This window comes from Thalassophryne amazonica, chromosome 12 (genome assembly GCF_902500255.1).
Source record: "Thalassophryne amazonica chromosome 12, fThaAma1.1, whole genome shotgun sequence".
Lineage (NCBI taxonomy): Eukaryota > Metazoa > Chordata > Actinopteri > Batrachoidiformes > Batrachoididae > Thalassophryne > Thalassophryne amazonica.
In genome coordinates this window covers 34,899,523-34,958,139 of record NC_047114.1, presented here as the reverse complement: position 1 = coordinate 34,958,139, position 58,617 = coordinate 34,899,523, and the positions used below count along the sequence as shown (strand labels likewise).

At 41.2% G+C, this 58,617-nt stretch overlaps 2 protein-coding genes across 2 annotated transcripts; one reads left to right on the top strand and one right to left on the bottom strand.

Annotated features, from left to right (window-relative positions):
• Positions 1–962: 962 nt before the first annotated feature.
• On the top strand, positions 963–34,658 carry LOC117521597 (protein crumbs homolog 1-like). The gene is made up of 8 exons (XM_034182926.1): positions 963–1,186; positions 1,414–2,367; positions 7,541–8,091; positions 15,197–15,362; positions 25,989–26,886; positions 26,965–27,006; positions 27,091–27,210; positions 34,281–34,658. The coding sequence occupies exons 1-8, from the start codon at positions 1,135–1,137 to the stop codon at positions 34,531–34,533; spliced, it is 3,036 nt and encodes a 1,011-aa protein (XP_034038817.1). The 5' UTR covers positions 963–1,134; the 3' UTR covers positions 34,534–34,658.
• A 1,723-nt stretch (positions 34,659–36,381) lies between these two features.
• LOC117521598 (sentrin-specific protease 5-like) lies at positions 36,382–55,232 on the bottom strand. Its single transcript, XM_034182927.1, has 10 exons — positions 55,146–55,232; positions 49,693–50,697; positions 49,492–49,597; positions 47,344–47,491; positions 43,523–43,570; positions 41,494–41,571; positions 40,069–40,206; positions 39,387–39,470; positions 37,075–37,125; positions 36,382–36,965 (listed from the first exon to the last, which is right to left on the bottom strand). The coding sequence occupies exons 2-10, from the start codon at positions 50,489–50,491 to the stop codon at positions 36,855–36,857; spliced, it is 1,563 nt and encodes a 520-aa protein (XP_034038818.1). The 5' UTR covers positions 50,492–50,697; positions 55,146–55,232; the 3' UTR covers positions 36,382–36,854.
• Between the last annotated feature and the right edge of the window lie 3,385 nt (positions 55,233–58,617).

Genomic DNA, 58,617 nt, shown 5'->3' with positions numbered 1-58,617 from the left:
TGAAAATAAATACTTGTTTTATAAAAAGTAAAATAATTTAACTGTTGACAGCACTGTAACAGTAAAACTTGCAATTTCTAACCTACATTGTTTATATTTATATTTATATTGTTTATATTGTTTTTTCCTAAGAGGAATGCTGATGATCTGACACAGTGACCATCATGTTCTTGGTCACCTTCCTTGACTAAGGTTTTTCCCCTTCGATCACTCAGTTTAGGTGGGCGGCCAGCTCTAGAAAGAGTCCTGATGGACCCAAACATTTTCCATTTACAGATGATGGAGACCAGTGTGCTCATTGGGACCTTCAAAGCAGCTGAAATGTTTCTGTACCCTCCCCCAGATTTGTGCCTCGAGACAATCCTGTCTCGGAGGTCTACAGACAATTTCTTTGACTTCATGCTTGGTTTGTGCTCTGACAAACTGTCAACTGTGGGACCTTATATGTAGACAGGTGTGTGCTTTTCGACATCATGTCCAATCAACTGAATTTACTCCAGATGAACTCCAGTTAAGCTGTAGAAACATCGCAAGGATGATAAGTGGAAACAGGATGCACCTGAGCTCAATTTTGAGCTTCAAGGCAAAGGCTGTGAATACTTGTACATGTGATTTATAGTTAGTATAGATAGTTTTTTATTATTATTATTACTTTTGATAAACTTGCAAAATCCTTTTGCAAAAAAAAAAGCTTTTTTCACTTTGTCATTATGGGGTATTGTGTGTAGGAAAAAATTAATCCATTTTGGAATAAAGCTGTAACATAACAAAATGGGGGAAAAGTGAAGCACCATGAATGCTTTCTGGATGCACTGTAAGACACCATGGTAAGCAGTCATGCCACCCTCCAAAACATATTATTAAATTTACAATAGATACGTAAATACATGCACTTACAGTCAATGTAAATAGCTTCCTGAAGCCTTCCATTTTCCAACACATTTACTGTGTAAGACGCAGTAAGTGCATTAACCTAATCCCTCCTATCTGGCTTGCAGCTCTCCAAATAATTCAGTGTACACATACACAGAGGAGCAGAATTGAAGATGGACGTGCACATAGAATTTACCAGCAGCCTTTGATCTGAAATGGAAAAATTATCAAGTCAACTTTAATTAAGAGGACCTATTGACGATGATGTTAAAGTTCATCTTGCATGTTTGGCTATTATGGATACTTTATCCAGGTAAACATCTTACGTGTGTGTGTCTATGTTAATATTAAGTGCAAATATTTAACTATAATAGCCCCAAATAGAGGTAATTCAGATAGAATTCTATATGTTTGTTCATGTTGTGATCTTACCTGATGTTCATATTTGGAAATGCAATGCTAACTCCTGTGACACTTGTCATAAAACATGATGTTAATTGATTTTGAACTTCAAGTAATGTCTTGTAATAATTCTTGCAGCCACTTTCTCCGATAATTCCACCAGTGGGTGCGAACAGCAGCCATGCCAGAATGGCGGCGTATGCGAGGGCCAAAATGGAGATTTCAGATGCCTTTGCTCCAGACAGAGCCAAAATGGCCGCCTGTATGATGGGGAGACCTGCACAGTTGCACTTTCGGGCTGTGATGGTGAGCAGTGCGAGAACGGAGGTACATGCATGCCACTGCTTGTGAACAAACAGCACACGTACACATGCGGCTGCCTTCCAGGCTTCACAGGCCCTAAGTGTGAGATCAGCACCGTGTTTTCATTCGAGTCCCGCGGCTACTTGGTCCTGCGCTCGCCATTTCTCCCCCCAGAGGTCCCCCTTAATGTCACATTCAGCTTCAAGACAGGAAGGTTGGTCGGCACCATGGTAGAGCACAGAGTGGATGACCTGATCCTAAGCGTAGAGCTGACTGACGGACGTCTCTGCCTCATCAGCCTGAAAGGTCAAAGGTCAAGCACGATTGTTCAGCAGCTGCCAGTGTTTGTGTCTAACAACAAGTGGCACAGTGTGGAAGCACTGCTGGGCAGCGAGGTCAGCCTGATCAGTCTGCTCTGCACAGAGGGAGGCTGCAGCAGCAACGCCAGCACCGGCATCCACCGGGCGGAGCCGACACCTACACTCCAGCCAGTAAGTGTTAATCACAGCCTCGTCATAGGATCAGCCGGGACGAGCAGGAGACTGGGCATAGCAGTGGAACATGGACACAACCTGGAAGCATTTCTGGGCTGCTTCAGAGATATGTTTGTGGACTCACATCTGGTGGTACCGACAGAATCAGTCCAGGCAAACTTGACTTTTGGATGCAATGACAAAGACAAGTGCGATGACAGTCCATGTCAGAACCGGGGGCGTTGTGTGAGCAGGGGCTGGAGAGGTTACATGTGTGAGTGCCAGAGACCATATGAGGGAACCAACTGTGCAGAAGGTACGATGTGAACACACTAACTGGCATTTCATCTAAAAAAAAAAAAAAAAGGATTTCCTTTTCTCACAAAATCACAAACTACAGACAACATGCACAAGAAAATTCTGAAGTTGCAAACTCTCAGCACAGCTACTGATGACATCTATGGAAATGTACCGTTTTGTTCACTTCAGTATACAAATAATGAATGTTTATGAGTTCAATGGTACGAATATTTCACCTCATGAAATATTTGTTCCATTGAAAGAATGTAAATACATTCATTATTTGTTTTATATAACAGCTAAAACACATCCTTGTCCTTTGATATTGTATTAATTTATAAACAACAGAAAAGGGACTTACATTTTGGTGCGTCACTGCTGCTTTGACATTAACAATCTAACATGAACTTTAAATAGGAGTCCAAAAATAATTCTGATGTAGTCCATGATGCCGTGCACTGATTTGGTGCACTTCCAAAAAACAAAAAAAGGGAAAAAAAAAAGACTGTACTTCCTCAGTGCAGCGAAAAAAAATCACATGAGAAATTAGCTTTTCATTCTAACTTCCTCCTAACAGCTCGTCATGCCTCCAGACTGCTTACAGCACAGTGGATTTGTTTGTGTGTGTGTGTGTGTTAGAAGAATTAGCATGTCATTTAGCTCCTTCAGATCGTCGTCCGTTAGCAAAACAAACTCCGCATGTTTAGCTAAACGCTGCCAATACTAGGTGGCGGGGTTTGCAGTGTGCAATGGTACAAAATGTATGGAATCAAATTTGCACCGTAAATGGAACCAAATTGCACACTAAATCCCATGCAACACAAATGGGACGAATAATCCATGTCATGTGACATACAAAGCACCAATCAAATCACAAGGATATACATCCAAATGAATCACTGAGTCTGGATTGTTTCACAAAGATTGGAAGGCATTACTGAGGGTGTAAAATCTCCTCCTGTCCTTGCAGAATATGCACATAACCAAAGAGAATAATATGCTACCTCCATGCCAATTCCAGCCTCATTTGTATAAAGATAAAATCTGCTTTTGTTGCATCATAAGCAGGGTCCGTGTTATCTGTACAATACATTATTTGTCACACTGCATTTTTATTTGGGCTTCAGCCTGAGATGTACATACTGTTGGGAAAGTGTAGGTACACGGACCCACAACAGGGGGCGCAAATGAACGGACAATGGAGGAAGTCAAATAACAACACTTTACTGTTGTGAATGGGCACAACAAACACAACAGATTACAACAATGGACAAAAAGCCAAATCACAAAAGGTGTCGTGTGGGCAGGCTCGAAGATAGGAGCCACACGATTTCCTCCGCCACCAGACCCCGGGAATACTGGAGCCGCCAAGTCCCGAACTCCCAGGTGGCCACTGCCTCCGCGTGTCGGACCTGGTACTGCTGGCGAGGAACAAAGAAACAATTAAATGTGGGCGCGTTTGCACCCAGCAATCCGCACGGCAGGAAAACTACCTCCACCTCTCGTTGGAAAAGGAGTCTGTTATACAACGCACAAAAGTCACAAAAGGTTACTGTCACACAGTTAGCTGAGAATGTTACCTTCCAGGTAGAACGATATCTCGGCAAAGAGGTGGAGACGTTGTCCTGCTGATGTACCCCTGCTGATCAGATGATTGGTAACAGCTGTTGCAGGTGATGCGTGACAGCTGTCACCCTGGCTGCTCCTGTGAGGCGGCTGCGCCCTCTGGTGCCTGGAGCCCGCACTCCAGACAGGGCGCCCTCTGGTGGTGGGCCAGCAGTACCTCCTCTTCTGGCGGCCCACACAACACATACTGTACTAAAAATGCTTGAATCAAAGATTTCCACAGTTTGGGTCTGGACTCTGATCGTGTTGATCTATAGGACAGCTGTACACTACACGATAATGCAATATGAATGTGCATTACACTAGGATCATAGAGAAATGCACACCAGAATGCAATGTGTTCAGAACAACCATGGTGGGACTGTGCATATTGGTTCAGATCACATCACAAAGGTTCAAGCATGTTCAAAATTCCTGGATTGCATCATAAAGTGTGTTCCCGGTGTTATATAACTATTATTAGAAGCAGAGACACATACAGATGCATCCAAAGGCACGCCTTTGTACCCAAGCAAAATGGGAACAGTCAAAACAAAATTCTAATTCAGTTACATTTGTTCCACAAATCTGATTGGTTAATCATGTGAGATTTCAGGCCAGAAAATATCGCGTTGACGGTGGCAAAATATTTGACCGTTTCACATTTGATGTATTACTGACCACGTTGCTACACAGATATCAATAATGGCGCTGTCAGATGAGAGCAAGAGAAACTAGTGCAGCGACGACGATGCCGAAATGGGTGAATTTAATCTATCATACAAAAGTATTGATGTGGATTCTGATACAGAATTACTCAATGCAGTTGATGAGTTGGAGAAATCTGTGGGTCTGCTCACAGAAATTCCAGTTTGGCATGAAGATGCTGTTGCTACGGTAAGCTTCGCCGACTGAATTACTTACAGATAAATAAACGGTGCAAATGATGGAATTTGATTAGAATGGGAATAACCCCCTTGTGTCTGATGATTTGCTGACGTTAATGCTGGATTATGGTCGCAAATATCCGTGTTATTGTTTGAGTTTTATTTTATCCGTCTTATCCATGTTGAGTAAAACTCAACTTGCGCCCCTAAAGTCCAGCATTAATGTCCACAAATCATCAGACACAACAGGGTTATTCCCTAAGTATTCCATGTAGTAAGTCTCTTCAGCTGCTCCCTTGTTTTCACTTGGGGTGGAGCTACATGTGGATTTGACACAGGTTTTATGCCAGATGCCCTGCCTGATGCAACTCCACATTACATGGAGCAGGATTGGTGTTTGAAACGGGAACCTTCAGTACTGAAACCAAGCGCACTATCCACTTGGCCACCACACCTGCCAAAAAAAGGTATTCCATAATGGTGATCAATGGTGTGAGATGGACATGAACAGTTCCATTGTTGAAATTATGAATGAGAGCAGGTGAAGTAAATATAAAATAGCTGCATGCCTTTAAAGGACACAACTTCCAAGGTGCACACATGAAGGTGTTCAGCTTTTCAAAATGCTGTTACATGCATGTAATATATAATTCATTAATTCCCACGGTTTGATTAATTTGTGTACATGACATAAATAAATAAATACTTTAGCAGCACATTCATCCAAGTCACTGGAAAAGCTGCTGGCTGACATGGATATTTCTCTGACCACATAAAATCTGTGCATGATGTCATTAAATAGGAGAAACAACTATCTTGTGCACGTGCCGTAGCATTTTGAGTGCTCAATCTAACATGTCCTCATTACCTATTTATTTCTCTGGATCACCCACAGATAGGACAACCTGTGCAGCTGCTGTGCACCCTTTGGTGCACAAATACAGGTGTACTCTGTGCACCATGTACTGCAGTTCTTCTGCGATATGTACTGATAATGTTTCAGTGAGATCAAATAAAGAGTTTGATGAACACTGCTAATAATTACCAAACAAATTATACGTAGTGTGGACAGCACACACCTCTGCCCAGGCTGCTGCTATTTCCCCCCCCCCGGTTCTTTCTGTAACACTGTCCTTCAGAAAATATAAGCCCGAACTACTTCGCACTTTTAAATTTATTCACAGTGAAAAAAAAAATAATATCAGGCCTGGATTCTGTAGAACTTCTCTCGCAGACGAGATCCGTCCTTACAGATTCCCAAAAAAATGGACACAAACAGTTTTTATAAAACATTTCATAGGCATGACACAGACGGACCTTATTTTACAAAATTCTTTCCTTATACGAGGGAGGTCATTCGAGGGAGATCCAACCCCCTGACCTGGACTCGCGCAGTAACGGAACATATATGATTTATAATGTAACCTAACTCTCTTTGTCCTAAATGGTAAAAAAAAACTGGTTAATTCCGGTTCGACATGCACATACCAACAGAGAACAAAGGAAAGTAAGAATAAGAGTGAAAACTAAGAATACAATCCTAAGTAACTACTTTAATACCAAAACAAGTACAGAAAACAAATAAAGAAAACCATAATTGAACACACAAATATATCTAACACTGCTAATCTGATGAACCACCAAATCAACATCACCATACATATCAGAATTGAAAGAAATTTCCGAAAACACTTGTTTCAGATATCTTGCCAAACAGTGAGAAAATATGTTTTCTCATGTACACATTAAATTTTACAGTGTTAAATAAATACAGCAGCAAGTCTATATAGTCGCACTCAACACTATTATGGTGATAAATCAACTCTGTCTTAAATCAAGTTGATCAATACTATAAAGGTAATTTACATGACGGAGCTCCTGTAACGCTGTTGAATGGGATTATATTCATTTGCTGCAGTGCTGCACTACAAACTGTATTGTGTGGGTGAAAAGAATGTAAGAATATGATTTCCGTGTTACATATGGGCTGATATATTTGCAAAAGGGTAACTGATTTGTCACTATTTCAGCTATGCGTTCAATCCATGTTTCTAATTTGGACTCACTAGATCTGGACATTATCTAGATCTGCACGTACGTAACTAGTCATTGAACACAGCAATCTACATAATCCTCATTAAAAACAAATAAAAATCCAATATTTCCACATTATTCTTTGGAAAATGAATGACATTTTTTGTTGTTGTTGCTGTCTTTTAAAAAGAGCCTTATCTTGAAATGTAAAAAAGAAAAAAACAAAAAAATGATTCCTGGGTTTTACACCTTTGGCCAGATCAGCTTCAAAATTTAATCACCTGCTCCGCTCCCCAAGGCCGACCTTTCCACAAAATATGATTAAAATCTCTTTCAAAACCTTTGAAAGAGACAAATGCCAGTGCAAGTACAACCTCGTCCACAGATGGAAGTAACAAGCCAGCAATAGAACAATGGCCATTATCACAGTATCTATTTACAATAATAAATCAATGAAAACAATTGAAATAAAAAATAAAATAAAATAGTTTCCTTTACAAAGGGAGGGGGATGTAAATTCAGTTGCTAATAATATCTAGTTTTAATTTAATCAGGTAAGTAATTGACAAAAGGGTTTTGGTGAATTAATGTGCTGACACATCAGGTAAGAATATGCATTTTGAACATGTCTGGTCTCTTTCTTGTTTCTTTGCATCCATGCAGAGTATATCACTGCTAGGTTTGGAAGCAAGGACTCTGAGAGTTATGCCATCTTCTCACTGGATGATTACCCAGGCGATATTCTTACTGTATCCACATTCATCCGCACACGACAGTCCAGTGGCCTCCTCCTCATCATGGCAAACAGCACCAGCCAGTACCTCCGCCTGTGGCTTGAGCAGGGTCGGGTCAGAGTTCAGGTCAACAATTTTGAGACCCTGGTTGGACGGGGTGTGGTTAACGATGGCCATTTCCACTTGGTGACAGTCAAGCTGGAAGACAAGGTAGCCACCTTGTTCCAATCATCCCAAAACCAAGGTTCTATGCCTGTTAGGCATGTCCAAGCCCACCCCGGGGACTTCGTCTTTGTTGGGGGGCTACCCAATCAAAGAGCATCATCCTCGTTTGGTGGCTACTTTAAAGGATGTATCCAGGATTTAAGGATTAACAACAATCGTCTACAGCTCTATCCATTGCTAACTTTGGTGAAGTCTTACAAGTTGGAGCAGCGTGTCAATGTTGCACAAGGATGCAGCAGTGACAACGCCTGTGTGGTGAGCGTTTGGTAGAATGCGTTTATATTGAGCACAATCTACAACAATCAATCAATCAATCAACTTTTTTCTTATATAGCGCCAAATCACAACAAACAGTTGCCCCAAGGCGCTCCATATTGTAAGGCAAGGCCATACAATAATTATGAAAAACCCCAACGGTCAAAACGACCCCCTATGAGCAAGCACTTGGCAACAGTGGGAAGGAAAAACTCCCTTTTAACAGGAAGAAACCTCCAGCAGAACCAGGCTCAGGGAGGGGCAGTCTTCTGCTGAGACTGGTTGGGGCTGAGGGAAAAAAACAGGAAAAAGACATGCCGTGAAGGGGGGCAGAGATCGATCACTAATGATTAAATGCAGAGTGATGCATACGGAGCAAAAAGAGAAAGAAACAGTGCATCATGGGAACTCCCCCACAATCTACGTCTAAAGCAGCATAACCAAGGGATGGTCCAGGGTCACCCGATCCAGCCCTAACTATAAGCCTTAGCGAAAAGGAAAGTTTTAAGCCTAATCTTAAAAGTAGAGAGGGTATCTGTCTCCCTGATCTGAATTGGGAGCTGGTTCCACAGGAGAGGAGCCTGAAAGCTGAAAGCTCTGCCTCCCATTCTACTCTTACAAACCCTAGGAACTACAAGTAAGCCCGCAGTCTGAGAGCGAAGCGCTCTAATGGGGTAGTATGGTACTACGAGGTCCCTAAGATAAGATGGGACCTGATTATTCAAAACCTTATAAGTAAGAAGAAGAATTTTAAATTCTATTCTAGAATTAACAGGAAGCCAATGAAGAGAGGCCAACACGGGTGAGATATGCTCTCTCCTGCTAGTCCCCGTCAGTACTCTAGCTGCAGCATTCTGAACCAACTGAAGGCTTTTTAGGGAACTTTTAGGACAACCTGATAATAATGAATTACAATAGTCCAGCCTAGAGGAAATAAATGCATGAATTAGTTTTTTCAGCATCACTCTGAGACAAGACCTTTCTGATTTTAGAGATATTGCGTAAATGCAAAAAGGCAGTCCTACGTATTTGTTTAATATGCGCTTTGAATGACATATCCTGATCAAAAATGACTCCAAGATTTCTCACAGTATTACTAGAGATCAGGGAAATGCCATCCAGAGTAACGATCTGGTTAGACACCATGCTTCTAAGATTTGTGGGGCCAAGTACAATAACTTCAGTTTTATCTGAGTTTAAAAGCAGGAAATTAGAGGTCATCCATGTCTTTATGTCTGTAAGACAATCCTGCAGTTTAGCTAATTGGTGTGTATCCTCTGGCTTCATGGATAGATAAAGCTGGGTATCATCTGCGTAACAATGAAAATTTAAGCAATACCGTCTAATAATACTGCCTAAGGGAAGCATGTATAAAGTGAATAAAATTGGTCCTAGCACAGAACCTTGTGGAACTCCATAATTAACTTTAGTCTGTGAAGAAGATTCCCCATTTACATGAACAAACTGTAATCTATTAGACAAATATGATTCAAACCACCGCAGCGCAGTGCCTTTAATACCTATGACATGCTCTAATCTCTGTAATAAAATTTTATGGTCAACAGTATCAAAAGCAGCACTGAGGTCCAACAGAACAAGCACAGAGATAAGTCCACTGTCCAAAGCCATAAGAAGATCATTTGTAACCTTCACTAATGCTGTTTCTGTACTATGATGAATTCTAAAACCTGACTGAAACTCTTCAAATAGACCATTCCTCTGCAGGTGATCAGTTAGCTGTTTTACAACTACCCTCTCAAGAATCTTTGAGAGAAAAGGAAGGTTGGAGATTGGCCTATAATTAGCTAAGATAGCTGGGTCAAGTGATGGCTTTTTAAGTAATGGTTTAATTACTGCCACCTTAAAGGCCTGTGGTACATAACCAACTAACAAAGATAGATTGATCATATTTAAGATTGAAGCATTAAATAATGGTAGGACTTCCTTGAGCAGCCTGGCAGGAATGGGGTCTAATAAACATGTTGATGGTTTGGATGAAGTAACTAATGAAAATAACTCAGACAGAACAATCGGAGAGAAAGAGTCTAACCAAATACCGGCATCACTGAAAGCAGCCAAAGATAACGATACATCTTTGGGATGGTTATGAGTAATTTTTTCTCTAATAGTCAAAATTTTGTTAGCAAAGAAAGTCATGAAGTCATTACTAGTTAAAGTTAATGGAATACTCAGCTCAATAGAGCTCTGACTCTTTGTCAGCCTGGCTACAGTGCTGAAAAGAAACCTGGGGTTATTCTTATTTTCTTCAATTAGTGATGAGTAGAAAGATGTCCTAGCTTTACGGAGGGCTTTTTTTATAGAGCAACAAACTCTTTTTCCAGGCTAAGTGAAGATCTTCTAAATTAGTGAGATGCCATTTCCTCTCCAACTTACGGGTTATCTGCTTTAAGCTACGAGTTTGTGAGTTATACCACGGAGTCAGACACTTCTGATTTAAAGCTCTCTTTTTCAGAGGAGCTACAGCATCCAAAGTTGTCTTCAAAGAGGATGTAAAACTATTGACGAGATACTCTAACTCCCTTACAGAGTTTAGGTAGCTACTCTGCTCTGTGTTGGTATATGACATTAGAGAACATAAAGAAGGAATCATATCCTTAAACCTAGTTACAGCGCTTTCTGAAAGACTTCTAGTGTAATGAAACTTATTCCCCACTGCAGGGTAGTCCATCAGGGTAAATGTAAATGTTATTAAAAAATGATCAGACAGAAGGGAGTTTTCAGGGAATACTGTTAAGTCTTCTATTTCCATACCATAAGTCAGAACAAGATCTAAGATATGATTAAAGTGGTGGGTGGACTCATTTACTTTTTGAGCAAAGCCGATAGAGTCTAATAATAGATTAAATGCAGTGTTGAGGCTGTGATTCTCAGCATCTGTGTGGATGTTAAAATCGCCCACTATAATTATCTTATCTGAGCTAAGCACTAAGTCAGACAAAAGGTCTGAAAATTCACAGAGAAACTCACAGTAACGACCAGGTGGACGATAGATAATAACAAATAAAACTGGTTTTTGGGACTTCCAATTTGGATGGACAAGACTAAGAGACAAGCTTTCAAATGAATTAAAGCTCTGTCTAGGTTTTTGATTAATTAATAAGCTGGAATGGAAGATTGCTACTAATCCTCCGCCACGGCCCGTGCTACGAGCATTCTGACAGTTAGTGTGACTCGGGGGTGTTGACTCATTTAAACTAACATATTCATCCTGCTGTAACCAGGTTTCTGTTAGGCAGAATAAATCAATACGTTGATCAATTATTATATCATTTACCAACAGGGACTTAGAAGAGAGAGACCTAATGTTTAATAGACCACATTTAACTGTTTTAGTCTGTGGTGCAATTGAAGGTGCTATATTATTTTTTCTTTTTGAATTTTTATGCTTAAATAGATTTTTGCTGGTTATTGGTGGTCTGGGAGCAGGCACCGTCTCTACGGGGATGGGGTAATGAGGGGATGGCAGGGGGAGAGAAGCTGCAGAGAGGTGTATAAGACCACAGCTCTGCCTCCTGGTCCCAACGCTGGACAGTCACAGTTTGGAGGATCCAAGAAAATTGGCCAGATTTCTAGAAATGAGAGCTGCTCCATCTAAAGTGGGATGGATGCTGTCTCTCCTAACAAGACCAGGTTTTCCCCAGAAGCTTTGCCAATTATCAATGAAGCCCACCTCATTTTTTGGACACCACTCAGACAGCCAGCAATTCAAGGAGAACATGCGGCTAAACATGTCACTCCCGGTCTGATTGGGGAGGGGCCCAGAGAAAACAACAGAGTCCGACATTGTTTTTGCAAAGTTACACACCGATTTAATGTTAATTTTAGTGACCTCCGATTGGCGTAACCGAGTGTCATTACTGCCGACGTGAATTACAATCTTACCAAATTTACGCTTAGCCTTAGCCAGCAATTTCAAATGTCCTTCGATGTCGCCTGCTCTGGCCCCCGGAAGACAATTGACAATGGTTGCTGGTGTCGCTAACTTCACATTTCTCAAAACAGAGTCGCCAATAACCAGAGTTTGATCCTCGGCGAGTGTATCGTCGAGTGGGGAAAAACGGTTAGAGATGTGAACGGGTTGACGGTGTACACGGGGCTTCTGTTTAGGGCTACGCTTCCTCCTCACAGTCACCCAGTCAGCCTGCTTTCCCGACTGCCCGGGATCTGCCAGGGGGGAACTAACGGCGGCTAAGCTACCTTGGTCCGCACCGACTACAGGGGCCTGGCTAGCTGTAGAATTTTCCACGGTGCGGAGCCGAGTCTCCAATTCGCCCAGCCTGGCCTCCAAAGCTACGAATAAGCTGCACTTATTACAAGTACCGTTACTGCTAAAGGAGGCCGAGGAATAACTAAACATTTCACACCCAGAGCAGAAAAGTACGGGAGAGACAGGAGAAGCCGCCATGCTAAATCGGCTAAGAGCTAGTAGCTACGCAACCTAGCGGATTCCTAAAAACACGCAAAGTGAATAATTTAGAGGTGATTCAGCAGAAGGAGTGCCCCAATCAAGGCACCAAACAGGCCATGAAGCAGCACAGGCAACGCATGACAACAGCGAACGCACGACAACGGTGCTAAAATAAAATAAAAATCGACTAAACACGCTGTGGAGCAGCACAGATAACGCACGACAACAGTGCTAAAAAAAAATAAATAAAAACGAAAGCGTTAGCAAGCTAGTTAGCTTGCCAACGCTGATGAAAGTTAGCTGATAAAAGTGCTCCGTCGCGATGTTTCGACCGTTAGAGGTCTTCCTTAGGCGTTGGAGCACAGTAAAAAAGTAAAAAAAAAAAAAAAAAAGTAAAAAGGTAAAAAAGTAAAAAAGTCTTGAAAAAGACTGTTAGTTCAAGTCCAAAGCAGCAGGTAGCAGTCTCTGTGTAAACAGTCCCAACAGAGAGCCAAAATTCTGATGCAATCTCACTCCGAAGACCAAGTCAGCAAAGTCCCCAACACAACACTCTGATCTGATTCTGTTGACAAAATATACTTCGGTACAGTTCACCTTCAGTTTTCATATTCACAAACAGGTTTACAACCTACCTGATTGTAAAATAATTCAGTCATAGTTCCTTCTTCTTAAAGTCATGGTAGGAAGATTGAATTGATGTCATACATGTTATAAGTGGACAGGGTGGTGTTACCAAGTTGTAGTTGTACATGGTTTGGGGTTACGGGGTCTTTCATTGATGCTGTGTTGCAAATTAATGCATAGGCTTGCATGGGATGAAGACCAAAGAGAGAAAGAGAGAGAGACTGGGTTGGAATACCACTCAGGCTACCTGTCTGTGTGCTTGGATAAGACACTTCATCTACATCAGTTTTGTCCAAAGACATTCCACAAAGGGCCAAGAGGGGGCAGGTTTTCTTTGCAGCCACTGTTGGTTAGGGTTTGGGTTGGATTTGGCTGAGTTAGGGTTGATTTAACTAAACTCATATTTAAGATTATGGTTGGGTTAGGGTTGAGTTAGATTGGGAAAAAGGGGCACATTAAGTGTATGAAATGAATGGGCAGCATGGTCCTCGATTATGTTTATCCATAAATTTTTTGTTGACCTAGAAGAAAATACAATTTTTTTTTAAACAATGTATTTTATATTTATGTATAGTGAAAATATATGTGACTATCTGGTAAGGAGTCAGAGTTAGTTTAGGGTCAGAGTAGGGTTAGGGTTAAGGCTGGGTTAGGGACAGGGATAGGTCTTGTGTCAGGGTTGGCTTCGGGCTCCCATATTTATTGCTTTATTTTCCACAATCATTTCCCACAGGTTCTTTAAGTATTCACATTTCCAAAACATGACACCAGGAAAAGTAATAAAACTGATTCAGTAAAAGCAGAATAAAATCATCTTGGTTTTATCACTATGGAACTGCCTCCATTTTCTCAAATCAAACAAACCCTGGGACAGATGTCTGACCTTACTGGGCTTTCAAACATTTTTATTACAATTGATTGACAGCCACTGGTCCAAGATCATTGTGACTGAAAGCTGTTGAAGCAGCATCCTTCCAGACATTGGCTCCATACTGCACCAAAGACATAATAAAATATTATATTATAAAAAACAGGTGTAGCAGGATGAAGATCCTGGGTCCTGATTGAAAAGATGTTCCCGCTAGCTTGGCTAATGGGGAATTCCCCTTTGGCTGACCTGGTAGAGGAATGGTCTTTAGTGCGAGCCGTCCGGGGTTCGATCCCACCACTGTCCCAGTCACAAAGGTCCTACGGTCACAATTGGTGTTGTCGGCAGGATGTGGGTAGTCACAGAAACTGCTTAAATGCACCTGTGACTTCGGGACGAAGTCAGAAATGGTGGGGAGATATGTAGCAGGATGAAGATCCTGGGTCCTGATTGAAAAGATGTTCCCACTAGCTTGGCTAATGGGGAATTCCCCTTTGGCTGACCTGGTAGAGGAATGGTCTTTAGTGCGAGCCGTCCGGGGTTCGATCCCACCGCTGTCCCGGCCACAAAGGTCCTACGGTCACACAAGAATCAATTCTTTTTGAACAGGATTTTAATACACAATCACAGATGCCATGTTCACAGCTCTTATTTACTCTTATGGAGAGGAAGACCGTATACACATAATTTTGGTGTACAGTAAAGTAATTATCTAAAAGACAGCCCAGTTTCATGCATTTTTGTGACACTTTTCTTTTTTTACTATTTATAATCCTGCCTCTTCTCCAAACTCTAACCATAACGTGCCTCCCTTCCCTTAACCACAGCCCCCCAGACCCCCGCATTTCGTGCCCCGTCACGAAAATGGGGCGCTTTTCGTGACGGTGCCACAAACCATAGATTAATTTACTTTTCGTAATGCCATCCCGAATTACCGCAAGATTTTTTTGTGTCTCAATTCCTAAATTTTATTGCTAAAGTCTGAAGTGTCAACATGATTATAGGAACAGTTAAGAGTTGAGTACCTTGTACACAAGGAGAACTTTTTGGCACAAGAGTAAAACCTCTGTGAAGGAATCACTATCAGAATTCCTTTATATTATATTGCTCGGTATATATCATGTAATGGTGCTTCTACATCTGGGAGAAAGCATTATTTGATGGGTGTGTTTTTCCCCAAACAGGTCAACCCCTGTCTCAACGGGGGCGTGTGTTACTCCATGTGGGATGACTTCATGTGTAATTGCCCCCCCAACACTGCAGGGCAGCGCTGTGAGGAGGTGAAATGGTGTGAGCTGTCTCCGTGTCCTGCTGCCACCGTATGCCAACCTCGCGCACACGGCTTTGAGTGTGTGTGTCTTCCTACTCCTGCTTCATATGTGCTTATTTTAGAAAGAACACTGTCTTACAAAATAGAATACCGTGAGATAACCCAGAGTGCTAAGCAGGACAAAGTGAGGATTTATGACTTAAATACCTTACTGTGTACAGGCACAGATGCCATTTTCACACTGAACAAAAATATAAATGCAACATTAAGCTCACATTTTTCATGAGCTGAACTCAAAGATCTAAAACATTTTCACAAACAGATTGTTCACAAATCTGTATAAATCTGTGTTAGTGGGCACTTCTCCTTTACCGAGATAATCCATCCCACCTCACAGGTGTGGCATATCAAGATGCCGATTAGACAGCATAATTATTGCACAGGTGTGCCTTAGGCTGGCCACAATAAAAGGCCACTCTGAAATGTGCAGTTTATCTTTGTTGAGGGTGTTTGGGGGGTACAAAGCCAGTCAATATCTGGTGTGACCACAGTTTGGCTCACGCAGTGCAACACATCTCCTTCACATAGAGTTGATAAGGTTGTTGATTGTGCCCTATGGAATGTTGCTCCACTGCTCTTCAATGGCTGTGCAAAGTTGTTGGATATTGGCAGGAACTCGAACACGCTGTCATATACGCCGATCCAGAGCATCCCAAACATACTGAATGGGTGATGTGTCTGTTGAGTATGCTGGCTATGCAAGACCTGGGATGAAATCTGGGATGTATTCAGCTTCCAGAGATTGTGTACAGATCCTTGCAACATGGCGCTATGCATTATCATGCTGCAACATGAGGTGAAGGTTGTTCATGAATGGCGCAAAAATGGGCCTCAGGATCTAGTCACGTATCTCTGTGCATTCAAAATGCCATCAATAAAAAACACTTGTGTTCGTTGTCCATAACATACGCCTGCCCATACCATAACCCCACCGCCACCATAGGTCACTCGATCCACAACGCTGATGTGTGGATTGAGTGGAACGTGATCAGCAAACCGCTCACCCACACAATGCCACACACGCTGTCTGCCATCTGCCCTGAACAGTGAAAATGGGAATTCATCCATGAAGAGAACACCTCCCCAACATGCCAGATGCCATCGAATGTGAGCATTTGCCGAGGATGACGAGCATGCAGATGAGCTTCCCTGAGACAGTTTGTGACATTTGTGCAGAAATTCTTTGGTTCTACAAACTGATTGTTGCAGCAGCTGTCCGGGTGGCTGGTCTCAGACGATCTTGGAGGTGACCATGCTGGTTGTGGAGGTCCTGAGGTGGTGTGGTCACACGTGATCTGCAGTTGTGAGGCCGGTTGAACGTAGTGCCAAATTCTCTGAAACACCTTTGGCGACGGCTTATAGTAGAGAAATGAACATTCAATTCATGGGCAACAGTTCTGGTGGACATTCCTGCAGTCAGCATGCCAATTGCACACTCCCTCAAAACTTATGACATCGGTGGCATTGTGCTGTGTGATAAAACTGAACATTTTTTAAAAGTGGCCTTTTATTGTGGCCCGCCTAAGGCACACCTGTGCAATAATCATGCTGTCTAATCAGCAGTGGTGGGCACAGTTCCGATAATCCGATAACAGATAATTATCGAAGATAATGTTTTCATTATCGGATTATCTTTTTAGATAACTTTAAAAACCATTACCGGACTAATTATCTTCCGATAAATTTTTGTCCGATAACTTTTAGACCGATAATGTAGTAAACCAAGCTGAACAGCAGCAAACATTTTTAAAATTTAAAATCAGTTGAGACCTACCTGTTAAAAGTTTCATAATGGATGTATAGTTCTACCCTCTGCAAACAGAAGAGAGCTGCTTTCAGGAGAAACCACTCTATCCTCTGCAGGCAAAGGAGAACTGGTCACAAAAAATCATTTCTTTTAACACTGTACTGACGCTGACAATATCACCCAAATCATCCAGAGGCATACATTTTTAACTTATGGTTCAAATTTTAACCAAACTAATTTTGGACAAATTATTTAAAATTACTGTCATGTCTGAAGTTTTATAAAGTGAAAATATCAGATATATGTTTTAGTTTTAAAGTAATGTGCTAATTTTTATGGTTTTGTGAGCACATGCTGTGCCTAGCAGTGCATTATGGGTAGCATAGGGTAATCTCAGTACGTCACGACAGGACAAATGCATTTCAGACACTCTGTTCAGGCTCCACGGACAGCAGCATTAAACACTAGTGCCTAAAATTCTCGTGAATATATTCTCTGGGTTTATAGATGTTATTGTATTTGCGTTTGTTAAATTCCACGCATCTTAAATGTAGCAGACACGGATTATCTGGAATTTTGTTTTGGCAAGTTTTCAAGGCCTCTATTGCCATCTACTGACCAGTAGTGTTCATGGCAGTATTCGTACCCTAAGTACTAAGCGTCTGAGCACCAGTAGGTGGCAGTGTTCTATTTATTTTGACCCCGGTTATATCAGATGGTTGTCATATCAACTTTTTGGCTTTGCAAATGGATTTTTTTTTTTTTTTTTTACAAATTAAGTTTCAAAACAAAACAAAACAACAACAACAAAAAAAAAACCATTACAAGACAGCTCTGCTGTGTTTGCACATGCAGAGTGTGAGCGGTTGGATGCTTGTAGCTCTTCGGCAACAGGAAACACTCACAACGGCCGACCAGAATAATATCAAACAGGTTTGATTTTCATTCGACCATACGATCGGCGATCAGGAGGTGGTCGTGAGATGTTAAACGCAGCTTGTTACTCCATGTACACTACACGATGCAGGACGCGTGATTAACCTGAAACTCGGTCCAAAAAATTCTCGCACGAATGAAAAATCATCTGAAAAAGGCCCAAAACTCGCACAGTGTAAACCCAGCATTTATGTGTAAAGACAATATTGAGTGCACGTTTTACAACATCATAAAACGTGCGCACATCATAAAACTAATAATAAAATAATAAAACTAATAAAATGAGCGCACATTCTCTCCACATGCAAAACATTTTGCGATGACACTTCCAGGGCTCCGTAAAAATGCCTGTTTTTACAAATAAAAAATGAAATATTTTACAAAAGCACATTTATCTGTAAACACCCACACACGACACACGTCACATTAACGTATTGGTAATAATGATTATAACATAATGAATGACTGAACCAATCAGTGTTTAGCAGAGGCACTTTTACCCAGAATCCTTTGTGATCTGTCTGTGTTTGTTTCAAAACCTCATAATTAGTGCACTGTTCAACATTAAAAGATATATTGTTATGTGGGCCGCCCGAAGAGGAGGTACTGCTGGCCAACGCCAGAGGGCGCCCTGCCTGTAGTCGGGTTTCATGCACCAGAGAGCGCAGTCACTACCCAGGAGCCAGGACTACCAGCTGTCACAAATCATCTTTTTTGACTGTGCCGTACGCACATGATCTTTTTCTGAGTGTTTGCAGGAGATCCTGGTGACTGCTTTCAGCTGGTGCTGTGTGGTGCCTGTTGAGTACTATGATCTTGCTGACGTTTTCAGCAAAGATCTGGCACTCACTCTACCCCCGCATCGACCGTACGATTGTGCCATTGATTTAATCCCGGGTGCTGAGTATCCGTCCAGTAAACTGTACAACCTCTCATGCCCCGAGCGAGAATCAATGGAGACCTACATCCGGGACTCATTGGCTGCCGGGTTGATCCGGAACTCCACCTCCCCGATGGGTGCAGGTTTCTTTTTTGTGGGCAAGAAGGACGGCGGACTCCGTCCATGCATTGATTACAGAGGGCTGAACGAGATCACAGTTCGCAACCGATACCCGTTGCCCCTGTTGGATTCAGTGTTCACGCCCTGCATGGAGCCAAAATATTCACTAAATTGGATCTTAGGAATGCGTATCACCTGGTTCGGATCCGGAAGGGAGACGAATGGAAGACGGCATTTAACACCCCCTTAGGTCACTTTGAGTACCTGATCATGCCGTTCGGCCTCACTAATGCCCCCGCGACGTTCCAAGCATTAGTAAATGACGTCTTGCGGGACTTCCTGCATCGGTTCGTCTTCGTATACCTAGACGATATCCTCATCTTCTCCCCGGATCCTGAGACCCATGTTAGGCATGTACGTCAGGTCCTGCAGCGGTTGTTGGAGAACCGGCTGTTTGTGAAGGGCGAGAAGTGCGAGTTCCACCATACTTCTTTGTCCTTTCTGGGGTTCATAATCTCCTCCAACTCCGTCGCCCCTGATCCGGCCAAGGTAGCGGCGGTGAGAGATTGGCCCCAACCGGCAAGCCGTAGGAAGCTGCAACAGTTCCTCAGCTTCACTAATTTCTATCGGAGGTTTATCAAGGGCTATAGTCAGGTTGTTGGTCCCCTTACAGCCCTGACCTCCCCAAAAGTTCCCTTCACCTGGTCGGATCGGTGCGAAGCCGCGTTTAGGGAGTTGAAACGCCGGTTCTCTACTGCGCCAGTTCTGGTGCAGCCTGATCCTAGCCGCCAGTTTGTTGTGGAAGTAGATGCCTCTGTGCTGTCCCAGAGCGGGGAGTCCGAAAAAGTACTCCACCCCGTGCCTATTTCTCCCGCAGGTTGACCCCAGCAGAGCGGAATTATGACGTCGGCAATCGGGAGCTCCTGGCGGTGAAGGAGGCCCTGGAGGAGTGGAGACACTTGTTGGAGGGAGCTGTGGTTCCATTCACGGTCTTCACCGACCATCGGAACCTGGAGTATATCTGGACCACTAGGCGTCTGAACCCCAGGCAAGCCCGTTGGTCTCTTTTTTTTTTTGGCCGTTTTAACTTTAGGATCACCTATCGCCCCGGGACTAAGAACCAGTGGTTGGACGCACTGTCCCGGGTGCATGAAGAGGAAGTAAGAGCGGAGCTGTCGGATCCACCAGAAAACATCATCCCGGAGTCCACTATCATCGCCACACTGACGTGGGACGTGGAGAACATCGTCAGGGAGGCCCTGACGCGTCACCCGGACCCCGGCGGTGGACCACCTAACCATTTGTACGTCCCACCAGACGCTAGGACTGCAGTTTTGGACTTCTGCCATGGTTCCAGGCTCACCTGCCAACCAAGATCAAACCATACCACACCTCGGACCTTTGCACCCCTGGACCTGTGCCGCCTCCTGCCCGCATCATCGACGGCGAGCCTGCGTGGACTGTCCGCAGGCTCCTGGATGTTCGCCAGAGGGGTCGGGGTCTCCAATATCTGGTGGACTGGGAGGGTTATGGACCTGAAGAAGACTCCTGGGTGAAGAGGAGCTTCATCCTGGACCCGGCCCTCCTGGCCGAGTTCTACCAGCGACACCCCGACAAGCCAGGTCGGGCGCCAGGAGGCGCCCGTTGAGGGGGGGGGGGTCCTGTTATGTGGGCCGCCCGAAGAGGAGGTACTGCTGGCCAACGCCAGAGGGCGCCCTGCCTGTAGTCGGGTTTCAGGCACCAGAGGGCGCAGTCACCACCCAGGAGCCAGGACTACCAGCTGTCAGAAATCATCTCATTATCATCCCATCACATATAAGACTGGAGGAGACACCACATCTCTGCCGAGATATCAGTTTACCACTCAGGTAATCTCTCAGCCGTTTTTGACTGTGCCGTATGCACGTGATCTTTTTCTGAGTGTTTGCAGGAGATCCTGGTGACTGCTTTCAGCTGGTGCTGAGTTTTGTGGTCCGTGTAGGAGTGACGTTCTTCACCCCTCACGCCAAAACGGATAAGTAGCTCTCAGGCTCTGCATTACTGTGTTTTTGTGTCGGAGGTGGAGATTCTCCCACAAAAGGAACTGAACTGAATTGCTGATTGTTCTGCTGGGTGTGCACACACCCACCATTAACCTGTCTTCTGTTCCTGCCAGCAGTACCGGATCTGACAGCTGAAGTAGAGGCCACCTGGGGACTCGGGACTTGGCGGCTTCGGTTTGCTGCAGGTCTTCATTGGCGGCGGAACCTTGTGGGCCCCGGCTCTTCTCTGGATAGGCGTCTCCTACCCTCGGACCTGCCCAAACGTCACCTGTTGACATTTGTAATTGACTGTCTAAAAATAGTATTCGACCTGTTGTGCACATTTGCCACAATAAGTTGTATTTATTTGCTTTTTTTTCCAACTCGCTTCTAATAGCCAGCTGACAGCTCTCACTACCTGGAACAGTGAGATTTATACATCAAGCTGAACTGAAATGAACTTTGCACATTAAATTGACAAGTCTGACCCCTTTGAAAAGTGACCAAATTATCTGTATTTGTATTGAGTTTGTTGATGTTTTCACCGACAAAACCCACATTTAACATAGTAATATTTTGTAAGCTTAAATAAGGTCCCCATGAACTCTTCTATTGTCTACTGTGGTAAGTCTTCCTTCAACCTATTTTCAAAAGGTGTTTCGAAACCACATACAGTTTTTCTAACATATCTTTGTTCCTCTGTAAAACGAGTGACCACATTTGCACACAATATTCCAAACTAGTTTTAACATAATTCTTGTACAACAGTAGGAAATATTCCTTGATAATGTAATTGAATGACCTTTTGATAAAACCAAAAACTCGATTAGCTTTTACAGCTGCATTACTTATGTGCTTGGAGAATGATAACTTATTGGAAAACAAAATAGCCTAAATCTTTTTCTTCTGTAACTGTGACTACATTTGCAGTTTACATGCTTAAGCAGACAGTTACTCCTGTATACATGATACAGATACCCTCTCTACTTTTAAGATTAGGCTTAAAACTTTCCTTTTCGCTAAGGCTTATAGTTAGGGCTGGATCGGGTGACCCTGGACCATCCCTTGGTTATGTTGCTTTAGACGTAGACTGTGTTTCATAATTATTGTATGGCCTTGCCTTGCAATGTGGAGCGCCTTGGGGCAACTGTTTGTTGTGATTTGGCGCTATACAAGAAAAAAGTTGATTGATTGATTGATTGATTGACTACCCATTGACCGTTCATTTGCGCCCCCTGTTGTGGGTCCGTGTCATTACACTTCCCCAACATCTATGTTATATTGTAACTTTGTACAAATGACACAATTGACATTAATGAAGTTATTCTATCAGTATTCACACAAAACCACAAGTCAGCATGCCTTTATTTTTCAAAACCTCCACCTGACCGGAGCATTGTGATTGGGTAGAGAACTGGCTTTGTGGCTGCTCTCAGGGTGCTTCTGTGCTGTAGCCGTGTAGCTTCCAGGAGGGGGCAGCATGTTCAAACATAGAAGTACTGGCTCATTGTTTGGGTCTTTTGTCGCTTTTAATGCTTCCAAAAGTGATCGTGGTGTTAAAACTCAAATTTAGCTTGTTAGTAGTTGCAAATGTACCAGAGACAATACTGGAATTTATCGGTTATATGTAACTTCCGATACATTTTTGGGTGGTTTATCTTTATCAAAGATAACTTTTCAGTTATCTGATTATCTGTTATTGAAGTTAATTTTTTGGTTATCTGTGCCCACCACTGCTGATCAGCATCTTGATATGCCACACCTGTAAGGTTGGATGGATTATTATAAGGAGAAGTGCTCACGAACACAAATGTGGACTGATTTGTGAAAAATATTTGATAGAAATAGATGTTTTGTGTATATACAAAATGTTTTAGATCTTTGAGTTCAGCTCATGAAAAATGGGAGCAGAAACAAAAGTGATACTTAAAACAGCAATGTCAGCACATTGGATCAAAATTGGCACACTGTAAACAGATCCCCTGAAGGGACACTGTGGGTGATGCAGTGTGGAGCTGCAGCAGGAATCCTGCAGAGGATTCATCTAAGACATGGTAATCCCTGGTCAGATTAACTCGACCACTGCATGCACACAGTTATTAGTGACATTTCTTCCTGAAGATGTCTCAGGATAACTGATGTTGCAGATGGGAATTATTTTCCATAATCTGGTTGCATTTGGTGGGAAGAGTTATAACCAGGACGAAAGCTGTATTTTCACCCAGCACAAAGTCCAAATGGTATTGTAACTGCTTTAGTGTGTCTATGTCAACAAAAACGGTAAAATGACTGGATGGACTTTAGCTAAAATTGGTGAGAATATTATTTCAGTTGGAGTCTCCAGATGACTAACTTTGGGAAAAGGTTGGTCAAAGGTCAGTGTCAAGATCAGACAAAAAACAGACCAAAAACACATATTTCTGCTACCAGTATGGCTCGTGATTGGATCAAATAGCGGGATTTGTAAAATATCATTTAGATTGTGTTTTATGGTAAAATCAAATTTTCCAGAAATTGCTTGATGTATAATAAAGATATTTCCAAGCTCTTTTTTTTTTTTTAAATCAACATAATTGTGGTTGGAGTGAATTTAATGTGTAAAAAAAACAAACAGAAAATGACACTTCATTTGTCTCTGTGTGACATATAGAGGCAGATATGTGAAACGTGTTTTTTATGGTAAAAGCATATTATCTACTTACACTCTGCTCAGTTTCTTCCCTCAGAATAATTAATAGCAAAATCCAAGATAATCACCAATCATCATTCTTGAATATCTTCAAAATATTCTATATTAATAAATGTACAGACACAAATGAAATAAGTGTCCTTTGTACTTTTCTTTCACGTTGAATCCATTCCAATCGCAATAATGTTGATTTAAAAATGAACTTGTCTAATTTTTTTTTAATGATCATATAACAAACAACCTCTGTGCAAAATCTGGTGGTTTTACTATAAAGCACAATCTTTTAAATTATCTGACTTGTTGAATATCCCATTTTTGTATTGGTCTTAAGTAATATTCTAATTTTCTGAGATACTGAATTTGGGATTTTCATTAGTTGTCAGTTATAATTAAAATTAATAGAAATAAGCATTTGAAATATATCAGTCTGTGTGTAATGAATGAATATAATATACAAGTTTCATTTTTTCAATGGAATTACTGAAATACAGTGGATTGCAAAAGTATTCAGCCCCTTGGTATTTCATGCATTTTAATTTGTTTATGGCATTTCAGATACAAAAAGTAAATCAGGCTTCTTAATATAGAAAGTTCTAAAATTATCTCACTTAGACTCAAACTAAAATTTCTACAACTTGATATAAATTAATAAGAAATATAAAAGCCAAGATGATGGGTTGCATAAGTAATCAAGAGAAGAGTGAGGAAAGCCACCAAGACACCTAGACAACCCAGAAAAAAAGTTTTAGGCTTCTGTGGCTGTGATTGGAGAAATTGTGCATAGTGCAAATTCTGCGTTTTGCATCTCCAGTTATACAGCTTCATGATGAAGTGGTATAGAGGAGGGTCTTCTTTCACTAAAACATCAAATCCAGGCTTGCATCTCAGATGTACCTTCTGGCAAATTATAGGTGAACTTTCAGGTCTTCTTTTTAAGAAAATCCTCCTCTGCTCCACTTCATCATGAAGCTATATAACTGGGGATATAAAATCCAAAACTTGCACTGTGCACAATTTCTCCAATCACAGCTACAGAAGCTGATAACTTCTTCTGCGTTGTCTAGATGTCTTGGTGGCTTTCCTCACTCTTCTCCTTCTTGCACACTCCGTTTTTGAGAACTGTCTACTCCACACAGATTTACCATAGAGTGCCATACTGTTTGTATTTCTTCATGACTGATGTAAATAAAGTTTAAGACATATTCAGTGACTTGGAAACGTTCATGTATCCATCCCCTGACTTGTCTGAAGAAAACTGGCAATTAAACTGATTATTTACAGGTATTACACCAAAGGGGCCAATTAGTTATGCAACCCATCATCTTGGCTTTTATATTTTTAATTAATTTATGTCAGGTTGTAGAGATTTACTTTCAGCTTGAGTTTAAGGAAGATAATTTTAGAAATGTTTATATTGAGAAGCCTGGTTTACTTTTTGTAGTTGAAATGTCATAAACAAATTAAAATGTGTGAAATACCAAGGAGGTGAATACTTCTGCAAGCCACTGTAAATCAACTTTTTCATGATATTCTAATTATATGACCAGCACCTGTATACACTGATAAAGGTCATGATTAAGTAATAGTATTGTCATACAGAATAAAAATAATACTTTACACACACAGCCCCCCTCTCATTGTCTTTCGATTCAAGGAAATAGAGTACAGTTACGTGGCCTGTCCGTAAAGTAACGGTCCTTTTTATTTTTTTTTTAAACTATATGGATTTCATTCATATGTTTTTACATCAGGCAAGTTTGAACCCTCCTGCGCATGCGTGAGTTTTTCCACGCCTGTCGGTGACGTCATTCGCCTTGTGAGCACGCCTTGGGAAGGAGTCGTCCCGCCCCCTCGTCAGAATTTCATTGTCTGGAAATGGCGGAATGAAAAGGACTTTTGTTCCATCAGATTCCAGGTTTCCAGGTGCCAGTTTCTAACAGCTGAAAAAATCTGATGGAACAAAAGTCCTTTTCATTCCGCCATTTCCAGACAATGAAATTCCGACGAGGAGGCGGGACCACTCCTTCCCAAGGCGTGCTCACAGGCGACTGACGTCACCGACAGGCCTGGAAAAACTCACGCATGCGCACGAGGGTTCAAACTTACCTGACGTAAAAACATATGAATGAAATCCATATAGTTTTTTAAAAAAATAAGGACCGATACTTTACGGACAGCCCACGTATATATCATTTTAATTCTGGGAGTTTAGATTTTCCTCTGTAAACATTCTCTGCCATTTCTCTTTTCCAGGTTTTTCTAACGTGACAGTGCGAGAGGACAGCGGAGTTTTACAGTACAGGAGCAAGGGGAAAATCAAACGTAGCCTCAGGAGTGTCATCTTCAGCTTCCGCACAAGACAAGCTATGGCCACCTTATTGCACGTGGAGAGCAGCTCAAACTGTCTCATCATCTCCCTGCAGAACCACCGTCTGGTCCTGCAGCTTCAGCCTGAAGGGAACAAGGATTCCCCCAAGATGACAGCTAGAAGCCAGAGTCCAGTCAGTGATGGGCAATGGCACAACGTGGCTCTAAAACTGGAGAACCAGACACTCCAGAGTTCCAGCTGGATCATAGTTGTTGATGGAGGCAAAGAGGAGCTGCATTTGTCTGAGCTTGGTGCTGGGCAGCTAGACTTTCTTCAGAAAGGTGCAGATATCTTCCTGGGTGTAAACTTCTCTGGGTGTCTTGGTCCTGTAGAGATCGGAGGCCTTCTTATTCCTTTCTACTTGGACACAGAGCTCAACCTCCCCAGACCTCAGGAGGAACAGTTTGTGAGAACAACAAATAACACAGCCACACGGTACGGCTGCTGGGGTGCCAGTGTGTGTGACCCCAACCCCTGTCAACATCAGGGTTCATGTGAAGACCTGTTTGATCTTCATCATTGCTCGTGTCGCTCAAGGTGGACAGGGCGACTGTGCCAAGACCTAATGGACACCTGTGCCTCAAACCCCTGCATCCATGGTATCTGCACCAACCTACCTGAGGGATACATGTGCAAGTGTGAGCTGGGCTACACAGGCGCTCGATGCGAGGTAGAAGAGGATGTGTGCGCAAACAACAACTGCAGCAACAGCGCCACCTGTCTAAAAGGTCACCAACGCTATACATGTCTCTGCCCTCGGAATCTGACAGGCAAATACTGCGAGTGAGTTTTTACAGACTGTAATAATCCTAAATGAGGTATTACCAGCCCCATACTGATTTATAAACTGGTCTTTCACAGTGAGAGAATTCCTGAAATCCCTTGGTACATTGAGACAAATCCGTAAGTGGCATTTATATAAAAAGGATGCCAGTATTCTACACAAAAGCCAAACTGGACTTTGATTGTGTTCTTTTGTCTGTCAAGTCTTCCTCAGTTTCCTGCATCTACATGCTATGGAACCAAATGGAACTACAGCTGCTTCAATGGAGGAAACTGTTCCAAAGTGGACAACTGTAGCTGCCTGCCTGGTTTCATAGGACAGTGGTACGCCAGACGTCCTACGTGAATGCCATTCACCAAAGTTCACAGCATTGTTGGTTTAGATCCCCACACATGCAGACAGGGTCAGCTGCATTTCACAGACTGATATCTACACATCATTTCAGCATATTTTACAACCTCTAATCAGAAACGGTTGAAAAATATGGAAAATGCAAAAAAAAAAAGAAAAAAGGGGGGTAGTGTACCCCCAGAGGTGATCCTTACTTTTACTTTGACTTCTGCTTCATTACAGACAGTATGAACCAAAAATATTTCATGTTTTGTGTGGTCAACATCATTTCATTTAATATACATCCATTCCTGCAATTAAGGCCTGAAACACATTCCACAAAAAATTGGGATGGGGCACGTTATTCTAAATATAGGGCTTAAATCATCACTTTTCCAGCTGGTTTTCTTGACACAACTCAGGGGATGAATACATGAACATTTACAAGTCACTGAATAAGTTTTGGACTTTTTTTTTACATAAATTATTAAGAAATACAAACAGCACGGTACTGTATGGAAGATCTGTGTCAAGTAGGCAGTTCTCAAAAAGATTTGTGGCCATGTTTAAAGGAGACTAGTGAGGGAAGCCACCAAGACATTCATTTGAATTCATTCAGAAGTCTGTAACTTCTTCAGAAGTTACAGACTTCTGTGGTTGTGGTTGGAGAAGCTGCACTGTTCAAGGTTTGTCTGTTGCATCACTAATTATACTGCTTCACAATGAAGTGGTACAGAGGAGGATCTTCTTTAAAAGGAACATACAGAATGCAGTGCTAATTCAAATGCAGTTTACCAGAAACCCAAGCCTGGATCCGTTTTCCAGTCCTTCTCTATCCCTCTCACATATGAAGCTGTGAATGAGGACGCTACAGACAAATGTTGCACCATTCTCAGTCTCTCCACTCACATCCACAGAAGCCTATAGTTCTCTCACAGCCATCATAGGTGTCTTGGAGGCTTCCCTCATGAAGCTCTTTTCCATCATGGTCACTCAATTTATAGATTGCAGCCAATTATGTCTCATCAGATAATCACGAATAATTAATTTAAAAACAACAAAAAAAAGGCTTTCTTGTAAAGAAGTTTATATATATATATATATATATATATATATATATATATATATATATATATATATATATATATATATATATATCATTGTGACATTTTAACATGAAACTTCCATCCATCCATTTTCTTCTGCTTTATCTGGAGTCGGGTCGCGGGGGCAGCAGCTCAGGCAAAGCCGCTCAGACCTGCCAATCCACACACACCTCCCCCAGCTCCTCCGGGGAGACCACAAGGCGTTCCCAAGCCAGCCGAGAGATGTAGTCCCTCCAGCGTGTCCTGGGTCTTCCCCGGGGCCTCCTCCCAATGGGACGTGGCCGGAACACCTCTCCAGCGAGGCGTCCAGGGGGCAACTTTTAATGTGACAAATGTTTCATGTTCTGATCTTTTCATATCTTTTCACATCTTTTCATATTAAAATGTGACTTTTTACTGCATACTTTACTGATACTTTAATGCACTTCTATCCTGCAATGGTACTTTATTATCCTAATTTAATTTGATTTTTAATGCTAAATTTCTTTTTTTTTAATCAATCATGGTTATTAGTAGTTTTATTTTCATTCATACGATTCATTTCTATTGCTAATTTTTAGTTAAAAATCAGTTTTAAAAAAAGTTAAAATTAAATATCCGCTCATGTTGGGAAAGTACACGGACCCACGCCAGGGGGCGTAAATGAACGGCCAGTAGGATTTCCGAATAAATAATTTATTCTGCAAATGTGCACAAAAACCCAAATATGCTTTAGACAGTCAATTACAAAACGGTGCTGCGTGGGCAGGCCCGAGGGTAGGAGACGCCTATCCAGAGAAGAGCCGGGACCCACGAAGTTCCACCGCCAACGAAGACCTGCAACAAACCAGAGCCGCCAAGTCCTGAATCCCCAGGTGGCCACCGCTCCAGCTGTCAGACCCGGTACTGCTGGCAGGAACAAACACAGGTTAAGGTGGGTGTGTGTTCACCCAGCAAACAGTCAATAACTCACAGAAATCCTCCTGGAGGAAATAATCCATATACTCCCAGAATGCAGAGGAAAACTGGAGAACATGCAGTGTCAATGGTTATACTCAGTAAGTCAGAAGTGAGGAGTGGAGAGGCCAACTCCTCCAACTTCCACAAACTCGGCTACAAGCTGCAAGTATAAGTCACAACTGCAAAGACTTCAGTTACAATGAATGTGCGTACGGCACAAAACAGCTGAGTAGGTTTACCTGAAAGGTAAGCAGATAACTCGGCAGAGTTATGGTGTCTCTCCCAGGCTTTTGTGGATAGTGATGATGAGTGACAGCTGCTGACAGCCTCCGGTGCACCTGGTGGATTTGGCCTGGCCACTGCGCCCTCTGGTGCCTGAAACCTGCTAACAGGCAGGGCGCCCTCTGGTGGTGGGCCAGTAGTACCTCCTCTTCGGCAGCCCACACAACAGCTCAATCCGCAATATGGATCAGATGCAGATCAAACTTAGTCTGTTCATTGAATGTGCCAGTTTGCACCTCACTGTCACAAATGAGAGTTATTGAGGCACTTTTGACTGCGATATAATGCAAAATGTTCACCAAATGGGCTTTTCAATATTAAGTTCAAATGTCCACAAAATCCACATTCGGGATCAAACTTTGTCAAGTGATAGGAACAGTCTGCACCTCACTTTCAAATATGAGTGATTCGGACACGTTTGATTAAGATATAATGTAAAATATAGAGTAGTGTTCAGAATAATAGTAGTGCTATGTGACTAAAAAGATTAATCCAGGTTTTGAGTATATTTCTTATTGTTACATGGGAAACAAGGTACCAGTAGATTCAGTAGATTCTCACAAATCCAACAAGAACAAGCATTCATGATATGCACACTCTTAAGGCTATGAAATTGGGCTATTAGTAAAAAAAAAAAGTAGAAAAGGGGGTGTTCACAATAATAGTAGCATCTGCTGTTGACGCTACAAACTCAAAACTATTATGTTCAAACTGCTTTTTTAGCAGTCCTGTGAATCACTAAACTCGTATTTACAACCCCTGGAAAAAATTATGGAATCACCGGCCTCAGAGGATGTTCATTCAGTTGTTTAATTTTGTAGAAAAAAGCAGATCACAGACATGACACAAAACTAAAGTCATTTCAAATGGCAACTTCCTGGCTTTAAGAAACACTATAAGAAATCAGGAAAAAAATTGTGGCAGTCAGTCACAGTTACTTTTTTAGACCAAGCAGAGGGAAAAAAATATGGACTCACTCAATTCTGAGGAAAAAATTATGGAATCATGAAAAACAAAAGAACACTCCAACACACCACTAGTATTTTGTTGCAGGTCCAGCTTGCAGTCTCTGAGGCATGGACTTAATGAGTGACAAACAGTACTCTTGATCAATCTGGCTCCAACTTTCTCTTATTGCTGTTGCCAGATCAGCTTTGCAGGTTGGAGCCTTGTCATGGACCATTTTCTTCAACTTCCACCAAAGATTTTCAATTGGATTAAGATCCGGACTATTTGCAGGCCATGACACTGACCCTATGTGTCTTTTTGCAAGGAATGTTTTCACAGTTTTTGCTCTATGGCAAGATGCATTATCATCTTGAAAAATGGTTTCATCATCCCCAAACATCCTTTCAATTGATGGGATAAGAAAAGTGTCCAAAATATCAACGTAAACTTGTGCATTTATTGATGATGTAATGACAGCCATCTCCCCAGTGTCTTTGCCTGACATGCAGCCCCATATCATCAATGACTGTGGAAATTTACATGTTCTCTTCAGGCAGTCATCTTTATAAATCTCATTGGAACGGCACCAAACAAAAGTTCCAGCATCATCACCTTGCCCAATGCAGATTCGAGATTCATCACTGAATATGACTTTCATCCAGTCATCCACAGTCCACGATTGCTTTTCCTTAGTCCATTGTAACCTTGTTTTTTTCTGTTTAGGTGTTAATGATGGCTTTCGTTTAGCTTTTCTGTATGTAAACCCCATTTCCTTTAGGCGGTTTCTTACAGTTCAGTCACAGACGTTGACTCGTTTCCTCCCATTCGTTCCTCATTTGATTTGTTGTTTGCCTTTAACAACCTTCCCATGTTGTTTGTATTTGGTCCAGAGTTTAGACACAGCTGACTGTGAACAACCAACATTTTTTGCAACATTGCGTGATGATTTACCCTCTTTTAAGAGTTTGATAATCCTCTCCTTTGTTTCAACTGACATCTCTCGTGTTGGAGCCATGATTCATGTCAGTCCACTTGGTACAACAGCTCTCCAAGGTGTGATCACTCCTTTTTAGATGCAGACTAACGAGCAGATCTGATTTGATGCAGGTGTTAGTTTTGGGGATGAAAATTTACAGGGTGATTCCATAATTTATTCCTCAGAATTGAGTGAGTCCATATTTTTTTCCCTCTGCTTGGTCTAAAAAAGTAACCGTTACTGACTGCCACAATTTTTTTTTCCTGATTTCTTATAGTGTTTCTTAAAGCCAGAAAGTTGCCATTTGAAATGACTTTATTTTTGTGTCATGTCTGTGATCTGCTTTTTTTCTACAAAATTAAACAACTGAATGAACATCCTCCGAGGCCGGTGATTCCATAATTTTTGCCAGGGGTTGTAGCTGTATAACCACAGTTTTTCATGATTTCTTCACAACTGCGAGGCATTAATTTTGTTGGTTTGGAACCAAGATTTTGCTTGTTTACTAGTGTGCTTGGGGTCATTGTCTTGTTGAAACACCCATTTCAAGGGCATGTCCTCTTCAGCATAAGGCAACATGACCTCTTCAAGTATTCTGACATATCCAAACTGATCCATGATACCTGGTATGCGATATATAGGTCCAACACCATAGTAGGAGAAACATGCCCATATCATGATGCTTGCACCACCATGCTTCACTGTCTTCACTGTGAACTGTGGCTTGAATTCAGAGTTTGGTGGTTGTCTCACAAACTGTCTGCAGCCCTTGGACCCAAAAAGAACAATTTTACTCTCATCAGTCCACAAAATATTCCTCCATTTCTCTTTAAGCCAGTTGATGTGTTCTTTGGCAAATTGTAACCTCTTCTGCACATGTCTTTTATTTAACAGAGGGACTTCGCATGGGATTCTTGGCACATAAATTAGCTTCACACAGGCATCTTCTAACTGTCACAGCACTTACAGGTAACTCCAGACTGTCTTTGATCATCCTGGAGCTGATCAATGGGTGAGCCTTTGCCATTCTGGTTATTCTTCTGTCCATTTTGATGGTTGTTTTCCATTTTCTTCCACGCGTCTCTGGGTTTTTTTGTCCATTTTAAAACATTGGAGATCATTGTAGATGAACAGCCTATAATTTTTTGCACCTGCGTATAAGTTTTCCCCTCTCCAATCAACTTTTTAATCAAACTACGCTGTTCTTCTGAACAATGTCTTGAACGTCCCATTTTCCTCAGGCTTTCAAAGAGAAAAGCATGTTCAACAGGTGCTGGCTTCATCCTTAAATAGGGGACACCTGATTCACACCTGTTTGTTCCACAAAATTGACAAACTCACTGACTGAATGCCACACTACTATTATTGTGAACACCCCCTTTTCTACTTTTTTTTTACTAATAGCCCAATTTCATAGCCTTAAGAGTGTGCATATCATGAATGCTTGGTCTTGTTGGATTTGTGAGAATCTACTAAATCTACTGGTACCTTGTTTCCCATGTAACAATAAGAAATATACTCAAAACCTGGATTAATCTTTTTAGTCACATAGCACTACTATTATTCTGAACATTACTGTACATCAAATGGTGTTTTCGATGTTACATTTAAATGGCCACAAAATCTGTAATCTGGATCAGATCTGGATCAAAATGTGTCAGTCAAAAAAGGATACCATAGCACATAACGCTCAAATATGAAAGAATATTGATCTTTTTGACAGTTATGAATTTTTGAAAATTTGTTCAATGTTAAAGACAGGGATTTTTCCAATTCTCCAAGATTTTTTCCTGACTTTGCCCTTTGACCTTGAAAATTGAATCATTTCTTGCCCATCAGGCTATGAATCTTCAGTAAAAATGTCTCAACTATATGAAAAATTGTAGGCTCCAGACTGTTCACAAACAAACAAATTTGCTTCTGCATGGTAAGTACATCTAGAGTGACAAGACACCAAGACACCCACTACTCTGATGGAGTTATGACCTTCTGTGGGTGTGACTGTGGGGTCCCGACACACTTACGAAGAATCAAGCCAAAAAAACAAAAAACAAAAACAATTCATGTCACATCTGGGAGGGAATAAGGATTGCAGAAGACAGCCATCCGACCACACACTGCACCTCAACCCACCCTGAATGATTCGTGCACACACCGTGCACATTAATCCTCCAAATACAGTACAAATGTACATGGAGCACATTAGGATTAGCCAGACAGCTGTCAGAATGCAGTGAGAATATGATGAATGCATTTACATTGCCATACGAGTGAGGTCCGGCTGCGGGTAGAGGAAGTATATTCCAGTTGCACTCACGCTGCGTTTAGGCAGTCAGGACATTCGGCAAGTGGCCGATCATGTCACACTGCCCCACGAACATGATCAGATTGCTTCGATGCCATTTTCATGCCGTACAAATATTCAGACTGCACTCCAACCGCCGTTCGATATAGTTCCGCCCGACTGTTTTGCACATGTACAAAACAGCTGGGGCGGCCAGAGGAAGTTGGCCGACTAAACTGCTCTCACATCCTCAAATGCACCACGACACCTCTTGAATGTGGTTCAAATATTCATTCGTACAGCATTCGGACTCTAATGTGACAGGGGAATAACAAACATAGCGCAACTCTTCTGTGTTGCATCAAATGTTTTACAGCTTCACGGTGTAGTGGAACAGGGTTTTAATACAAGTAAACAGATCAAATCTAAGCTTAAGTGGCCTGTGTGCCTTCTGAAAAACGGCACCTCAGATTTATGGCTTTTTCGGTTTGTTTTTCTTCACTACTGTCTTCCTGCTTTTCTTTCCAGGTGTGAGAAGGATGTGGATGAATGTGCCTCAGATCCATGTATGAACGGAGGCTTCTGCATCAATTACGTGAACAACTTCGAGTGTGTGTGCGACATGAACTACACTGGTGAACACTGCCAAATAGACATCAGTGACTTCTACTTGTACCTCTTCATGGGCCTGTGGCAGAACCTGTTCCAGCTGCTGTCCTACCTCATCATACGTCTCAATGACGAGCCTGAAGTGGACTGGGGATTCTACATAAATGATTAGAACAATGACGATTTACAAGAGATCACACTCACCTACATTTGGATGGTTTGGTTGGGGGGGTGGGTGCACATTACAGACATCATGTAGTATCAAGGCCATTTATTATTTAATCCAACAGGGATTTGATTAGGAATTTTTATATATATAAAAACGAAAATCCACCACCTCAAAAATTCAAAGGCAGATTGGCCAACGTTGGATGATTAATGACAGTTGCCAATTAAGAGATCACAAATACATACAGAAAACATCGATTTAACAAGTAATTGCATCAGAAAATGTGGAGGAAAAAAAATGCTTTCAAAGACAGAATAAACCAACAACCTGCAGCACATACAGTATAATTAGAAAAAATGTCCGCTCCAAATTCACACAACATAAAGACGCTCTTCAAATAGCCACAACTGAAGTACTAACACAAAACCCAAGTTTCTGCCCAGAGGACTTTAAGTGACGGACCATTCAGAGCACTGTGGCGCTCTTTTTTATCTCGACCTTGCTGGCAGAGGTGGGTAAAGATCTCACCATATTAAAGTTCCATCCACCCACTAAATCAGCTGATTCTTATTAGCTAAACTCTTCAGGCAGGTAGATGTGATTTGAGCTAATTCGTGAAATCACATTTTGTAAATGCACACACAGGTAGAAAAACTACATGGTTGGACTTTTACTCACTGATTTTGGGGTTACCCACCTCTGCTTGGCAGCACGGCTGATAAAGTTTGCACACGTTACTGATAATTTTACTCTTTAACTAGCTATATTTTCACGATTTATTTGCAATATATTTAAGTTTGAGTCCTCCACACCAAAAAAAATAAAAATGTTGCAAAGCATGTTTTTGTGATTGAGCAGCAGACACGTATAATTAAAATTCAGATTATGTTCATTTTCTCTGCACGTCCAAACATTTTTTTGATGCAACAACCTGATGTTGAATTGATGCAGGTATTTTTTTGCATTTCTGTTTTCTACATTTGCTTGCATTGTCTTTGGAAGTGTTGTGACTCCTTGCTGCCACTGTATAAAATCTTTGGAGATGGCATTCAAGTCAGCAAACACACAAGTCTTTCATCACATTCCTTTTATCCATTTTCAAACATTATGGCAGCAGGTAGTAATCATTGGAGATGAATTAGTATGTGCTTTCAGACTGCATTTTTATGATGGCATTTAATTCCCTGAAATTAGATACAAACAAAAAGTACACAACATGAAATAGAAGTGATCAGGAGGAATGACTGAACATTTTCCAGCATTCACATATTTCATGCATTTTTTAATATTATGGGGTCAAGTCAGAGATGGCGAGCACCAGCATTTTACACAAATGTACGTTTATAAAAACGTCATTACCAGTATACTGACAGGGTCGGAAACAAAAAGTTTAAAGTTTTGTCTCTATGTACCAGCTAATGACTGTGTATTATTGCACAATGTTAGTTCATGTATGCATTTCATCTGGTTCTCATACTGAAAACCACATTAGACTTGTTCTTGTGCCTTACAATCTCCATGTTTATTGCACCACTGTTTATTTTTTTTATTTAGTGTGCTGTCAGGACACAATCACTATGGTTATATGAAATTACAATCATATACAGATCCTAAAACATACTGATGAGGCTAATATTGGTGCAGTGTGTACAGTACTTGATCTGTAAGATGAAAAACAGAAAATAAACTATAAATACACTGGAAAATTGTTGCAAATTAAGTTACTTATTTAAAACAATACGCGACACTAATGACACTAAATATAAAAGTAATAATTTAAGCAGATTCCAGTTCACCAATTAACAGTCAGGCTGTTAACAGAAACCAAACCAAACACAACTCATTTGAATATTTTTTTAATCAATCATACTAACATATCTCCAACCACAAAGTGACAATGCATAATTAAGCACCCCCCCCCCCGGCTCAAATATGCCTATAGACACCTGAAGAGAAAACAGGTACCACCTAACCACGAAAATGGACTATGTAAAAAGTAGATCTACCCGAGAATGACCATATTCTTCATATGTCCATTTAGTAAATCGCTGTTGCTTTCAGAAGATTTGTAAAAATCTCAAGGCAGCATCCACCATTGGAATAGCAGCTGTTCACAATAAACAACAAAAAACAATAAAAATCTTAAATGCCAGGTGCAATTAAATAGAGATAATATCAAAACAAGTGAGTTGCAAGCACTGTCAGGACTTTGAATGACTGTTGCAAGGCACTCGGACTCACGGAGGTGGCTCAAGAAGTGGGTCTTCATGACTTCACATTCTAGCAACATATGTTTAAACGGCTACGAAGAATGACAGCCAGCGCTACTCATGTAGCTTACAATCACAGAGTTCTTTGTAGATCCTCTTGCGTATCTTTGGTATGTGCTTCTGTGAGAACTGGAGCAGTTTGTCCAAAGCAAGGCATCTACAATACTGACAGGCAAGTAAAAAGTGTGAAAATTGGGTTTTCACAAAATGAAAAGTAAATTAAGGTGAAGATTAAAGTGCCACATATGAAAGTGGGAAACATAATGGTCTGTACCTCTAAGACAAAAACACCACAATCATTTTCATTGGTCTGTTGAGGGATATTCTGTGAAGAACAGGAGAAGAAAAGAATTTGTTTGTTATTGTATTACAATACAACAAAATTTGATTTCTGCACTGACGATAAAGGGACTACATTTATATAGCGCTTTTCCATCTGAATCAGAAGCTCAAAGTGCTTTACAATTATGCCTCGTATTCACCCACCAATGTTAGGGTGAGTGAATTTTCTCTGAATGAGGCATTTTTTGGACAGGTTCAACTTATACTCCAGGAAATACGGTACATCTCATGTCATTCACATGAGATGAATTTACTGTACAGGGCACTGTTTCATGTTTTTATTTTAATGTGTTGGGCAGCATTACTAACGACGCCTCACAGCAGGTCATGGGATCGATTCCCACCTGATCCTTTCTGTGTGGAGTTTGCATGTTCTCCCCGTGTTTGGGTGGGTTCCCTCTGGGTGGTCCGCCTTCTACCCACATCCAAAGACATGCAGGTTAGGTGAAATGAAAACTTTGAAAAAAAAAATTGTCCGTAGGTGTGCATGCAAGTGTGAATGTGTCTGTATGTGGCCCTGTGACAGACTGGTGTCCTGTCCAGGGTGTGTCTGGGATAGGCTCTAGCTTCCCCCCACCCCTCACAGCCCTTAATTGGAATAAGCGGTTGAAGATGAGTGAGTGAGAGTGCGTGTTGCCCAATGCCACTTTCAATATTTTGTTAGATTGTGTGCAAATGATGGCATCACATAAAACCTCACTGTACAGATTTAAAATCATAGGCAGCGTCGCTATTCGGTAATCATCACATCCGTGAAGTCTAACAATAATTCATATAAAAACATCAACTTTTGTAGTAATTAGTTTGTGGCTTTGCCTGTCTAAACCCGCATGCAGCGGTCTGATCTCACACAGGGACAGTGATTCAACACAAATAAGGATCAGCATGCTTTGGCTTTTATGTTCATATTTCAGAAGAAAAAGGTAAGTTAAACAATTCCATTTATTTTTCCAAACTTTTTAGAATGGAATAATGCAGTCACTTCAACTGGCTGACTCGCTGCTGCATGAGTGCCTCACACACAGACAGCAGGGCTGATCCAGAGAGCAGGAGACAAGAGGGACAGAATAACACGAGTCACTGAAATGTTGGTGACTTTTGAAAATAAACACGCATGTAAAAGGGTGATATACTGAGGCCAGCAAAACAGACAGTGAGAGAGACAGACAGACAACAGCAAATGGTTGATGAGGCCTTGTTTTCCCATCACTACCGCTGACAGCAGCCTTCAAGAACGCCTCAACAAAAATACAGACAGCTCCACAAGTAGTTGGACAGTGAAAAGTTCAGTACCTTTTCCTCTGTACACCACCACAATAAAGTTGAATTAAAATAAATAATACATTTTTTGGCTGTGATTGGACAATCTGTTAACAGTACCTTTTGTCTGTTCTATCATCAGTTACACAGCTTTATGGTGAGGTGGCACAGAGATGTATTTTCTTTAAACAGTATGAAATTTCAGCTCTGGTTTGCCAGAAGGCACATGGCAGCATTTAGCCTAGATTTGATCTATTTTCATGTATGAAAGTCCTCTGTTCCATTCCACCATGAAACCATGACTGATGTATTACTGTGCAGTCTCTCCAATCACAGTAACAGAAGCCAATAACTCCTTCAGAGGTGTCTAGTTTTCTTGGGGGTTTCTCTCAGACAACTTCTTGTACAATCACTCAGTTTCTGAGAACTGGCGACTCCAGACAGGCCTACCTTTTTGTACCATATGTTCAGAGATCTTAATGCATGACATGCAAAGAAAACTGGCTGTAAAAACGAGGCCTTATTATTTAATATGTCAAATTACCTATGGGCTCTGATCAAATGAGGAACTGCGTGCTGATTTGGCGCACGTTTTGTGTCGGCTGCCCTTCCTGACATGCCTCCATATTACATAGAGAATGGACATGGGAGGTCCTGAACTGGAAAGCTTTTGTTTTTGAAGCAGCTACATGAAAAATTTGGCGACAATGCTGCTGTGTAATTCCTAAATGGTAAATCTGATATTTTTGGTAAACACATTAAATTAAAGCTGAATGTCCATTGTGGTGGTGCACAGAGGCTAAAACTGTTTCACTATCCAACTAGTTATGAACCTGACTGTAGCTGCTTTGGTTTAATTAAATTTTAGACATTTATAGAAGCAGTCTCTGTAAACATTCCTTTTACGTGGAAACAGCCTGCTCCTCTGTGTCAGCTTTTCTATTAAGTCACTACAGACAAAAACATCAAGGCCACAAACTGTACCTCATCAAATGACACCGTCCAGCCGTTTTCAAATGTAGATCTGCACTTCTCTTTTGCTTCTGTCATCAAGTATTTAAGGATGTTCTTTTTGTAAGCAAAGCAGAAAGAAAAATAATCAATATTAACAATAAATACAATACAAAGAAAAATATATACACTGCATCCAGAAACTATTCACAGAGCTTAACTTTTTCTACTTTTGTTATGTCACAGGCTTGTTCCAAAATAGAGTAAATTATTCCCCTCTCTCGTCAAAATTCTACTCAACACCCCATAACGGCAACTTGAAATTTTTTATTTATTTATTTTTTTTTTTGCAAATTTATTACAAATACAAAATGAAGAAATCACATGTAAAAATTAATATACTCCATTTTGGAATAAGGCTGTAAAATGAGGAAAAAGTGAAGCACTGTGAATACTTCCCGAATGCACGGTAAAATGGAGTACATTCATTTTTTTTCCTCAAAAGTCTACTACAATATCCTGTAATGACATGAAAAAAGTTTTTTTTCTTTTGTTATTTTTGTAAATTTATTAAAAATAAGAAGCTAAGAAGCCATATGTACACAAGTATTCACAGCCTTAGTAAAATGTGGAAAAAGTGCAGCGCTGTGAATACTTTCTGGACGCACTGTATACATTAAAATGGAGTGAAAACAGTTTGTAAATGTGTTATTACCCTTGCGACTTTCAGGAGGGCACTGCCTTGGGAGTCATACATGCAGACCCTCTTTTTGGAAATGTCAGCAGTCACCAGACACCAGTGAACCTCAAGGTGGATGGGCACCAAAACGAGCCTTTTGGAAAACAAATCCACCTTTTAACCAAGACAGCAGAAATTACCTTTGTTAAGAGCTGCTCACTCACATCATTTTCCAAATAAATTGCAGATATTTCAAGAAGCTAGCCATCCATCTATTTTCTATACCCGCTTATTCCAATTAAGGGTCACGGGGGAGCTGGAGTTTATCCCAGATGCAAAGCTTTGGAAGTGGGAGGAAGCTGGAGAACCTGGTGGAAACCCATGCGAACACAGGGAGAACATGCAAATTCCACACAGAAAGGACCACGCAGGAAGCAATCCCAGGACCTTCTTGCTGTGAGGCAATATTGCTAACCATTAAATCTTTGTGCTTCCGAAACCTAGTCATATCTGAGATAATTCAAGTTTCGTTCTTGGGATGCCTTACGATCGACCTATTTTTATTAGCAATGCCATGTTCTTGTGTTTGCATGTTTGTTAGCAACATACAAGTAATCTAACTGTGGACTTATGGATGGGAAGAAGTGATCTGATTTTGGTGGTTTAGGATAACTCGATCAAGGTTGGAAACCAACATCAAATTTTGGAAATTTCAGTTTAAATCTTGGTGTAATATTTTCTCTACATCCCTGATACTTTGAAATGAGCGTGTAGAGTCACTGAACATTTCTAATCTAGTTGTATTTTTTGTCAACAATGGAGATTAGTGAGGGAAGTCACCAAGACACCCACGACAACTGTCTAAAGCACTTCTGGGATTCTGTGAATGTGACTGGAGCATATTGCAACATTTGTTTCTTGCCTCAGTAGTTAAAGCTTCATGGTGGTGCGGAAAAAGAACAAAAGGAAATTTTCCCTGCAGTTCGCCAGAAGGCACATGGGAGATATAAATGCTGATTTGATCAGTTTTCTTTCATGACTTCATTAACTTGAAAATGTTCATGTGTCCGACTTGACTATACAAAACTGGCTGTAAAAATGATTATTTGTATTGACAATAAACCTTGTTTTTAGTTTGTCTAATTACTTATGCTCTCTGAAAATTCAGGGGACTGCATTTATAATTTCCTAAATGGTTGATATTTTTAACTCCCCTGAAATAATGTTTTTTTGTGAGTCTCCTCTAACATTTTATCTATATGTCTGATTGCTGGTGTTTGTTGAATCTTGTTATATGAACTGAGATGAATAAAGTTGTCTGAACTGAACTGAAAAGCTGTACAATACAAGCACATCTTGTTTCATTTCAACTTCACTGTGTTAGTGTAGTACAGAGGCAAAATTACAAAAACTGCATCACTGTCCAGATATATGTAGAGGTCACAGTATTTTCACTCTAACCTGCTTTGTCCATCTCCTAACTCCATCATATCCTTTGGTCATGAGTTGTCTATGAAAGAAACTGTTGAGAAAATGCACCTACAAATGAGAAATTGAACCAAAGAGACAACATGACACCTTTAAAATTCAATTTAAAAAAACAACATTTTATACAACATGTAGCTCAAAGTACATCATAAATATTATTTATTCATTTATTTTGAAAACAATGAAATATGAAAGCTAGAGACCATGTTGTAGAGACTTCAGAGTTCTTGGTCGCCAGATGTAAGTCTAATTTAGCTGTGTTCAATAAAAACTGCAGCAGAGGTCAAAGTCCAAAAACAACAATTCTTTATTTGCCGGCAAAAGAAGAGGAAGTGGTTCACACTGTATTCAAAACACCAGAAGAGCTCCGATGTGACACTGGTCTATGGTTATCTTAAACCAGTGGTGTCCAGCAGGTGATTTCACTGATTAACATCCCTTTGAGCAGGTGTGTTGAGTTCATCAGTGAAACCACCTGCTGGAGTCAGTGGCTGCAAAGAAAACCTGCACCCTCTTGGCCCTTTCTGGAATACTTTGGACACCACTGCTTTAAACAGTGTTGGATGGGGCTTAGCCGCACCCTATAAGGGGACCTTTGTTCTAAATTTAACAATATTACACCATTAAAAGCATCTGTCAGTGTCATCATTTTGGACAGTCCCTGGAATTTAGAAGTTCAACTCTAAGTCATAGAAATTTCCACATTCAGGTCCTGCAGGTGCAAGCCTTTTTATTTATTTATTTATTTCCAATTTGGCCCTGTTTTTACACCAATGTGTCAGAATTTCTTTGATCCTTTTTTTTTTTTAAGTCACTTTTACTTTTCCCCACTGGTACATTTGGTTCCATTTTAAAAATAGGTTTTCTACCTTTATTTCCAGACTCTTATGATATTTTTTTAAACAGTCTATGTCTTCACACAAACATACGTTTTGCATATAATGCACTGAATACATCAAGTGCGTTTCTAAATAGTATTAACTGGTCTATGCAATAACAGAGTATACTTATCCTTCTAAGCATATACTAAATGTTGTCAGTAATACATCATGTCATACAACAATCTTTTTCCGCTTGCAGATTATCATAATATGTTTAGCACATTTCTTGTCTTACTGAAAAATTATACCACAAACTAAACATCAATAAAATTGTTATAATAACTGTTACTGGAATGCAATTTCAATATTTAAAGGTGTGCCCACAACACACTCAAGGGCTTTCCAGTTGGCAAAATGGTGGAGCCAAAAAAAAAACAAAAAAACAAACAAACAAACAAACAAAAAAAACAAAACAAAACACTAATATCAGCATGTATACTTTACATGTCTACCATGCTTTTGTGATGCAAAATGGAACTTACCAACACGTTGACACAAGTTTAACAATGAATATATGAGTTTCCGAAGAAACAAATTAAAAATCTAAAAAACGCATTAAACAAATTAAATCTGAAACACATGGGCGAATAGATCCTGAAAAGCATGTGGAAGTGGCATGCTGCAAATGTCCAATGGACATTTGCCGAGTCCCTGAGAAAAGTATTAGGTTCAGACCGGCTCATACTTAAAAACCTACACCGACTGCGCAAGTCAGTATTCATTCAGGTGTAGCTACATTAAATACTGCACAACAGCATTTCACTCAGATGAAATTTCACTGAACTGTGCAATATCAATACCTTCTTTCTTTGAATGTAGTATCATTGATAGTGCAGTATTTACAATACCAATGTTCAATGTACAGCAGTGTAAATTCAAGTGTTGAGCCTGGTTATGTTCCAACTTTGTATTCCCATTGTTACCATTTTTTTCTGCCTTATATTCCTCACATTTTTTTTTAGGTTTCTTGTTTATATCGCTTGTTTACTTATAGATTTCTTTTTTCATTGATGTGCTTTGTGTTCAGCATAATACTGCAAATTTCCCCAACCATCAGGCAAATTAAAAAAAGATTATCTTATTCTACATTTGCTCTCTATAAAACACCATATTTACATTACCCTGTGATGTGCAGACTCCATTATCAATTCTCCATACATGTTCATGACCTAAAACAAACATCAACAAGAAAAAAATTTTTTTTTAAACACACTAGTTACTTCTAGGGTAACTATGAAGGTTTCTGGTCAGAATCCTTAGTCATACCCAGATAAAATGATAAAGCATGTGTGCGTCTCAAAAAATGTCATTACTGTGAAACAGTTAAATATTTGTGGTTAGTTAAAATTTTAATAATAAGTTCCTTAATTTGTCATTGTACATACAACTAAATTTGTCCTTTTCTTTTAGCCCAACCTAATTATAGTTAGAGACAATCTAACCACTAGGAGCAGTGGGCAGCCACAGTCCGGCACCTGGGGACCAACTCCAGATGTAGAGACGCTGTCTTGGTCAGGGGCAGAGAAATGAGCAGATCCTAAATAAGCATGTTTTTGATTGTTGAACGAAACCAGAGTGACCGAAGGAAACCCAACAGACACAGGGAGAACATGCAAACTCCACATAGAAAGAGCGGGAAGCGATCCCACAACCTTCTTGCTGTGATGCATCAGTGCTAACCACTAAGCCACTGTTATTTCAGAAAGTGGAAATTTTATATATTCTCAACTGTAATACATTTCAAGCATTTTAATAATTACAGCCTACATACAGCACCAACAAAATAGTACCAAAATATCAGAATACCTAATTCAAGTTTGAGTAAGGGCCCGGTCCCACTGGGGAGAGGATTAATTGTGCATGAATTGAGTATATAAAGTACGGGCATTTGTTGTCATCCGCAACAAAAATGGCCAAAAATTACAAATGTCCCAGTATGAATTATGGATATATTAATAATGTATAGAGAATATATGATGAACAATCACAGTTGTATAACGCATGTAGTGAGGAAACAGATCCGACGCATTGCGATTATCACAGCAGTATTACAGGTGTATTATGAATGCATCGCGCACATGCTGCGCGTGCACGGCCTCTGCACTGGGGTCATAAAAGAAGCGCACTTGGGCCGTTGGCATCACTATTCACACCAGGCTCTGGAGCATTTGCTGGACTTGGACAAGTTGATTGGAGTAAAGAAGCAGTGAACAGGGCGAGTGGTGACCTCAGCGGATCGCATCAGAGCGCAGCTTGTCTGAACGATTATAACAAGAAGTTAAATCTGTTATAAACATAGGAATAAATACTGTAACAGCTGCAGACAAGAAGGAAAAAAAACACGCAACTGTTTTATCAAGCCTTGACAATGTAAACAAGTCAAATAATTACCTTTTTAGATGGCTCAAAATGCTTTCTGCAGCTTGTTCGCCGTTCGCGCGCAAATGGCCTAGCTGCAGCTTCCTCTGTGATTCAGGAGGTGATTAGAGCTGTTTTCAACAGCCAGTTTGCAGAATAAAATGATTAATCCACCACAAAATAATTATTTTATATACGCAGCATCCAGTGCAGAGCGTGTGGCAGCCGGTAGAATAAAGAACAGCGACCAGCTGTGAACACAGCGCATCTGATTTGCATCCGCCGCAAATCAGATGCAAAGCAGACATGATAAAAACGCTTTATTTGTGGCCAATCTGTATGCAGTCGCTACAACTTATTTTAGTTTGTGATGTGGACATGATGGGCACGCAAAATATCCGTTTTACAAACTGTCCCAGTCCACTGCCAAACCGCAAATCCCTGTCAGTTGCAGATATCAGCAAATGATGGCAAATATACAGCGCACAGATTGTACGGCTCAAAAATCTTGGCAAAGGAAAAACGTGTCTCTGCGGATAATTGCAGACATGTGCGGGTGTTGACCGACTCATACAAGCATGTTTCACGCATATTTCGAATTTTAAGTGAATATGAGACACTTTTGTGCACAATCCATGCGCAAATCCTCCTAAACGCCAGTGGGACCGGGCCCTAACACCATTTATGCAGTATAAATACCATGAAGCTCTGGGTCAGTACACACAACCACAATCATGGGGAAGACTGCAGATTTGACAGTTGTCCAGAAGATACACACTGACACCATCCACAAGGAGGCTACGCCACAGCAGGTCACTGCTGAAAGGGCTGAATGTTCAGAGTGCTGCATCAAAGCATATTCATGAAACATTGACTGGAAAGAAAATGTGTGGTAGGAAAACATGCACAAGCAACAGGGATGACTGCAACCTTGAAGAAACTGTCAAGCAAAGCAGATTCAAGAACTTGGAGTAGCTGCACAAGGATTGGACTGAGCCTGGACAAAGTGCATCAAGAGCCACCACACACAGACGTGTCCAGGGAATGGGCTACAAGTGTCACATTCCCAGTGTCAAACTACTCCTGAAGCAGAGACGATGTCAAAGGTTTCTTACGTGAGCAAAGGAGAAAAAGAACTGGACTATTGCCAAGTGGTCCAAAGTCATTTTTTCAGATGAAAGCAAATTTTGGATTTCATTTGGAAATCAAGATCCTAAAGTCTGGAGGAAGAGTTGAGACAGAATCCAAGGTGCTCGAAGTCCAGTGTGACGTTTCCACAAGCAGTGATGAGTTGGGGTGCCAAGCTTTCTGCTGGTGTTGATCCACTGTGTTTTATCAAGTCCAAAATCAACACAGCCGCTGACCATGAGATTTTTGAGCAATTCATGCATACATTTGCTGACAAGCTTTATGGAGATGCTGATTTCCTTTTCCAGGAGGCCTTTGCACCTGCTTACAGTGCCAACACTACTAATAAATGCTTTGCTGTCCATGGTGTAGCATGCAGGAGGTGTTGTCCCAGATGCTGAGCAGCTTCCTCAGCATCCTCCTCTCTGACACCTCCACCACTGACTCCTGCTCAACCCCCAGGACAGAGCCAGCGCTCCTGATGAGCTTGTTGAGTCTGTTCATGTCAGCTTCCTTAAGCCTGCTGCCCCAGCATAGAAGATGACATTGGAGACCACCGGGTGATGAAACATCTGCAACGTATTTCTGTATACATTGAAAGATCTGAGCCTCCTGATGCAGTCGGCTCTGAACTTTCTTATACACAACATATGTGTTTACAGTCCAGGTTGTTGTCTATGTGGACACCCAGGTACTTGTAGTAGTTCACAATGTCCACCTCAGTTCCACTGATGGTAACTGGGTTTGGACGGGTCCTCAGTCTTCTGAGATCCACCACCAGCTCCTTCATCTTAGATACGTTGAGCTGCAGGTGGTTGAGTCCACACCACTCCACCACACGCCTGTTCTCAGCCTCCTGGTTTCTGCCAATGCAGCCCACAATGACAAAGTCGTCCGAAAACTTCTGCAGGTAACATGACTGTGACCATAACCTGAAGTCTGAGGTGTAGAGTGTGAACAGGAAGGGAGACAGGACCATCCCCTGTGGTGCCCCCATGTTGCTCTTGTTGGATGTAATGTCCCAAGACCTCACATACTGTGGGCAGCCTGTAAGGTAGTTGGTAATCCAGGACACCAGTGGAGCCTCCACCTTCATGAACAAACTGCAGGGGGTCCAGTGATGATTCAACAATTGTGTGTTGAGGTGCCTCAGGAGGAGCTGGGGGAAAAGGTGGGCACAGCCCATGTTGTCAAAGCTGTTGAAGAACAAGTTTAGCTCACTGGCCTCATGATGGTCTGTCCATTTGGTCCGCCTTCTTACCATGAAGAGTGATGGTTCTCAGCTGTGGTGGACCATAATTATCCAAATGTAATTAAAAAGATGCTTGAAACATTTCAGTTGATATGTAATGGAGTTTAAGATGTATAAAATTTTCACTTTCTGAATATTGAACTGTTTCTCTTGTTTTTTTTTTTAATGCAGCTGTGTAATGTGTATTTGTGAGAGTGTGATAACCTGGTCATTGAGCCAGTTCTGATCTGCCAGGGTACACAAATCATCCAGGGTTAGCATGTGTTTCTTGTAGACCACCCGATAAGAGGGCAGGGGTTTCCCACTCACTGAAGATCTGCATTTAGTAACCTCAGACAAGACTTCTTTTACCCTGGTCAAGTAGAATTAAAAAAATTTTTAACTACTGTAGAAAAAAAGCAAATCACTGTTTTACAATGATTCTTCTCATTCTCATACGCACACATCTTGGGACAAGGGGTGGAGGACAACCGATTCTGAGATGCATTGTAATAACATTCATTGTTTGCTTTATACAACAGCTGAAATAGATCTTTGTAATTTTACTAATTTAGAAACAAGAGAAAGGGACTTACATTTACATTTCATTGGTCCTTTGACGTCAACAGGTTCCAAACAGTCCAACACGAATTTTAAATAGCAGTCCAAGCCAATTCAAAATGGTTCTCAGCCAACTTGCAAAAACGACCAGATAGTTCAATTTCAATTTATTTATTCATTTTTCCCCCCATGCATATAGCGCCAAATCACAACAAGGTTGCCTCAAGGCGCATCACACAAGTAAGGTCTAACCTTACCAACCCCAGAGCAACAGTGGTAAGGAAAAACTCCCTCTGAGGAAGAAACCTCAAGCAGACCAGACTCAAAGGGGTGACCCTCTGCTTGGGCCATGCTACAGACATAAATTACAGAACAATTCACAAAACGACCATACAGGAAATGTTGCCGGTGCACAGGGCGGTTTCCGGAACAGATACCACACCCAACTCTGGATGGAGCCGCACCTCAAACAGAGTGAAAAGAAAAAAGCAGAATAAAGCATCAGAAAGACAACAAATACAATGTAATTTGTCAGCATTAAGCAACAAGAAAAACAGTAGAAATAATAAGGTGATCGCCGGCCACTAGCCCTAAGTTTCACTAAAAGACCCAGAATTTAGATACAGTTGAGGCCGCGGCCCGCTCTGTTTACTAATAAAATGAATTTAAAAGGGTAGAAAGCATAGTAACATACTATGCCAGTGTACTAGCCATAGGAAAGGGAAAATAAGCGTGTTTTAAGTCTGGACTTGAAAGTCTCTACAGAATCTGAATGTTTTATTGACGCAGGGAGATCATTCCACAGAAGAGGGGCACAATAAAAGAAAGCTCTATGACCCGCAGAGTTTTTATTCACCCTGGGGACACAAAGTAGTCCTGCACCTTGAGAACACAAAGCCCGAACCGGTACTTAGGGTTTAATTAGGCCAGCTAGTTAGGGAGGTACCAGTCCGTAAACAATTTTATAGGTTAATAGCAGAACCTTAAAATCTGATCTCCCAGGGACAGGAAGCCAGTGAAGAGATGCCAGAATGGGTGTAATGTGGTCAAACTTTGTGCTTCCTGTCAAAAGTCTGGCAGCAGCATTTTGAACCAATTGGAGACCCCTAATGCTGGACTGCGGTAAACCAGAAAAAAGAACATTGCAGTAGTCCAATCTAGAAGAGACAAACGCATGAATCAGGGTCTCAGCAACAGCCATAGACAGGATGAAAAGGGAGAAAGATTTAATTTCAGTTTTTATTTCATGCAAAACATTTTAGTCTCGTCTTTTTTTGTCAACAGTAATGCATGTTAATTAGAACACTGACATCCTATCATCCTCATCTCATTTTCATAATGAAGAAAGAAAAAAAAAAAAAAAAAAGGTCACTGACGAATATATTTCATCTCGTCTGGTGAAATTAACACTACCTAGTTCCCCATGCACGAGCCATACAGCAATATGCAGTTCCATTCCTTTTCATTAGGTGCTATAGGTAAACCCACAGACCCCAGGCAAAGTTAAACACACACACAGAGAAAAAAATATACATATAAAATATGGCATTATCAAAGTAAAAACTGTTTTACAAATCAGATCAAGATATCAAATACAGATTTGCATGCTGGGAAAGTTCTGATTGGGAAATAGGTCACCACCCTGCTCTATTATTTTTGCAAATCTAATGACTAAGAAAAGTTAAATGTCACGTGGGGATCCCTGTTTGAGAATTTGTGGTATTTACAAATCACTGTGCCTTCTCAAGCAGTAAAGGCCACACAACAAAACAACCTTTACATGTGATGAGGATGTGTAGGCCAGAAATCTACCTGCTACTGAAATCGGCATTGAATTTCCTCTTCAGGTGTCTCAGTACGTCACTTCTTTGCAGTGGGATAAAACTTCCATATATTCTGTAGAAGTCACTGAGGAATTCTAGAGAGGTTACAAAGAGTATTATTCTCAAAATGTCATGAAAAGTATATGTACTGTAAAAATGTGACGACAAAAAAAAGTAAAAGTGGATATACCATGTATGGCGTTTGTCAGTGCATTACTGCTGACATCATTATGGTGCTGGCTTTGAGAAGATTCTGTCTTCTTGATGATCCGCTCATCATTTTCTCCATTTACACGATGGTCCTGATCCAGACGAACACTTGTGTGCTGTCCTGATGGACTGTCAACGTCAAATATTTTAAATAATCCCATTTTGTTGGGTTCATCCAAAAAAACACTACATGTACGATTGTCCTTCATGGGATTGACAGTGGGACAAAGTCTGTGTGAGTTAGCAATGTCACAAAACTGTCCTGACATTTTTGTTCCTCGAGATGGCAGTGCTGTTGCCATGTTTCCTGTAACTGTTCCAGCACCAACATTTGGCTTTGCAACCAGGTTTTGCAAAGAGCTATTGGAAACATGTGTCCCTGACAATCCATCAGATTCACATGTAGTCGGGACACAGTCCACTTCTCGATGCCTGTCCGCTGAACGTTGACTGTCAAATCCTAGAGGTGATTTCCTGATTTTTGAATTTTCTAGACTTGATAAGTGGAACTTGACAGCTTTCCTTTTACATTTGTGGAACTTGGTCTTTAAATGAGCACTCGGGCTGGGGCCAAATCCACAACCTTGTTTCTTAGCTGTAAACACCCCAAAAAGAAACTGTTCTTTTCTGCGCTTTCTCCACAGCCAAAACTGCAACCTCGAGTTCAATCGTCTCTTGGCATGCACAGAGGTTTGAGAAACCCCCTTAATAGATGGCACTGCACCCTGCTTTCTCTTGGGATATTTTGCTTTGGTCCGGTGGCTCTGCATTCGTTTCATTAGCGACACTGACCACTAAAGACAGTTAATGGTGTTGGAGAAGAGATGATCTCATGAAGTTGTGGGTATCCTTTTGGCCGCTGCAATGGTGGTCAGAGCCAAATCATTTGGAAAGGCCGACAATGCAGATTTCTTTGGTTCTTCTTTGCAACAGAGAAACACTCTCTCAAAGCCATAGTTCATTACTTCAGTTTTATATTTGACTCCTGGAACAGAGAACAAACAAGTTATTAAACACAGGCTCTCATTATGGGATTATGTCTGTTTTAAAATTAAAGTCATACAATTCTTAGAGTTCAATTAAATTTAGTAGTTCCCCTATACTTTTTTCAGGCCAAGTGGTACTTACAAAAACACTTCAAATTACGAGGTCAGACAAAATGGCACTGCTGCACATTTAACCAGCACACTGCCACACAATTCGACGGGCCAATGTGACCAACTGCGTGCTGCGTTATATAAAATAATTATTCAGTAGTGGAATAATCATTTGCTCTCAGAGACTGGCTGATAAAACTATCTTTAATCGCTCCGGAAGCACAGGAATTTTCTACGCAGCTTTTCTCGTGCACTTCATGGGGTGGAGAAAGCATTTTGGGATAATCTCAAAGGTAAATTTATAATATTTATATTGTAATGGCTTGGTAAGACAGCTGCATTTTCACTCATAAGCATCTGTAAAACATCTGCAAAATTGTTTATTATGGACTTAGACAGTTGTTTGACTGACGCTGTCACTGACAGACTGAACGTCTGTTTACGTTTTTACGTCTGAACCAACATGGTCACGCATGTGCATTCCCAGAGTGTGAAAAGGCTTATTCCATAAATATAAGTTTGTAGTTATATATAACTAGTGAGGTTCCTTTATTTTTTTTTATTTTTTTTATGTAAAAACTGTCAGACTCATACTTTTCATTGTTATGTTTGTGCCCTTTTTCAGGCATACAGACTATAACCAAAATGTACCATTTAAAAACAAAACCTAACTAGGACTTGCAAGCAGTCATATACAGGCCCTCGTGCCGCGCAAAAGCCTACCCAGGCCAGCGCGTCTGTCAAGGATTTTATATAGTTCATGCTTATATTATCATTTATTTCCTTTTATGACTACGTGTACTTTTCCTCTTTGTGAGAAGAGGAGGTTTTAAAAAGAAAGACTTGTCTGCATTCTTCATGATTGAGCACACTATTTTTCATTTTGCATAAGTGCCTTATCCTGTTTTTGACGAGCCACAAGGCTCATGTCGCAGGAATGGAAGGTTTCAGCCGCTACCTTGCCTTGCTATCTCCCTCATGCAGACATGACTCATGTGTAACCTCTCCCTGACTGTCCTTGTTTGTTTTTTTTCTCATGTTGGTGAACTAAATAAAAAGCCGAGTCAGAGGAGGGGATTTTAGGAGAGCTTTGGAGCTGAGCACTTACAAGCTGCTACTGCCCGCTCTCCTCCTCTGCGCAGAGCATAAAAAATATATTTGTCTCTCTCTGACTGGCTTCTTTACAGTGTCTGTGCCTCTCATTTCTTTAAAACAGGGTGCAAACCCAACAGCATCCCCTTGTGACTAGATGTGAGCAGGTGCATACAGGGGCAGACCTTCATCACACAGTTCAAGTTTCAAGCAAATCGGACAATGCATGTAGGAGTTTTGTGAAGTTGATTGTTGATCCACTAGGGGGTGCTCATTGCTCAAACAGAGGGGCCAGGTGTGTTAAGGGGCTGACCCTCATGACACGTGAAGATTCAAGTCAATCAGGCAAAGCATGAAGGAGTTATCATGACTTGATGATCCATGGTGAAGGTTCAAAATGGCAGCACAATAGCGGCCACACCCTTCGACAGAGAAAAGCTTTCGATAACTTTTGATCAGTATCGTCTCTGGATGATCTGAAAGAAATTTAAAGTTCATTGGACAAAATCCTTAGGAGGCGTTCGTTCAAATACGTGTGGAAATCACACCAAAATGACAAGAAAATTCAAATGGCCGACTTCCTGTTTGGAGTAAACCAGTGGTGCAAGAGACTTTTTTGTACGTCTATGCAAGTCACACGTGTACCAATTTTCATCTCCCAACTCCAAAAAAAAACCCCTATGGGGAGGGGTTTGTGAAAGTTCCAAGGGAGCGTTATTGAGGCATTTTGCCCCACCCATGGGCAACGCCCCTATGAATTGTAAAAGGTTGTCGTGCTTGACCTGTGTAGCAATTTTCATGATGATATGACAAAATTAAAGCTGTCAAAGGGAAAAACATAATTTCATGGTGAACATCGCCTACGTTCACCAACTTGTTCTGCATGTTTTAGAAGTGGAATGAAGTTGATGGGGTTAACTATGTGACATCAATACCTGTTAGAGTAAAAATAGGACATTTCCTGTTACCACCGGGGAGTGCTATGGTGGAGGTGGGACGTTAATATATGCAGACGTTCAGGGCAGAGCCCTCATCATGTCCAGCAAGTTTGAAGGATCTACGATGAAGTATGTGGGCATGACAGCCGTTCGAAGTGAAACGGCGTGCTCCGAAAAGCACGCCAAAGTTTGACGAACCCTAGCAGCCACACCTTTTGACCTACAGAAATTCTTTTGATTACCATGGGGTCCTGATGATGTGGACCAAATTTGAAGATGATTGGAAAGACAAGTATGTTCAAATGTAAGTACTGGAAATGGCAAAAATTACCTCAAAATTGAAACTTAAAATCAAAATGGCACACTTCCTGTTGACATTTCACCATTACGTTGAGACTTTTGTGCGTCCTAGCATGGTAAATGTGTACCGAATTTTGTGAGGCTACGACGAAAAACCCCAATGCGGAGGGTTTTTTGAAAATTTCTAGGGGGTGCTATTTTGCCATTTCGCTGCGACCGTGTATGAGACCTCCAAAATATCGAGTTTCGGATCCAGCTGGACAACTTTGCAAAGTTTGGTGAGTTTTTGAGCATGGGAAAAGGCCGAAATTTGGATTTCAAAGGTGAGAATAATAATAAATAACCAGCAAAATTACAGCAGACCGATTCGAAGTTCCGAGTGCGCATGATGCGAATCCACTTCCGGTCACCGCTATCGTTACAAACAAACCCACGTGCACGCGCGTCAGGCACTGCTTACTGTTGCATCAGGCTTTGTTTACATCAGCGATTCATGCTTATCTCACTCTCAACACTTGGACTTCAGTGATACACAGCTCCGAGACCAGCAGCAGATGTTAGTGGTAGTAGTAACTGGTAGTAGAGGCAAGATGGGCAGGATGGGAAGGATATGTGCAGTTACAGACTGTGGGAATAGCACATAATCTACTGAGAGATGGAAGCAGAGTGTGGTACACAACTGCAGGTTTGCATCTGGGGATTGTGATTGCCCAAGGCCATTCAGCTATTCCCATTCCCAACTGAGCCAGCCAGGAGAGCAGAATGGACAAAGTTAGTGAACAGAAAGCAGCAGCTGGGGTCCGGCAATGTAAAGAACTGGATACCCAACAAGAATTCTCGTGTCTGCAGTGTACACTTTACTGATGGAAAACCCACAGAACTGCACCCAAACCCAACACTTCAACTTGGCTATGAGCTAAAGCAGGTGTGTGATAATAAAGCTTATTTCTTCATGATGTTTCGACCTGTTTTAGTGCTTGTTGATGCCTCCACTACAGGGAGTGACATTAAGCTTTTTCATTGCCTGTTTTGGTGCAGGCTGGTGACCAGTTTTACCTGCCTGAAAAAGTTTTTCCACTTGCCCACTTTTTCATTTCCTACCAGAAAACATTTATTCTTCTCACTTTAGGTGCAAAATGTCCTTGAAGGGCGTGCGCTCATGAGCGATATTGACGTTTTTTGACGAAGCGTGTAAGGCACGGGTTTGTTTGTAACACTGGCATCCCATCAACCCCTGCGCGCGTGGAACTCTGATAACAGAGGTGGGCGATACTGGGAATTTTGGTACTGATCCGATACCAAGTAAATACAGGCCCAGTATTGCCGATAGATACTTTTTCATATTTAAACTTCATAGATCCAAAAGACCTAGGATAGAATTTCGCCAAACACTGTACGTGACAACAAAATATTTTATCACAATCAACATTTTTGTGTAAAAAAAATATCACTCAACACAACTTAAAATCTCCTGAGGTATGGGCTGACAAACCACAATACAAGGGTGCGTTGCTCCGTGTTGTGTGACACAGCGCAGCTCTTACACAGAGTAGACTTTATATGCGCAGCAGTCTGTGCGTGCGAGAGGGAAAAAAGCTCGAGTATCGATCTTTTTACACGAGGATCGCTCAATATTAATACCAGCGTTGGTATCGATATTAGGATCGATCCGCCCACCTCTATCCGATAAGGCTTATTGGGTCCTCGTGGGACTTTTTCCTACTCGGGCCATAATAATTCCAGACCTCCTATGTTACTTTGCACTCAGATGACTCATTGGTATGCGGCACATTTGCACAACCGATACCCCAGCGAAAAATGTTAAGTCAAATAAACTTTTGTCTGACATACCCACATTGTTAAAATGTGCAAGCTAACCTAGCTAACACAGATGAGGAATAAATGACGAGCTAAGAGGCCAGGCGAAAAAACTGTCTTACCATTACAGGTTTGAATCACTGAAATTTCAGGTAGTATAAGTCCATGTTTGACAATAACCTACTTACTTCATATCGCTGAGCAATCATTTAGTAACATTTTTGTTGGTGCAGAAGTTTCTTAGATGCTAACATCATCCTTCTGCTTCTTTTCATTTTACGGTGGTTGGCAGACAATGCTGCATTACCGCCACCTTCTGCTCCGGAGAATAGAGACGATACAATATGCCTTTCGAAATATATAAACTAAAACCTTCATGTTTTGGATTGTGCCGACGCAAATTCACTGTTGTACTGCTTTCCAGTTAAACCTCAAATCTTAAAAAAAAAAAAAAGTGAACTTGCTCATGGACTCGTACATAATATTCATTTCACAGACTGCTTCAAACTCAGTTTGAAGCTGAAATGGGACAGCTCCAAATGTCACCATTTTGCCAGTACCTGACCCCAACTAACTCCCGAGTCCCGACCAATCCATAAATGACAAGAAGGATACTAGACTAGGTTGACTTGGACAGGATGAATGAAGCCCAAGCAAACCCCCTATTTAACAGTTAACATAGAAGCTAACCCTTACCAAAAAGTAGTATATGCAAGTATGTTTCAAGTATACTTCTAGTTTACTTTTTATATACTTATCAGTACTATTTTTTGGTAAGGGAAGGCTAACAGGCTAACATGTTGTTTGATTGATTACATAGTTTACTTTCTTCCACTCAGTGTGGTTAATGTGCTTGGTTTCAGTGCAGAAGGTTCCGGGTTCAAATCCCACCCCTGCCACATTTCTCCATGTAATGTGGAGTTGCGTCAGGAAGGGCATCCAGTGTAAAACCTGTGCCAATTCAACATGCAGATCCACCTTGGATTTGCTGTGGCGACCCGAGTGCAAACATGGGAGCAGCCGAAGGGACTTACTTTTACTTTCTTCCACTCAGTGTGAACCAAGGCATGGTGCAAGTGTCATTGCTAGTGTACAAATAATAGTTGTAATTTTGACACCCAGTGCCCACATAGTGGAAATCTAAACACAGCTAGCCTAAATTAATAAGTCTAAAGTGGGTCAATGAGCTTGCAGTGTCATGGTTTGTGTTTTTTGTCACTTCCCATTGTGCTTTTATTCTGGTGTGTCTGTACTTTGTGATTTCCTTGGCTTTACTTCCAGCTCATTGGCACTGGATCGGTTATTTCACTGTTTATTGAGTCATATACTAAATAGCCATTTACCCCAGTATCAGAACATGTCGCTTTTATGTCAGTCCTGTTAATCCTCTGTGTTTGATTTTCTGTTATCTATCTCCTTGTTTAATTCCCTGCTACAATCCTCGTGTTTCATTCAGGGGGTAGGGATAGGGTGGGTATTGGTGTTGAAGAAGAGGTGGATGCTTGTGTGCAAGCTAGACACTAAAATCCTGACGAAGTTCCAGCTGCAGGAACAAAGCTGCGCGAAGGTTAAACGATGCCAACGAAAGTCAACAAAAGTCCAGATTTCTTTTTTCGTCAGGGCTTCGTTGCCGTTCGTTAAGTGCTGTTTGACTGGGCCATTAGGTTCACTTGACAAAGCCTATTTTAAGTTTGACCACTTGGATGGTGAGGCTAAGGATGAGATAAAATAGAAGCTGACGCTGACTGAATTTTAAGTCGCTGCATGTGAGCAGATGGTCATGCTCCTGGGTCCCTGTGCACATCCTTGGACACCAAAACCCAGCAAGACATATTGTCACCTCACTTGTTGCACACTGCCCTGAGGTAGCTCTTGGAGTAGGGAGAAGTAGTTGTTTAAACTGTCTTGTGGATACAATATTCATGGTGTCCACAATGGCAGAATGTTTCTTTTTGCAAAACTTAAAAGACAATGTCAACCATTGTCACTGGATGAGCGTTGTGCTACAAATTGTCTGGACATACCCTACATGGGGTATGCAGAGTTAACAATTGAAGTACTGGGTAAGGTAATCCTTCAACATGGTTGGCTAGTGGTCAGAAATCTCCCAAGTGTTTGGCTCTAACAGTAGGGTGACAGTAGTCTTCCAACCTAAAACTTTATTTTGTTTTTATTTTCTTTTTGCTTTTCTGGCCTTTTAGTTTGTTTTTTTAATCTGTGGGACCCCGATAACAAATGGGAAGAAAAATGTATCATTCGGTCATATATAAATCTCCGTGGTCTGATTATCTGCAAGATTTACTGATAAACCTGACTGCTGTTCCCCACATAGACATTGTTACGTTACGGACTTCCTTCGTGGTGTGTATTGACCTTACAGTCTGTGTTTCTGTTTAACCCATCTGCTTGTTCCGAACACAGACACCGCTTTACATCATGGTGGTTCTCTGCTCCAGGATTCCCAGTTGCGCTCCAGTTATTACACTGTACAAGTTAATGGAACCCAAATTTACCTAAGAGCACCAGGGAAGGTCTATGTGAAGTCTCTACTGACCTGTTGGCGGGTACGGTGCATCCGGAAAGTATTCACAGCGCTTCACTTTTTCCACATTTTGTTATATTACAGCCTTATTCCAAAATGGAGTAAATGAATTTTTCCCCTCAAAATTCTATTCATACCACCCCATAATGACAACATGAAAAGAGATTTTTTTTTTTTTTTTTTTTGGAAACTTTTGCAAATTTATAAAAAATAAGCTAAGAAATCATATGTAGGCAAGTATTCACAGCCTTTACTATGAAGCTCAAAATTGCATCCTGTTTCCACTGATCTTTGAGATGTTTCTACAGCTTAATTCAAGTCCACCTGGGTTAAATTCCAGCCCAGTCTCACTTTTTTGTTTTTTGTTTTTTTTTTGTCCTCCTGTCACGAAATGATTAAAATTTTCATGACAGGATTTTTTTTTAACTCACCATTACTAGCCCTACTAATACCCCCTACCCTAACCTCAACCTAACCCCCTAACCCTAACCACTCCAACCCCCCTGCTGCAGTTTTAATTAAGTGCAGCCATCACGGAACAAATTAGAATGAATTCACGCTGCCATGACAAAAATTTTGCACTTTTCGTGACAATATACATTAATCTATTGGTTCGTCATATTTCCTGCTGAATCACGACAATCCGTGAGACTGGGTTGTTAAATTCAGTTGATTGGACATGATTTGGAAAGGCACACACCTGTTACAATTTGGACTACCAGTCAAAAGAGTAGAGCCCCGGAATGCAGGTCGGTAGGATACAAAGATAATTTCCAAACTACACAAGTTTATTCTTCCACAGTTACCAAAATAGGTCCAACAAAAACACACTGTAACCCACTCAGGGTGAGGTAACCAGGAACTGAAGGAGTGGGAAGGCACAAACCAAAATACATTCTACAACCCAAACTCTGGGTGAGGAGAAAATCAAAAAGTCAAGCCAAAAAGTGCAATTATCAAAAACTGGAATATTCACAACAAACCAAGAACTGAAGCATGAACAAACAAAAATGGAACCCCAACATGAACCAAACAGAAGTGACTTAAATAGACAAGCTTAATGACAACACACAGCTAGAAATAATTAAGACAGCAGGAACAAGTACTAACAAAAGGAA

What these genes read in the sequence shown, in the direction of transcription:
- LOC117521597 (XM_034182926.1), top strand. Translation starts at nt 1,135, where the DNA reads ATGATGTTAAAGTTCATCTTGCATGTTTGGCTATTATGGATACTTTAT. An exon ending in ATTATGGATACTTTATCCAG is followed by an intron (nt 1,187 to 1,413) that starts GTAAACATCTTA and finishes TAATTCTTGCAG; the next exon opens with CCACTTTCTCCGATAATTCC. An exon ending in GCAGTGACAACGCCTGTGTG is followed by an intron (nt 8,092 to 15,196) that starts GTGAGCGTTTGG and finishes TTCCCCAAACAG; the next exon opens with GTCAACCCCTGTCTCAACGG.
- LOC117521598 (XM_034182927.1), bottom strand. Translation starts at nt 50,491, where the DNA reads ATGAAACGAATGCAGAGCCACCGGACCAAAGCAAAATATCCCAAGAGA. An exon ending in ACTGACAAACGCCATACATG is followed by an intron (nt 49,598 to 49,692) that starts GTATATCCACTT and finishes TAACCTCTCTAG; the next exon opens with AATTCCTCAGTGACTTCTAC. An exon ending in GGACGGTGTCATTTGATGAG is followed by an intron (nt 37,126 to 39,386) that starts GTACAGTTTGTG and finishes TGTTCTTCACAG; the next exon opens with AATATCCCTCAACAGACCAA.